Source organism: Oryx dammah, unplaced genomic scaffold (assembly GCF_014754425.2).
Source record: "Oryx dammah isolate SB20612 unplaced genomic scaffold, SCBI_Odam_1.1 HiC_scaffold_8, whole genome shotgun sequence".
NCBI classification, from domain to species: Eukaryota; Metazoa; Chordata; class Mammalia; order Artiodactyla; family Bovidae; genus Oryx; species Oryx dammah.
Genome location: NW_024070192.1, coordinates 20,728,459 through 20,798,731, shown reverse-complemented (window position 1 = coordinate 20,798,731; position 70,273 = coordinate 20,728,459). Strand labels below are relative to the sequence as shown.

At 45.4% G+C, this 70,273-nt stretch overlaps 5 protein-coding genes across 5 annotated transcripts in view; all 5 read right to left on the bottom strand.

The window, feature by feature from the left end:
• Positions 1-2,818, bottom strand: part of KRT34 (keratin 34) — a 4,460-nt gene extending 1,642 nt beyond the window's left edge. Inside the window, exons 1-4 of the mRNA XM_040245328.1 lie at positions 2,422-2,818; positions 2,237-2,319; positions 1,562-1,718; positions 1-41 (exon numbers count right to left, since the gene is read on the bottom strand). The exon at positions 1-41 is cut by the window's left edge and continues 121 nt beyond it. Coding sequence (XP_040101262.1) covers positions 1-41; positions 1,562-1,718; positions 2,237-2,319; positions 2,422-2,769 — 629 coding nt within the window. The 5' untranslated portion in view covers positions 2,770-2,818. The remainder of the gene's footprint in view (positions 42-1,561; positions 1,719-2,236; positions 2,320-2,421) is intronic.
• A 16,779-nt stretch (positions 2,819-19,597) lies between these two features.
• LOC120867104 (keratin, type I microfibrillar 48 kDa, component 8C-1) lies at positions 19,598-23,329 on the bottom strand. The gene is made up of 7 exons (XM_040245311.1): positions 22,960-23,329; positions 22,673-22,755; positions 22,173-22,329; positions 21,229-21,390; positions 21,009-21,134; positions 20,618-20,838; positions 19,598-20,024 (listed from the first exon to the last, which is right to left on the bottom strand). Exons 1-7 carry the CDS (start codon positions 23,305-23,307, stop codon positions 19,880-19,882), a joined length of 1,242 nt encoding a protein of 413 aa, XP_040101245.1. The 5' UTR covers positions 23,308-23,329; the 3' UTR covers positions 19,598-19,879.
• Positions 23,330-32,106: 8,777 nt separating this feature from the next.
• Positions 32,107-39,568, bottom strand: LOC120867109 (keratin, type I cuticular Ha7-like). Its single transcript, XM_040245317.1, has 7 exons — positions 39,129-39,568; positions 36,743-36,825; positions 35,687-35,843; positions 35,228-35,389; positions 35,014-35,139; positions 34,103-34,323; positions 32,107-32,520 (listed from the first exon to the last, which is right to left on the bottom strand). The coding sequence occupies exons 1-7, from the start codon at positions 39,555-39,557 to the stop codon at positions 32,406-32,408; spliced, it is 1,293 nt and encodes a 430-aa protein (XP_040101251.1). The 5' UTR covers positions 39,558-39,568; the 3' UTR covers positions 32,107-32,405.
• An 11,301-nt stretch (positions 39,569-50,869) lies between these two features.
• On the bottom strand, positions 50,870-55,285 carry KRT38 (keratin 38). The gene is made up of 7 exons (XM_040245320.1): positions 54,794-55,285; positions 54,515-54,597; positions 53,340-53,496; positions 52,807-52,968; positions 52,593-52,718; positions 51,901-52,121; positions 50,870-51,297 (listed from the first exon to the last, which is right to left on the bottom strand). Exons 1-7 carry the CDS (start codon positions 55,283-55,285, stop codon positions 51,204-51,206), a joined length of 1,335 nt encoding a protein of 444 aa, XP_040101254.1. The 3' UTR covers positions 50,870-51,203.
• A 14,933-nt stretch (positions 55,286-70,218) lies between these two features.
• The window catches only part of KRT32 (keratin 32), an 8,614-nt gene continuing 8,559 nt past the window's right edge, over positions 70,219-70,273 (bottom strand). Inside the window, exon 7 of the mRNA XM_040245323.1 lies at positions 70,219-70,273. This exon is cut by the window's right edge and continues 1,096 nt beyond it. The gene's annotated coding sequence lies outside the window, so the exon portion shown is untranslated.

The following is a 70,273-nucleotide window of genomic DNA, read 5'->3' as shown; positions in this document are numbered from 1 at the left end:
TTGAGGCGGTCTCCCAGCTGGCTCCGCAGTGAGTTGGCTTCCTGAGGGAGGAAGGAGAAGAAATGAACCCACAGAAATGGATCTGCAATCTTCCTGCAGCAGGGAAGTGAGCACAATGCTGCCCAAAATGCACTGAAAGGAATATTCTGATCATTCCCCCAAACTGACACAGACGTAGGAATAAACCCAAATAGGCATCACATCCATTCCCATCTCCCAACACTGAAACAAACTCACCTTTCCTGTAAGCCTAAGTCCAAACTCATTCACACATGCAGGTCCTTCCTACCTCTTTCCCATTACATCCCCGTAGATACTGCTTTCTCAGCCATACTCCCCAGGTACGCTGCGCTCTGCCACATCTGGGTCTTTGCTCAGTCTCTTCCCTTAGACCAAAGGGCTGAAATCCTCCTCTTTCCTCTGATTTGCCTCTGAGAAGACTTCCCAATCTCCCTTCAGGCAGATCAAATGGTTCCCAGAGCCTGAGGCTCATACAACATATACATATAAAGATTGTCTCTACATAACAAAAGCTTCTATAATAAAATACCCATTGGGCAAGTGTGACAAGCAGAAGATAAATCTAAACTTCCCACTCTACATGCCTATCCTGGAATACATGTAGCAAAAATGTGTTTTTACTGTTTTTAAAAGCAGTGAGTCATCACTAAGTGCCTCAGCTTAAAATGGTAGAATAAGATCAGAATCAGAATTTAAAACTTCCATAAGGTCCAACTATCTCCCTAACCATCCAAGATGCCCACCCAGGATCACAGTCAACCTCACTGCAGGTGGGACATGCTCCCCCGCAATGGGTATTTCCATTTCCTTCCCAGAATTTCACCTGACCAACATGTGTTCCCATGGAGCAGTGGCAGGAGAGAATATCAGTGCAAAAGCAAAATATCAGTGCAATATCAGACAGGAGAGAATATCAGTGCAAAAGTCATGTGATGAGCGCTCTGTAAGACATTGAACCCACAAGGAACAAAGGTGACATCCACTAAGGATGAAATGTGACAGAGCTTTCCATTGTAAACAAAGATGCACACCAGGAAAAGGAAATGTGTTATTTTCTCCATTTGGAGTACTTAGCTAGAAACACACAACTGCGGAATTAAGTGATCATGTTTCCTAGTAGGGTAAATAATAGCAAGGAAATAATGATGTCATGATAGCAGCTATTTGATATTTATACTTCATATAATACTTATTTCCCTCTACCTGTATGATGCATTGTGTTTCTACATGATCATTTCCATAGCTTTAAGACTAGAGAGCGTGTTATTCCTTTTGCTCTCCCCCTCTATCTCTACCGCCAAATTCAGGACCAGCAGAGAGGAGACCGCAATGAATATGTCCTTTCCCAGCATCTCCAACACCATCCACTCCTCACAGCTCACCTCACCCCTGCTCTCTATGGAGATAGCATCACCGTTCCCGGAGTTGACCTTGAGTTCCTCAGAGAAGAGTCCCAGCCCAAGAGGTCTAACCGCAGTTGCCTCCTGACTCCCAATGCTAAAGGCTTATCCCTGAAGCCTATGGTCTCTTTTCCTCTCACCTCCTCATGGTTCTTCTTGAGGCAGAGCAGCTCCTCCTTCAGGGACTCCACCTGGGCCTCCAGGTCGGCCTTGCACAGGGTCAGCTCATCCAGGATCCTACGCAGGCTGTTTATGTCTGACTCCACCAGCTGCCGCAAGGAACGCTCCGTCTCGTACCTGCACGCACAGCACAGAGTTGGAGAATGAGCCAGGCAGAAGCCCTGCTCCCTGCCCCATGTCTTGTGTTCATGGGATTGGCTTAGCTCTCTTTGTGCTGACAGTTTTCTGCCTCTTTGCATCCATGCTTTCTTCAAGATCTACAGAAACAGGATGGAGAAGGCTTGGACTCACCCCAACACCAGAAAGCACTCAGGGGACTCATGAGGTGGACTCTCTCTCCTGTCAATTTTGGTGGTTTATATACCACCCAGTCAATCAACTTCACCAAGAACAATTCATTACAGTCTCTGAATTTGGGGGTTGAAGGCCTTTCAGAAAAAGTGATATAAGCTGAAGCTCAAATAGCACATGAGTCCAGATCTCTGTTTGCCAGTGGTTTTACCTAGCCGGGCTTAAAAAAAAAAAAAAATGCCAGGAGAAATAAAAAGGGAGAAATGGCTTTCTCTTCTCTTCCAGGCAATGTTAGGCCCATACAGGGCCCTTGGAGGTCACCTGGCCCCAAAATTTCAACGTACTTGGTCCTGAAGTCATCAGAGGCTAGCTTGGCATTGTCGATCTGTATCACCAGCCTGGAGTTTTCAGACTTGGCGCACAGGATCTGAAAACAAGATTCCATGGTGAGGACCATTTGAACTTGAGAACATTTTATTGCTCAAAGACAGGAAGCCGCTGCTGTGCCCCCTCGCAGCCAGCCCCTCACCTTCTGCTGGAGCTCCTCGATGGTCCGGAAGTAGGACTGGTAGTTGGGGCACAAGAGGGGCTCCTGCTGCTGGCTGCGCTCCCGGATGCGGCTCTCCAGCTCCGCGTTCTCCCGCTCCAGCTGCCGCACCTTCTCCAGGTAGCTGGCCAGCCGGTCGTTCAGGAACTGCATGGTCTCCTTCTCGTTGCCGTTGAAGGCGCCCTCGCAGAACCAGTTGCAGCTGCCCACATTGGCGGGGATGTTGCAGGCCCCGGGCAGGGTGGTGCCACGGCAGCTGTGGGGCACGCAGGGCCTGGAGGAGCAGCTGGAACGGTAGCTCAAGGTGGGCAGGCAGCAGCTGTAAGGCATGGTGCTGGGAGAGGTGATGGAAGGGCAGGTGAACTGATGGAGGTGGCAGTGGATGAGGTTTGAGTCTCTCCTTTCTCCGTGGTCCTTTTATACCCTTAATGGTGGGTGGGGTCTTGGCACTCCGCATAGTTTCCTTTCCTAATGCTTTGGCTAATTTTTCTCTCCAAAATACGCTACTTAGGTGCCTCCCAAGAGTCCTCCCTCAACTCATAAAATTATTCCATTCAGCTTGTGTCATAACAGGCTCCTCCAGGGTGCTCATGGCTGGTGATATGAGAGTTTCATCAGATGGCTTCAAAGGAGGTAGAATCATCATGTCCCCAAGTGGCTCTCCCCATTACTCAGAGAGGACAGCCAGGAATGTGGGTGGAGTTGCTTAAGAATCAGGAACTCCTTGCCCATGAATTTCTGCCATTGGACTCCTTGGAAAGAGAGTGTGGAGTGAATAGTCTTTTCAATGGCCAGCCAGCTTCTCTCAAGTCTACCCATGCTTCACTGTTCAATCCAACCCATCCTTAGAGCAGAAGCCTGTCCTGTATTAACTATGAGGATTCTGAGCCTTACTCAGGGAGAGTATTTATTGGGGCTTAGGGAATTTGTCAGTACCCAGAGAGACTGAAAATAATTGAGCATCATATGTAACATAGATAACCAAGAAGAACTTCCTGTAAAGCACAGAGAACTCTACTCGGTATTCCATAATAACCTATACGGGAAAAGAAGCTGAAACAGAATGTGCTGTGTGCTGTGCTAAGTCGCTCAGTCGTGTCCAACTCTTTGCAACCCCATGGACTGCAGCCCGCCAGGCTCCTCTGTCCATGGAGTTCTCCAGGGAAGAACACTGGAGTAGGTTGCCATTCCCCTCACCAGGGGATCTTCCTGACCCAGGGATCAAACCCAGGTCCCCTGCATTACCGGGATTCTTTACCATCTGAGCTGCTGAGAAAGAATGCATATATGTGTATGCGTAACTGAATCACTCAGCTATACACCTGAAACTCACACAACATTGTATGTCAACTGTACTTCAATAAAATTTCTAAAAAAGAAAGAAATAGGGGACTTCCCTGGTGATCCAGTTGTTACGAATCCTCCTGCCAATGCAGGGGCATGAATTTCATTCCCGGTCAGGGAGGATCCCACATGTCCTGGAGCAGCTAAACCCTTGCACCACAACTACTGAGTCTGAGCACCGCAACTACCGAAGCCTGCACGCCTAGAGCCTGTGCTTCGCCACAAGTAGAGAAAGCTCACACACAGCAACAAACACCCAGCGCAGCCAAAAATAAATAAATAAAATCATTTTAAATAAAGAAAATAACTGAGTGTTCATGGTTAGAAAATGAAACCTCTGGACAGATGGGAATGGCACTGAAGCTGCAGACTACAGCCCACAGTTCAGCCTGCAGCCTCTTTTTTGTAAATCAAGTTTTGTTGGGACACAGCCAGGCCTTTTCATTTAGGTGTTGTCTATGTCTGCCTTTGTACTACATGAAAGTTGAGTAGTTGCAACAAATACCATTTAGACTGCAAAACCTAAAATATTTACTATCTGGCCCTTTACTAAAAATGTCAACCAACCTGCACTGAAGCCATAATCTCCCTAAAAGTGAGAATGAGAAGAAATATCTGGAAGAAAAATTTTGATGGAAATATTCCACAGAGTGAGAATTCAAGGGTCAGTGTCGAAGCATAAATACAAATCAGACTACTTCAGAGTCAACAAGAAAGTAAAACCAGAATCAGGCACTCAGAGGTATCTTTGTATCCATAGCAACCTTATCTCAAAGCCTCTACAAATTTCTCTCCCTTGCTATTAGACTTACTCCTTTGAGAGCATTGAATACCCCTAGAGATATGACTTTTCCAGCCTGAGATGCTCTCAGACAGTCAGAGCCCATGAGAATGCAGTTGACTCTCATCCCTAAGAAGAGGGCACCACCCTGATGAGGACACAGCTCTCCATCAGCTCTGGGTTCAGATACCCTTTGACCCCTTCCCAGCCCTAAGGAGTCTCCCTTATTGCCAAGTAACAAATATTAACAAATTAGCCTTCCCCAGATCACCTTCTATCCCTGTCCCTCTCTGGCTGTCCTTTGTTCCATAAAGGAACAAAATCATGGTTCAGAAAGAAATCCCAAAAGATTATTCGTGGAACACAACATGAAAAGTGAAAGTGAAGTCGCTCAGTCGTGTCCATCTCTTTGCAACCCCGTGGACTGTAGCCTACCAGGCCTCTCCATCCATGGGATTCTCCAGGCAAGAATACTGGAGTGGGTTACCATTTCCTTCTCCAGGAGATCTTCCCGACCCAGGGATTGAATCCGGGTCTCCCGCATTGGAGGCAGACATTTTAACCTCTGTGCCACCAGGGAACACAATATAAGACACTTTAAAAGAATGTATCTAGATTTTAAAGGCAGTGTTGAAGAGCAGAAAGGACCACAATTGAAGCTAAATGACCTGGGTGCACATCCTTCCTGACAGCGTGAGCTCAGAGAAGTGGATCTCTTTTTTGACTCCTGTTTTCTTCATCTCTTAATTTGAAGTAATGATAATGCTGCCCACCTCATGGGTTCATTGTGAAAGGTAAGTAAGATGTTGTGTGTGAATATGAGTGGGGGTGGTGATAGTTATTTCTGTAACCTTCCTCCTTCCAACTATTGGCTCAAATGGCTCAGGTGAAGAATTTTGTGAACATTCAATTTTGTTGAGCAGACACCTGGGCAGGTTGTCCAAGCCAACCCAATGGTGATCAAACCTTACTCATCTCACAAATAGTAGAGGCCCAGAACTATATTCATGAGTTAATCAACAAAAAATGCAAATATGAACTTAATTTAGTGGCTAGGTTAGGAAGTTGACAGATGGTCTATTGTCCCTACTTTCTCTGCTAACTTCCTCATCTTCTAGGTTTGTTTATCTCACTTGGGGTGATTCTTGAGGAGGAAGAGTTCTCCACATGGGGCGATATTGCCAACAAGCCTCCTTTCTGGTGTTTGCATTGAAATAGGCTCTTCTCATCCTCTGGGAATCCTCCAGCCTTACAGCTCTCTGTGAGCATTCATAAAATAATGATAGTGTTACTGCTGCCCCTGATGGTGACGATGGTGACAATGATGCTACCATTTCATGAATACTTAGAGCTTCCCAGGTGGTGCAGTAGTAAAGAATCCACTTGCCAGTGCAGGAGATGTGGGTTCAATCCCCAGGTCAGAAGAGCCCCTGGAGTAGGAAATGGCAACCCACTCCAGTATTCTTGCCTGGAAAATTCCATAGACAGAGGAGCCTGGCGGGCTACAGTCCATGGAGTTGCAAAGAGTCGGACACAACTGAGCATATACACACACACACACACACACACAAACACACACACACACACACACACATGAATTTACTTATTACATGCCAAACTGGTGCTAAGTGCTATGGCACATTTCTCATTTCATCATCCCAACAACCCAGTAAGATTGACCTATAAAATTATTCCTATTTTACAGATAAGGTAACAGAATGAGAAAGGCTCAGAATTTTCCTAAGACAAAGTCTATAAGTAGCAGGGCAGGGATTTGAACTATTCAGATGTCTAACTCCCAAGCCTAAATACCTAAACACAGTGTGAACATTTGGCACAGAAGCTTCTCTGGTTTTGTGAGAGGAAAGAAACCTTAGATTCATTTCCGTTTATCATCCCTCTCTTTAGAGTTTTTGTTTCTGGGCCCCTGGGGCCTTCTTCCCCACTCCCCTTACCTCGTCAGTCCTCCAAAGGCCTCTCTGCTCAAGCAGTTCTTATATCCTGCTACGCTCTATAATACCTTCCTGAACTTGGTAAAAACCAAATTACACTCATTTACTCTTTCACAAGAGAAATTTATATCCTTTTGCACAATTGATTGATCTGTCCAGATTGAAAATCAGATTGTCTTTTCTTAACATCTAAGCATATGAAAATACACAATGGCATGACCTAGGCAATTTAGAATCTGGGAGAAAGTCTATCTGCCTTACCCTGTAAACATTCACCTCAGAAGTAAGTTCTATTTTCTAGAATCAAAGAATCTGAAGTCAGAAAGACCTGAACTTATGAAGGAGAAAACTGAGGACCAGATAGTGATGTAGGCTGGAAATGAATAGCAATAGATATCTTTCTAGTCTGATGATCTTCTAGGACACTTCACATATAGTATTCTATCCTCACCAAAACACTGGCTGTTTGGATTCTATTACTGTCATTGATTAACAGAGATGAAGAATCTAAGATACTAGGGAGAGATTTAACTTGTGCAAATGACACAAGTATGTAGACTCAAGTTTGCCCAGCCCAATTTACCTCACTGTAAATTAGAGATGAGACACTGTTTAGAGGTCTGCTGCTACTGTTGCTGCTAAGTCGCTTCAGTCGTGTCCAACCCCATGCGACCTCATGGACAGCAGCCCACCAGGCTCCCCCATCCCTGGGATTCTCTAGGCAAGAACACTGGAGTGGGTTGCCATTGCCTTCTCCAGTTTAGAGGTCAAGATGTGTCAAAGCACAAGAACTAGGAGAAAACACAGGAACAAGATCATGAATTCTGAGGCTAGTTCTGAGTACAGACAGGAAGACATACCAAGACTTACTGCATACTGCTTTGCTCCTCAGTAAACTAGGGGTCAAAAAGTGACAATCCTACAAGCTTGTGATGAGGCATGAATCCTGAAAGTAATGTGATGGGCTTGTATAAAGGAAAATGCCGAGCACTCCTAGACAGCCCTAATCTTCCTGACAGCAGCCTCAGACCCCAAAGAGAACTGAAACCATGGCTTTAACATCAGATATGAAGATGGGGGAAAGCGCCTTGCCTCTATCCCAAAGCAAATATAAAATAAGAGGGAAACAGAAATTAAAAGAATCAGCAAAAATATCCAGAATGTAAGCATGGGGAAAAATCAAAGTGTGAGAATGGTATGTCCATTTGGCTAGGAGTTCAGACCAGGACAACCAGGAGCCAGTAAAACAGGTCATCAAGAGTATTTATGTACAGCTGAGAAGGAACTAGGCCCCAGAAGAAGGTGGATCTGGAGTCAAAGAGTATCAGGTAATGCTTAGCAGAGCATATATTCCTGCTGCAGAGCCGGGTGGGGGATTTGAAGAAAGAAACCGTGCCATAAAAGAACAGGATGATATATAAGTTCTAACGTTGGGCATGAAACAAAGAAAAAAGAAGACCATTGTTTTTTATCCTTAAGAATCTTAGCTATGTGTTAAGTCAGGAATAATCAAAATGATTAATAATCATAATAAAAATATCTGGTTTGCAAAGTCTTTCCATAAACATGGTCTTCCATGATCATCTTGGTAGATATAGCAAAGCTGATAGAGCGGAGAGTGTTACCTCCACTCTATCTTTGGAAAAATTGAGGCTCAGAGAGACTGCATATTTGTCCAAGGACACAGAGCTGATGACAAGATAAATGAGAACTAAAACCCGGATTCTGGCAGCCTGGCAAACTGGCTCATTAGAACTGTATACGTAGCATCAAAAATTCCCAGTGGCCAGGCTACATCCCAGACCAATTTAATCAGATTCCCTGAGGGTCGACTCAAGCCTCGACATATTTTTAAGTGCTCTGGGTTATTCCAAAGCACAATCAAGTTGAGAACCACATCCTGGTGTGTGTGTTTGGCGATGAGCACCTATAAGCAATTTAAAAGCCACGTGGGAGTATTTAAGGGACTGTATTACATTTATTTATAAAATTAACGAGTAGCTACAAAGACAGAGATTTTTTTAAAAAAGGCAGCATTTACAGATCCAAAAAGCTTTGTCTCTGGCCAGAATTTATCCTTTATTCTGTTGATACGCTCTGCTCAGAGCATGTTTAGACCTTTCTGTTTTGACAATGTCTGTATCCTTCTAAGGGGCTTCCCTGGTGGCTCAGACAATCTGCCTGCAATACAGGAGACACAGGTTTGATTTCTGGGTCGGGAAGATCCCCTGGAGAAGGGAATGGCTACCCACTGCAGTATTCTTGCCTGGAGAACTCCATGGATAGAGGAGCTTGGCGAGCTACACCCCATGTGGTCACAAAGAGACAACTGAGCAACTAACATTTTCACTTCCACATATCCTCCTAATACCCAGTTTTTTTATGCAAACCTTTGTAATTTATTAATGGGTTTGATTTTTTGAAATTCATTCAAAAGGAAATCTTGTGAATCAGGTAGACAATGAAATTAGATAATAAAAAATTTTTTTCTATATGATTGTGGCTCATAACGGACTGGAAAGCCATTTCCTAAATAGATTGGCCAAAAGTTAGTTGGAATTTGTGTGTAGAAGACAACTTTGAAACATGTCAGTGACTTGGATGGTGCAGTGGTAAAGAACCCACCTGCCAATACAGGGAATGCAAGAGATGCTGGTTTGATCCTTGGATCAGGAAGATCCCCTGGAGTAGGAAGTGGCAACCCACTCCAGTATTCTTGCCTGGAAAATTCCGTGGACAGAGGATACTGATAGTCTACACTTCATGGGGTCACAAAGAGTCACACATGACTGTGCACGCACTGACCTGGATGTGTCAATCTGCTCCAATTTTTAAATTATTCTCACAGTTTATAGTAGTATATTATGGATATCTATATACAGACCTTGGAGAAGGCAATGGCACCCCACTCCAATACTCTTGCCTGGAAAATCCCATGGACGGAGGAGCCTGGTAGGCTGCAGTCCATGGGGTCGCGAACAGTCAGACACGACTGAGCGACTTCACTTTCAATTTTCACTTTCATGCATTGGAGAAGGAAATGGCAACCCACTCCAGTGTTCTTGCCTGGAGAATCCCAGGGATGGGGGAGCCTGGTGGGCTGCTGTCTATGGGGTCACACAGAGTCGGACACAACTGAAGTGACTTAGCAGCAGCAGCAGCATAGACAGAACTTGGTTCAAATCCCATAACTGCTAATGACTAACTATGATTTGGAGCATATTTCTAAGGCTCAGTTTCCTCATCTGTACAATGAATTGAATTTGCAGCACTTACAAAGATTAATTAAGTTCCTAATATTTTACCTAACCTGTAGTTGATATTCAACAGATGCAAGCTATATTTGTTTCCTATACCTGCTCTCACAAATGACCTCAAATCTAGTGACTTAAAACAACACAATGTATTATTGTAAAGTTCTATAAATCAGAATTCTGACATGGGTCTAAAATCAAGGTATGGAGTTGCATTTCTAAACACTAGCAATAAGCAATTTGAAAAAGAAATTAGGAAGAAAATTATATTTCCAATAGCATCACAAGGAATAAAATACTTAGGAATAAGCATAATCAAGGAGGCAAAAGACTTATACACTGAAAACTGCAAAACATTGCCAAAAGAAATTAAAAAAGACTTTCCAAGAAGCAACAGTTAGAACCAGACATGGAATAATGAACTGGTTCAAAATTGGGAAAGGAGTACATCAAAGCCCTATATTGTCACCCTGCTTATTTAATTTATATGCAGAGTATATCATGGAAAATGCCAGGCTGGATTAATCACAAACTGGAATCAAGATTACTGGCAGAAATGTCAATAACTTCAGATATGCAGATGATACCACTCTAACAGCAGAAAGCAAAGAGGAACTAAAGAGCCTCTTGATGAGGATGAAAGGAAAGTGAAAAAGCTGGCTTAAAACTGAACATTCAAAAAATTAAGATCATAGCATCAAGTCCCATCACTTCTGGGGGAAAAGTGGAAACAGTGGCAGATTTTATTTTCTTGGGCTCCAAAATCACTATGGACAGTGACTGCAGCCACAAAGTTAAAAGACGCTAGGTCCTTGGAAGAAAAGCTATGACAAACCTAGACAGTGTATTAAAAAGCAGAGACATCCTTTTGCACAATGAAGGAAACTATAAGCAAGATGAAAAGTCAGCCTTTGAATAAGAGAAAATAATAACAAACGAAGCAACTGACAAAGAATTAACCTCCAAAATATACAAGCAACTCATGCAGCTCAATGCTAGAAAACTAAATGACCCAATCAAAAAATGGGCCAAAGAACTAAACAGACATTTCTCCAAAGAAGACATACAGATGGCTAACAAATGCATGAAATATGCTCAACATCACTCATTATCAGAGAAATGCAAATCAAAACCACAATGAGGTATCATTTCATGCCAGTCAGAATGGCTGCCATCAAAAAGTCTACAAGTAACAAATGCTGAAGAGGGTGTGGAGAAAAGGGAACCCTCTTACACTGTTGGTGGGAATGCAAGCTAGTACAGCCACTATGGAGAACAGTGTGGAGATTCCTCAAAAAATTGGAAATAGAACTGCCATATGACCCAGCAATCCCACTGCTGGGCATATATACCAAGGAAACCAGAATTGAAAGAGACACATGTACCCCAATGTTCATTGCAGCACTGTTTACAATAACTAGGACATGGAAGCAACCTAGATGTCCATCAGCAGTCAAATGAATAAGGAAGTTGTGGTACATATACACAATGGAATATTACTCAGCTATTAAAAAAAGAATGCATTTGAGTCAGTTCTAATGAGGTGGATGAAACTGGAGCCTATTATACAGAGTGAAGTAAGCCAGAAAGAGAAATACCAATACAGTATATTAACACATATATATGGAATTTAGAAAGACGGTAATGATGACCCTATGTACAAGACAGCAGAAAGACACAGATGTAAAGAACAGACTTTTAGACTATGTGGGAGAAGGCGAGGGTGGGATGATATGAGAGAATAGCATTGAAACATGTAGATTACCATATGTAAAATAGATGACCAGTGCAAATTTGATGCATGAAGCAGGGCACCCAAAGCTAATGCTCTGGGACAACCCAGAGGGATGGGTTGGGGAGGGAGGTGAGAAGAGAGTTCAGGATGGTGAGACACATGTACACCCACAACTGATTCATGTCAATGTATGGCCAAAAAAACCACCACAATATTGTAAAGTAATTAGCCTCCAATTAAAATAAATTAATTTATTTTTTTAATGAAGAAAAAAAAAGCAGAGACACCATTTTGCCAACAAAGGTCCCTATAGTCAAAGTTATGGTTTTTCCAGTAGTCATGAAAAATGACTATAAAATCATTTATAGTCATTTGGATCGTAAAGAAGACTGAGTGACAAACATTTGATGCTTTCAAATTGTGCTGGAGAACTCTTGAGAGTACTCTGAACAGCAAGGAGATCAAACCAGTTAATCCTGAAGGGAATCAGTCCTGAATATTCATTGTAAGGACTGATGCTGAAACTGAAGCTCCATTATTTGGCCACCTGATGAGAAGAGCCAACTCATTGGAAAAGACCCTAATTCTGGGAAAGATTGAGGGTGGGAGGAGAAGGGACAACAAAGGATGAGAAGGTTGGATGGCATCACCAACTCAATGGACATGAGTCTGAGCAAACTCCAGGAGATAATGAAGGACAGAGAGGCCTGGGTGCTCAGTCCATGGGGTCACAAAGAGTCAGACATGACTTAGCAACTGAACAGCAACAACAATGTAACTGGAAAGACATTCCATATTTATGGATTGGAAGATGTAATGTTGTTACAAAGATACCATTGCCCAAAGCAACCTACAGATTCAATGCACTCTGTATCAAAATTTCAGTGATGTCTTTTGCGAAATGGATCATAGACCTGAACATAAGAACTAAATCAATAAAACTCTTAGAAGAAAACATAAAGAGAAAATCTTCATGACATTGGATTTGGGAATGATTTCTTGACGATGACACCAAAAGCACAGATAGCAAAAGAAAAAGTAGGTAAAATGAACTTTACAAAAATTAAAAATAAGGGGAGACTTCTTTGCTGGCCCAGTGGTTAAGAATCTGCCTGCCAATGCAAGGGACATGGGTTCGATCCTGATACATCACTGACTCAATGGACATGAGTTTGAGCAAACTCCAGGAAATAGTGAAGGGTAGGGAAGCCTAGCGTGCTGCAGTTCATGGGATTGCAAAGCGTTGGACACAACTTAGTGTCTGAAGTACAACAGAAGATTCCACATGCCTCAGAGTAACTAAGTCCATGCACCACAACTACTGAGCCCGTGCCCTAGAGCCTGTGCTCGGCAACTACTGAAGCCACTGCAATGAGAAGCCCATGCTCAAAAACTAGAGAGTGGCCCCCACTCGCCAAAACTAGAGAAAGCTCATGTGCAGCAGAAGACCCAGAGCAATTAGCCATAAAAAAGAACGAATTTGAGTCAGTTCTAGTGAAGTGGATGAATCTAGAACCTGTTTTACAGAGCAAAGTAAGTCAGAAAGAGAAAAACAATTATCATATGAGAAGGCGATGGCACCCCACTCCAGTACTCTTGCCTGGAAAATCCCATGGATGGAGGAGCCTGGTAGGCTGCAATCCATGGGGTCGCGAAGAGTCGGACATGACCGAGCGACATCACTTTCACTTTTCACTTTCATGCATCGGAGAAGGAAATGGCAACCCACTCCAGTGTTCTTGCCTGGAGAATCCCAGGGATGGGAGAGCCTGGTGGGCTGCTGTCCATGGGGTCGCACAGAGTCGGACACGACTGAAGCAACTTACAGCAGCAGCAGCAGCAACACATGTATATGAAATCTAGAAAAATGTATTAATGAACCTATTTGCCAAAAAAAATGGAGGCACAGATATAGAAAACAGACTTGTGGACACAGTAGGGGAAAGAAAGATTGGGAAGAATGGAGACAGTAGCGTTGACATATACATTACTTTGTATAAAATGATAGCTGGGGAGAAGTTGCTATATAACACAGGGAGCCCAGCTTGGCACTCTGTGATGACCTAGAGGGGTAGCATCGGAGGAGGGGAGGGATGTCAGGGAATGTTTAACAGGAGGATTCCTACGTGCTGTTTCTCATAAACCCTCTGTTCCCTATCAGTGTCTGTTACCAGAAACCAGTGGAATGGCATGCCGCCCCCAGGACTGAGGTCATAGGATGAGACAGGCTTGAATCTCCCTCAGTAAACCTTCTCCTTACGACAAAACTGCTTAGTCTCGATCCTCTTTCTTGAGATATGGATTGTCTCCTGACCTTGTGACCGTTATTAATTCTTCGTTCCCTTGGTAACAGTTGCTGTATGTTTGGTTTTCTGATCTTTGTCATTGTCGAAAGAAATTTCTTGGACACCAGCCTATATATACTCACAGAAAGATCATTAAAGCACCTTCGCTCCATCAGAGCTTGGGTCCCCGTGTCCTTCTTTCTTTCTCTCTCTCTCTTTCTCCCTTCCTCCAGCTCTCTCTTTCACTTTCCTATCATCAACTCTGGACCACCAGGTCCATTAAAGGACTGCAACAGAGGGACACTCAAGAGAAAGGTGATAAAAGTATAATTATGGCTGAAATGCATTGTTGTATGACAGAAACCAACACAACATTGTAAAGCAATTTTCCCCCAATTGAAAAATAAATTAAAAAAAAAAAAACAGTGCAGCCATTAAGTAAATAAATCTTTAAAAAGAGAAAATGAAAAGAATGAAAAAGAAACCCACAGAATGAGAGAATGATATTTTCACCAATCATATATCTAATAAGCGATTAATGTCAAGAATTTATAATGAAGTTCTACAACTTAAAAAAAAAAAACAGAAAATGAGTATTGGGGAGAAATTGGAATCCTTGCACATTGTTTCTGGGACTATTAAGTGGTGCAGCTACCATGGAAAAGAGTCTTGGGTTTTGTCAATTAAATATAGAATTATTGTATGACCCAGTAATTCCACATCTAGGTAAACACACACACACAAAATGGAAAGCAGGGACTTGAACAGAAGACATGTACACCAAGGTTCATAGCAGCATTCAGTTCAGTTCAGTTCAGTTGCTCAGTCATGTCCAACTCTTTGCGACCCCGTGAATCGCAGCACGCCAGGCCTCCCTGTCCATCACCAACTCCTGGAGTTCACTCAGACTCACATCCGTCAAGTCAGTGATGCCATCCAGCCATCTCATCCTCTGTCATCCCCTTCTCCTCCTGCCCCCAACCCCTCCCAGCATCAGAGTCTTTTCCAATGAGTCAACTCTTCACATGAGTTGGCCAAAGTACTGGAGTTTCAGCTTTAGCATCATTCCCTCCAAAGAAATCCCAGGGCTGATCTCCTTCAGAATGGACTGGTTGGATCTCCTTGCAGTCCAAGGGACTCTCAAGAGTCTTCTCCAACACCACAGTTCAAAGCATCAATTCTTTGGCACTCAGCCTTCTTCATTAGTCACAACCAAAAGTGAGAATGACACAAAATATCCATTGGTGGATGAACAAACAAACAAAATGTTTTATATATATATATAATGAAATCATGATTCGCTCTTTAAAAGAACTTGGAGGTAATGGTGGCAACTATGGAAGTGGTCCTGGTTAAAGTAGTGGAGAAGGCTATGGTGGTGTTGGGCCAGAATATGGTAACCGAGGTGGTGGATATGGTGGCGGTGGTGGAGGATATGATGGTTACAATGAAGGAGGAAATTTTGGAGGTAACTATGTGGTGGTGAAAACTATAATGATTTTGAAAATTATAGTGGACAATAGCAATCAAATTATAGACCCATGAAAGGGGGCAGTTTTGGTGGAAGAAGCTCATCCAGTCACCATGGTAGTGGTTACAGATCTGGGGGTGGAAGTGGTGGATATGATAGCTGCTGCTGCTGCTAAGTCACTTCAGTCATGTCTGACTCCTAGCGACCCCATGGACTGCAGCCTACCAGGCTCCTCCGTCCATGGGATTTGCCAGGCAAGAGTACTGGAGTGGGTTGCCACTTCCTTCTCCGGGATATGGTAGCAGAAGGTTCTAAATACTCAGAAGAAAAGGGCTACAGTTCTTAGCAGGAGAGAGAGCGAGAAGTTGACAGGAAAACGGCAGGTTAGTTTGAGACAGTCATCCCAAATGTGTTAGAGGAACTGTAAAAATCTGCCACAGAAGGAACGATGATCCATAGTCAGAAAAGTTACTGCACCTTAAACAGGAAACCCTTCTTGTTCACGACTATCATGGCAACAGTTTGCAAAAAGTGCAGCTATTGATTAAGGCAATGTAGTGTCAATTAGATGTACATTCCTGAGGTCTTTTATCTGTTGTAGCTTTATCTTTTTCTTTTTCTTTTCATTACATCAGGTATATTGCCCTGTAAACTGTGGTAGTCGTACCAGGAATTTAAAAAATAAGGAATTTTTAACTTTGAAAAAACAAAAGAGAAAAACTTCAGTACAGGTTACAACACGAATGAAGCTGAAAACAGTATACAATGAAAAAAGCCAGATCTGAAAGAACAAATAATGTACAATTCCGTTTCTTTATACAAGGTACCCAAAAGAGTCGAATTCTTATGGACAGAAAATAGAATAGACATTACCAGGGGCTGGGGGCAGGGGAGTTTGGGGAGTTATTGTTTAGAAAGTCCAGAGTTTCAATTTGGGGTGATGAAAAATTTCTAGAGATGGATAGAGATGATGGTTGCACCACAATGTAAATATACCTTATGCCACTGAGTTGTACACTAAAACCGGTTAAAATGGTAAATTTTATGTCATCTATATTTTACCAAAAATGTTTTAAAAGTTGGGATGTTGGCAGGACTGTGTTCCTTTCTGGAGGCTCTCCATTAGAGTTAAACCAAGATACCCATTCTTGTTGAATACTGATGTTACGGTCAGCACTCTGAGATTTGCCTGCAGTGCCAGCCTGAGTATTCACAGTACCAGGGACTAGTTTGTAATAGCAGTAATTGGGGATTAGATTTAGATTTAAAAAATAGATAAAAGATCCCTTTTAAGGCTTTATAAACAACCTGAAAATATATGGGGAAACAGTGGCAGATTCTATTTTGGGGGGGGGGGTCCAAAATCACTGCAGATGGTAACTGCAACCATGAAATTAAAAGACACTTGCTCCTTGGAAGAAAAGTTATGACCAACCTAGACAGAATATTAAAAAGCAGAGACATTACTTTGCCAACGAAGGTCTGTCTAGTCAAGGCTATGGTTTTTCCAGTAGTCATGTATGGATGTAAGAGTCAGACTATAAGGAAAGTTGAGCACCGAAGAATTGATGCTTTTGAACTGTGGTGTTGGAGAAGACTCTTGAGAATCCCTTGGACTGCAAGGAGATCCAACCAGTCCATCCTAAAGGAAATCAGTCCTGAATATTCATTGGAAGGACTGATGTTGAAGCTGAAACTCCAATACTTTGGCCACCTGATGTGAAGAACTGACTCATTTGAAAAGACCGTGATGCTGGGAAAGATTGAGGGTGGGAGGAAAAGGGGACAACAGAGGATGAGGTGGTTGGATGGCATCACTGACTCAATGAACATGAGTCTGAGTAGACTCCGAGAGTTGGTGATAGAGAGGGAGGCGTGGCGAGCTGCAGTCCACGGGGCCGCAAAGAGTTGATCACGACTGAGCAACTGAACTGAACTGAACTGAAAACAACCTGTAGCCAGGACTGTATCTTTCGCGATGTGTCTCCCCTTCCCCACCATCCAGGGTCTACATAGAGTAGGTATCCAATAGGTACTGGTTAGATTGGATAGAGAAAGGTAGGAGTATAAACAAAAAAGCTGGTGGGGTCTCTGAGCCCCAGAACCCCAGAGGAGAGGAAAGCAAGCTGCTGGAGCCCAGTCTGATTATGATCCCCAGGAAGGAGATCAGGAGGAAGGAGTAACTCCAGGGCACAGCAGGCAAGCCAGGGGGTCCCTTCACTGTGTGATCCTGAGGCTGCCTGGACCACGAGTAACACAGATAATACAGTGCTAGATCTAAAACTTCCTTCTGAGTACAGAGTGAAGTAAGTCAGAAAGAGAAGAACAAATATTGTATATTAATGCATATATATGGAATATAGAAAATGATGCCAGTGAACCTATTTGCAGGGCAGGAATAGAGACACAGATGTAGAAAATACACTTGTGGACATGGCCAGGGGTAGAAGGTGGGATTTACTGAGAGAGTAACATTATCATATATATGCTACCATGTATAAAAAAAATACAGCTAGTGGGAAGCTGCTGCATAGCACAGGAAGCTCAGCTCGGGGCTCTGTGATGACCCTGAGGGGTGGGATAAGGGGGTGTGGGGGAGGGAGGCTCAGGTGGGAAGGGCTGTATGTGTACATGCGGCTGATTCACCTTGTTATTCAGCAGAAACTAACTACCGCACAATTACACTCATCTCACACGCTAGTAAAGTAATGCTCAAATTCTCCAAGCCAGGCTTCAGCAATACATGAACCATGAACTTACAGATGTTCAAGCTGGTTTTAGAAAAGGCAGAAGAACCAGAGATCAAATTGCCAACATCTGCTGGATCATTGAAAAAGCAAGAGAGTTCCAGAAAAACATCTATTTCTGCTTTATTGACTATGCCAAAGCCTTTGACTGTGTGGATCACAAGAAACTGTGGGAAATTCTAAAAGAGATGGGAATACCAGACCACCTGACCTGCCTCTTGAGAAACCTATATGCAGGTCAGGAAGCAACAGTTAGAACTGGACATGGAACAAAAGACTGGTTCCAAACAGGAAAAGGAATACGTCAAGGCTGTATATTGTCACCCTGCTTATTTAACTTATATGCAGAGTACATCATGAGAAATGCTGGACTGGAAGAAACACAAGCTGGAATCAAGATTGCCGGGAGAAATATCAATAACCTCAGATATGCAGATGACACCACCCTTATGGCAGAAAGTGAAGAGGAGCTAAAAAGCCTCTTGATGAAAGTGAAAGAGGAGAGTGAAAAAGTTGGCTTAAAGCTCAACATTCAGAAAACGAAGATCATGGCATCTGGTCCCATCACTTCATGGCAAATAGATGGGGAAACAGTGGAAACAGTGCCATACTTTATTTTGGGGGGCTCCAAAATCACTGCAGATGGTTGATTGCAGCCATGAAATTAAAAGACGCTTACTCCTTGGAAGGAAAGTTATGACCAACCTAGACAGCATATTGAAAAGCAGAGATACTACTTTGCCAACAAAGGTCCATCTAGTCAAGGCTATAGTTTTTCCAGTGGTCATGTATGGATGTGAGAGTTGGACTGTGAAGAAAGATGAGCACCAAAGAATTGATGCTTATGAACTGTGGTGTTGGAGACGACTCTTGAGACTCCCTTGGACTGCAAGGAGGTCCAACCAGTCCATCCTGAAGGAGATCAGTCCTGGGTGTTCATTGGAAGGACTGAGTCTAAAGCTGAAACTCCAATACTTTGGCCACCTCATGCAAAGAGCTGACTCATTGGAAAAGACTTTGATGCTGGGAGGGATTGGGGGCAGGAGGAGAAGGAGACAACAGAGGATGAGATGGCTGGATGGCATCGCCAACTCGATGCACACGAGTTTGGGTGAACTCCAGGAGTTGGTGATGGACAGGGAGGCCTGGCATGAGTCGGACACGACTGAGCGACTGAACTGAACTGAACTGAACAACATTGTAAAGCAATTATACTCCACTAATAAATAAATAAAACTTCCAGCTTAGAAAAGATGAGCTTTGCATAGCCTCTTTCCAGCCCCCAGGTCATGCCTCTTCATTTTAGTTTCAGATACAATCAACTCTAGGAGATATCCTGGTCAAGAGGGGTGAGGGAGTAAATCCAGGAATGGCTGAGGGGAGATAGAGCCACACTGCAGTTGTCCTGCCCTCTTTCCTGCCCACCCCCATTCACCTATGGGACCAGCCATCTGTCCACCAGGCCCGGAGCAGCTTTCCTATCCAAGACTCAAGCCATTATATGTAAGGTTCTGCTTTCAAGTGGCCTTTTATAGAGTGCTCAAGCAACAGGCGTGATGAGACAAATGAATACCAATGAGAAAGGCATGTACTTTGCCAAGGAAATTGAGTTTATTAGAAGGTTACAAGGGAGCGTTGCTGACACGTGGGCAGGCTCTCTGGGCAAGCCAAGAAGAAAGAGTCCCCAGTGAAGGAAAGTATGGGCAGGGATCATCTTGAGGAGGTTGGGTGAGCTTCTGGATTTCCCCCCTGGGGCAGCTCCAGCCATGCACATTGTGTTTTCTAACCCATTTGTTGGAAAGAACCAGGGCCAAGTCACAGCTCCAGAACCCTGGGCCCTGTCTCCTTGCTCCTCGGGCAACCAGTGGACTCTAGCGCACGTAGGAGTTGCAAGGCCCACAGCGGGAGCGGGGGACACAGGGCGTGCAGGAGGCAGCAGGAGCACAGGGACTGGAGATGCAGGGTGTGATGGTCTTGCCGCATGCATTGGTCGTGGCACAGGGATTGCAGGGCAGCCTGGAGAAGGGGAAAGATGTAAATTGAGGGAGGCTTGTGATGTAACCAGAGAGACCCCAAGAGTGGATGGCCCACTGGGACTTGACCTGACCTATAACAGAGAAGGTCACAGGCTCACCTGATACAAAGCTCACTGTCAATGCTCAGAAACTCTGATCTCAGCTCCCAACACTGTCCATCCCTAGCTGGTGACCTTGAAAAAGTCACTAAAATTCTTCAAGCCCCAATCCCTTCACCCACAGAATGATGAGAATACTGATCCTGTCGACCTCGTTCTAGCGGCAGATGAGGTAACATGTAGAAATGTACCCTCTACACAGTATGGTATTACAAAATGTAAGAAATGTCATTGATCACATATCAATATCATCACAGTAGACTGCAGAGTTGGCTGTACAATTTCAGTTTGTCCCTCAAGCAATTCGTGCCATTTTATTTTTTAATGTTAACCACATTGCTTTCTGAGCTCTGTTTGAGCATGTCTGGTGTGAAGGCATAATTTCCTCTCCCAGGTATGCAGTCTTTGCCTGGAGTCCAACTAAGAAGTACGCCTATATGCGCAAGGCTTCACCAAACACCTGCTCAGTACTCACTTGCAGTCCTCGCTGTCCAGCAGCCCCCGGTACGTGTTGATCTCACACTCCAGCCGGGCCCGCACGTCCAGCAGCACCTGGTACTCCTGGTTCTGCCGCTCCAGGTCACTCCTGATCTCCGCCAGCTGGGACTCCACGTTGCTGATCAGGCCCTGCACCTGAGACAGCTGGCAGCTGTAGCGGGCCTCCGTCTCCGTCAGGGTGTTCTCCAGGGAGTCTCTCTGTCAGAGGGAAGGGGAGGAGAGTCACAGAGCTGCTCCTTCAGGGGCTTCTCCATCGCTTCCAAACAAGTCACAAGCTCTAAGAGTTCACAGAGGGTGGTCCGGAGGGCATCCCAGTGCCCCTGACTCCCCAGCCTCCCCTCCTCACCAGGAGTCTCATCAATACCCACCAGGTTGTGCTGGGCCTGAAGCTCCACCTCCAGGGCATTGACCGTGCGTCTCAGCTCGATGATCTCCGCCTGGCAGGACTGCAGCTGCTCTGAGCTGGACACCACCTGCTTGTTCAGCTCCTCAGTCTGAAACACCGAAGGGCAGAGGACAGGATCAGACCCCGCCTGAAGGGCCCCAAGGGGCTGAGGGTCCTGAGAGACCATGTGCCGAGATACTCACCTGCCTGATGTACCATTCCTCCACGTCCCTGCGGTTGGTCTCCACCAAGGCCTCGTACTGAGCCCTGGTCTCATTGAGCACACGGTTGAGGTCCACAGTGGGGGCGGCGTCCACCTCCACATTGAGGCGGTCTCCCAGCTGGCTCCGCAGGGTGTTGACTTCCTGTGGATGCAGAAAATGCAAGAGTGACTATCCTCAATGAAGAGTGGAACCTAAGAAATGGCACTGCTTGTTGACATCCTATTCATCTATTTCTTTGGAAAAGGAACTTCTAGTGAAACAGCTATGACAGCAGAAGGTAAAGTGGTCTGTGTTCCATGTGTTCAGCTCCTTCCCACCATGACTGTGTCATGATCCTTGGATTTAAAAGAAATTTTTCCAGGGGTTTGCTTGGGGGCTATTCAAGGATGTATAAATGCCCAAATTTCCCAGGTTGTAGGCTGGCTGCAGATAACCCCATAAATAAAAAGAATTGGCTGTATAATTTCAGATTGTATGTATATCAAACCATTCTTTCCATCAAGTAAGATATTGTCATGACCCCTCCCAGGAGAGAGAAGGAACCCTGGATCATTTTTCATCAAGACTTTGAAAGAATAGAGACTTTGATTCACCAAGACTGATATTTTGGCTTTGGGGAAGAGAGATGGCTTCAAACGGCATGATCAGAGCAGTGCTGGGACTTCTACAAATCAGCAGCCAATCACAAGCCCAGGGATGTGCCCTGGGAAATGAAAGTGATACCCCAATTTTGAGTGAAAGATACAGCTTATCTAGGAACATGGATAGGTTTCATCTCGCAATGTTTTCTTTCATCATGAAGTTTTGGTGTTTTCAAAGAAATCTGAAAGATTCTTATCCCTGATTCTACCACCCCAAGTAACTAAAGCTGCCCTAGGCCTGAGGCTGAGTCAGATTTCTTCATTTCTCATCTCTGGTCTCACCTCTTCATGGTTGCTCTTGAGGCAGATCAGCTCCTCCTTCAGGGACTCCACCTGGGCCTCCAGGTCAGACTTGCACAGGGTCAGCTCATCCAGGATCCTACGCAGGCCATTGATGTCTGACTCCACCAGCTGCCGCAAGCCCAGCTCTGTCTCATACCTGCACAAGGAGAGGGTCAGAGCAGTAACTGGCAGACCCTGAAGACTCACAGGAATGATCTTGGATAACTCCAATCACCTTGCTTTCCCCCTTTGGCAGTGAGTAGACCCAGGAGACAAAGGCAGGGTGCTAGAGGCTCAGTCAAGACCCAATATTGATCCCAAAATTGACTTGAGTCCTCATCTACTTCTGTGACTCCTTTGTTTGGTCCCCCCAATCCTCTGCAGAATCCTTCATGATTGATGGATTGACTACTGTTCAGTCAGCCATGGGAAACCCTCTTCTTTCACTAGAGACTGAACAGAAGGAGCGGGCACCCATGCGAAATCTGTTCAGGACTTACTTGGTCCTGAAGTCATCTGCAGCCAGCTTGGCATTATCAATCTGCACCACCAGTCTGGCATTCTCTGACTTGGCACACAGGATCTGGGGAATGAGAGGTTTCTGGGTGAGGACTGAAAATAACTATGAAATCATTAACTTCTTTAAAAATGCTTAAAAAGCCATTTTGAAGGTAAAAGGAGGAAGCAAGAATCAAGATGGCCTAGATGCAAGAAGCACAGTTCTCTCCCCCAGATTGAGAATCCTGGGATACTCCCTGTGCTGAGAGATGACAGCAAGGCCTCTCACCTTCTGCTGGAGCTCCTCGATGGTCCGGAAGTAGGACTGGTAGTTGGGGCACACGAGGGGCTCCTGCTGCTGGCTCCGCTCCAGAATGCGGCTCTCCAGCTCCGCGTTCTCCCGCTCCAGCTGCCGCACCTTCTCCAGGTAGCTGGCCAGCCGGTCGTTCAGGAACTGCATGGTCTCCTTCTCGTTGCCGTTGAAGGAGCCCTCGCAAAACCAGTTGCAGCTGCCCACGTTGGCGGGGATGTTGCAGGCCCCGGGCAGGGTGGTGCCACAGCAGCTGGGAGGCACGCAGGGCCGGGAGGAGCAGCTGGAGCGGAAGCTCAGGTTGGGCAGGCAGCAGTTGTAAGACATGGTGCTGGAGGGAGTGAGGTTCCCGACTGAACACAGAGTCCAAGTTCTCCAAGGAGCTTGTGAGCCTTCTGCCTCTGTGGAGCATTTATACCCCATCCCCAGAGGGTGTGGACACAGTATGTAATGTCTTTTTTCTTTTTATTTTGTCACTGCTTTTCAAATGCCCTTCCCTTCAATCTGTTATTGGCCTTCCTCAGAAGAGTCCCTTGTCCCATAAATTTTTTTACTTGGCTTCTTGTTAAGTCAAGACTGCTCTTCAGGCTGTGCACCCATGAAATCATTGTCCTGCGGTAGACCTTCAAAGAAGCCACACGGTCTAGCCCAAGGATCTGCCCTTGTTAATTGGGAGGTAGTCCATCCAATGACATTCTTTTGTGTTACGTGATCTGGTAAAACCATGATCAAATTCACCTCCTGGCCCATCTGGCATTTCCAGGGAGGGACTAGAATTGAATCAAGGAACAAGTTGCATTAAGTCAGAAGTGTGTTCCCTTTCCATCTGCTTTAAGATAGAATCCTTCAATGATACAGAATCCTTCAATGATGTAGAGTCCAAGCCTTAGAAGACTCGAGGTGGATAAGAATCGACTCGGGCCACAGCCAAGAAGGATGGATAGCTATTTGTGCAATGACACCTGCCTATCACTCAAAAGGACTGTAAAAGGAAAAGAATCTAAAAAAGAGTGGATATATGTATGTGTGCAGGCATGCTCAGTCACTTCAGTAGTGTCCACCTCTTTGCGACCCTAGGGACTGTAGCCTACCAGGCTCCTCTGTCCATGGGATTCACCTGGCAAGAACACTGGGGTGGGTAGACTTGCCCTCCTTCAGGAGATCTTCCCAACCAGGGATCAAACCCAAATCTCCCACATTGCAGGCAGATTCTTTACAGTTGAGCCACTGGGGAAACCCAGATATATATATGTGCATAACTGATTCACTTTGCTGTACAGCAGAAACTAATATAACATCATAAAGCAATTTTCCTCCAATTTAAAAAAATAAATTTTAAAAAAGTAATAAATTTTAATTAATTTAAAAAATAAAATTTAAAAAGGTCTGTAGAAAGAAAAACACCAATACAGTATACTAATGCATATATATGGAATTTAGAAAGATGGTAATGATAACCCTATATGTGAGACAGCAAAAGAGACACAGATGTATAGAACAGTCTTTTGGACTTTGTGGGACAGGGAGAGGGTGGGATGATTTGGGAGAATGGTATTGAAACATGTATAATATCATATATGAAATGAATTGCCAGTCCAGGTTTGATGCAGGATACAGGATGCTTGGGGCTGGTGCACTGGGATGACCCAGAGGGATGGTATGAGGATGGAGGTGGGAGGGGGCTTCAGGATGGGGAACACGTGTACACCCGTGGTGGATGCATGTTGATATATGGCAAAACCAATACAATATTGTAAACTAGCCTCCAATTAAAATAAATAAATTTATATTTAAAAAGAAGAAGAAAAAAAGTTATTTGATGTTTATCTGAAATTTAAATTTAAAAAAAAAGTCTGTAGAGAAGGGACTCCCCTGGTGGTCCAGTGGTTAAGATGTCACATTTCCATCACAGGGGCCATGGGTTCGATCCATGGTCAGGGAACTAAAATCATATGTTTCGAGGTGTGGCAAAAGAAAAAAGGACTGTAGAGGAATTTTAAAGATAGAGGCTTTGATAATTAGTTTGAGAATTAGAACAAGGAAGATTCTGGAAGAAGAGATCATTTAGAAAGAAGGCTGAGAAAATGCAAGCTGAGAAATCCATATAAATGCATTAAAATTAAGGGAGTCTCGGCTTCCCTGGTGGCTCAGAGGTTAAAGCGTCTGCCTCCAATGTGGGAGACCTGGGTTCGATCCCTGGGTCAGGAAGATCCCCTGGAGAAGGAAATGGCAATCCACTCCAGTATTCTTGCCTGGAGAATCCCATGGACGGAGAAGCCTAGTAGGTTACAGTCCACAGGGTCGCAAAGAGTCGGACACGACTGAGCTACTTCAGCTCACCTCTGGAGGCAGGTGTGAGAAAGGAATTTGGCTAGGCTTGCAAAACTTTTCCAGTGAGGTACCTAGCCATCATGTTAGAATAGAGTGAGTGGTAAGTCTAGGAGATAGTCCAAAGGAGCCCCCTCAAGCATCAGAATTGCATGTTGGCTTTAACAGAAAATGGTTTTAAATTTCCAGTTAGAACTTCTAACGTTTTGCCCAATTCTCCAAGTATAATTGTCACTCCAGGAAGATGCATCATACCCTGTCCCAGGCTCCCACCATCAGCCTTACTGGGTCACCTGCTACCTGATTTAAGAACCAAAGGTTGAAAGGTGCCAAGGGAGAGGGCTCCATAGTCATGTCATTGAATCCAAGGACCTGGGTACCCAGGAGAGAAAAGGAGGAAACACGGCTAAAGGGGATTTTGCAAGACAATCTTGGAGTCACTGAAGGCACTAGAAGGTCTGAGGAAGGGGTGACCAAAGTTCTGAACATATAGATGTTGCATCACCAGGTACCACCTGCCCTTTGGGGAGCAGCGCCCCAGCCTCTGCTGTGGTTTTGGCTGCCCTCCAGAGGCAGTTTTATTGACAGCTTATTGAAGTCCTTCCCCTCAGCAAGCTTTCATGATGGTATTCACACAGCACTCTGCTTTGTCTCAGATGAAAGATCCTTCATCTACCCTCTCCAAGGCCATTATCGCCACTTACTATTGACCAAAAGCTCCAGACTTATAATAAAATCAAAATCTCTTTGTTTTCCTCCAAGGCAATTAAAAGGGGAGAAATAGGTCGGTCCTAAGGCAAGCATCACTGAGACTTCCCAGAGGAAAGACTCAAGGCCAGGAGCTCCTGTCTCTTTCATCCAGGCTTGGGACAAATGGAAAGCCCTGTGAATCAGACTGATGGACATTTGCTCCTAGGGACAGCACAAGCCTGCTTCCCAACTCTTGTCAGCCTGCTCCAAAGCACTGGCTTTCCAGCAAGGCACCACAATCCTGCCTTCCTCCCCACCCAGGGAGCTCAAACTAAATTCCAGCAACATCCTTCAAGCTCTTTGGTCTTATCTACTGATTGGCCAGTGTAGCACCATGGAGGCTTTAAGCAAAGGAGAATGTTTAGGTTCTAAGTATGAGAAGATTCAAGGATTGGGACACAAAAGCGGACAAACCTTGCATGCAATGCAGAAAGAACCAAGAAATGGGAAAAGAGGGAAGCAGGGAGAGATGTGTTTAATAAGAAAGATAAGAATGCAAAGAAGAGGCAAGGAGGGAACCTGCAAAGAATCCTCTGAACCACAACGGGTCACGTTGATCAGACGAAGCCACCCGTCTTCAAGTGAGGGAACCTGGAGGAGGGCAAGATGAGAAGTAACCAAGATAACCTAAATGAAGGTACAGAAGGTGGTCCACCCTGATGAGTGTCCTGAGAGATGTAAACGGAGACTCAGAAGAGATCTACAGACATGGGACCATAGTTTTTGAGGCCTCAGACAGAAGTGGCATTGTTCCAAGATGTCCAGACCAGAGAGCATCAACTCCATGATCCCGTCTGAGATTTGTTCATGGCTGAGAAATGCACCGTTGTCTACATCCAGGCTGCAAAATGTCAAAGGGGGCCCTGCTACCTGTTCCTGAATGACAGGAGTGTGTAGAAGAGAAAGGAAGAAAGGAGCTGGGGTAGTCACACCTGTACATCTTCAGGGCACAGTCAATCGGCAACCACAGAGAAGATGCAGCAAAGAACAGGTTACACCTGTTACCTGCTGGCTTCTCCTATAGATTCCTTTTTTCCCTGCAGAAGGTGAAATGGCACAAGAATTCAGGAGAGAGACAGTGGACAGAGAGCTGGTAAGTAAACAATAATGCTACCATCCCTTTTAAATTTAGCTTCTTTCTTGCAATGATTTCAAAATATTAATAGGCTTATGTGAATTTACTTCTTGAATTAGTGGGAAAGATGGGACTCCAGGGGCTTCCCTGGTAGATCAGACAGTAAAGAATCTGCCTGCAATGCAGGAGACCTGGGTTTGATCCCTGGACTAGGAAGATACCCTGGAGAAGGGAATTGCTACCCACTTCAGTATTTTTTCCTGGAGAATTCTGTGGACAGCTTGGTGGGCTACAGTCCATGGGGTTGCAAAGAGTTGGATATGACTGAGCAACTAACAATTTCATGGGACTCCAAGATTATAAGGTCTCCATAGTCTCACACAGATTAGGAGTAGATTTTATGTACTCTCTTGATCTCCTAATTGAAGTACTTGCAGAGTTTATTCACTCAGAGAGAAACTGAGCAGTCCAGGACTATCAAACCCACAATTTTACTTAGTTAAGTTTTTTCAAAGCACATTTAAAGAGCAGCTTCTCCATGCTGGACATGGGATGAAATTGAAACAGAATAATCACAGTTCCTGAAGCAAATTATCTTTTTATGAACAACTCAAACCAACATGGGTCCCCCAAATATATGAGAAACGACAGAAGAGGAAGACAGGAGATATTTTAAAGGTATATGGACATTTGGAAATTTATTTGTATTTAATGGATTTAGAAAACTGTATATATCACATTAAGGGCAGTAATCACTTTTTGAACTTCTACCAAGTGCCTGGCATAGTCCCAGAACTGTGGGATGGGGGGTTGAGAGCCAGGGTGGGTGGGGAGGGGGATACTTGTGAGGGACAGGCAAATGATGTGCTCTCAGTCCCGCTGAGCAGGCAGTCAAGTCTATAACTCTAATGTACAGTAATATAATTGAGCCCTTCACCTCCCCTCCCAAAAAAAAAAACCAATTCCTTCCTTCCCCCTCTCTCTTTTCCCACACTTGTTCCTGCCCCCAACTCCAGTTAGCCCATTTCAACCCAGTTCATGATTCTCAGCCAGGAGGTGAAGGATGTAGCCATTTCAGATTATCTCTTTGTCCCCTAAAGGAGATTTATTGGTGACTCTACTCTCTAGGTGATTGAGAGGTTGGCTTCAAACAACTGATCTCACTAGAACCCTAATCCCTTTAAGAATCTTTTCTTCAACCAGGCCTGGTAATGAGGGGTTTTATTTTAACATTGGTTCTCGTTGCTTGGTGTTTCTGCAGCATCCCTGTAGGATCTGTGGTCATTGAGATGAATTTCAAAGCAGGTGAAAGAGGCTTCAAAGGATGGGGCATGGGACAGAAGATAGAAAAGAGGCAATGCTGAGTCAAGCAAGTGTAAGAGCTTCCTCCTTCTAGAAAAGGGAACGATATTAGTAGGGAGAAATGGAAGTGATGGGTGACCCTGCTGGTAGGTGGACACAGTGGCCACCCTCAGAATCAGAGAGAGATACTGGTGGTGGAAACCTCTTGGCAGAGAGCCTTGAAGCTAATGTGAATGAACGAACCATATGTTTAGGATGTCTGACAAGCTGGGGGAGGAAAGGGGAAGGAAGGCAAGAGAAGTGTGGGTACAAAAACTAGCCTAAAGGGGGAGCCTCAGCTGAAGGAGGCCAGGAGACTCAGCCTGCAGTGTGGTGGGCAGGGAGGACATTGCAGGGTGAGAGGATGCACTGGGAAGATTATGCTTTGGGGGATTCCCAGACCCTGCAAAATCCATCTCAACCATCTCCTCCCAGACTTATTGCTGTTGTTCAGTCACTCAGTCATATCTGACTCTTTGTGACCCCATGGACTGCAGCACAGCAGGCTTCCCTGTCCTTCACCATCTCCTGGAGCTTGCTTAAACTCAAGTCCATTCAGCCGGTGATGCCATCCAACCATCTAACCAACCCCCAGCCTTGGAGAGTGTCTAAATCCAAAGTTTTATCCAGAGGTGCCTCCAGTAAAATGCTTGGCAGTTTGGTTCAGGGTAATGCGCCAGGAATGAGAAGACTTAGACTTGAGTGAGTCCCTGACTTTGAACTTCTTCCACTGCAAAATGCAGAGTGTGGAACCTGTTCTGTCTCTCTCAGGGTTTGGGGTTGGGGGCTCAAGTTGGATAACAGATATGAAAGCACTTTGGAAATGGTAAAATGATGAACATACATACAGGGTTCTACTCTTCTCCTTCTCTACCTCAATGGACAACGTGGTCCTAGTCATAGTCATGGCGGAGAGCGACTGGCCTTCTTTGGTGATTTCCCACCATCAAAATCGCCAGGCTCCTCATGCTATTTTCATTTTATGGCATAAATTCTCAGATATGAAAGAATCCTCAAGCATGAACAGTGTCTTATTCCCTTTAAGGAAAACAAATCAAAACATTGGTGTGATTACAGTTCTGTTGTCCTGCGGACACAGTCTGAGACTGGGCCTTTGTACAGCACACTGGTTGAAAGAACAGTTGCTGGAGGCAGACTACCTGGATCGGAACCCTGGCTTCCCCCACTGAGTAGCTGTGTGTCCTTGGGCATGTTATTTAGCCTTTCTGAGCTTTGGTTCCTCATCTGCAAAATGGGGATAACAATAATATTGGCCTCATAGGATTGCTATAGGGTTAAATGAGTGTATGTATGTAAACTTATCCCTAACTTAAATTAGTGCCTGGCTAATTAGTAAGAGCTCAGTGAGTGTAAGCATCAGTGATGATGATAATGATGAAGATATGTAATAATGATGATGATGGTAGCGATGGTGATGATGGTGATGGTGATGATGATGAAAAAGATAATTGTGGTGGTGGTGATGGTAGTGATGATGGTAATAATGGATTGTTTGGTTTCCAGGGAAGCTCTTCACACCTTCCCAAGCATAATTATCTCCTTTACCCAGCATTTCTTCCCAAACCACTTCACACATTCACACACAGGCACACACACACACACACAATGTCTCATCAAAGCTAATATTTTAATTATAGATGACAAGGCATTGTATATGAACTTAAGAAACACAGGTCAGTCACCTTGAGGCCCCACTGACTCATTTCATGTCACCAGAAGAATCTCTCCACCACTGAATGACTCACCTCCTCTCCTTCTCCTTACATGGGAAGAATGCTTCCCTCCTCTCTCATGGTGTGAGAGTAAGTGGCTTTATTTTGTTAAATGGCTTTGAACTTGTTGGATGAAAGGAGCTATTTAAGTACAAAGGAAGAAGCAAAGGTGTTTGGGCTGGGGAGCTAAATTAAGACTGATTGAGATTGCTCTTTCTTATTGGGACCCACTCTTGGATATGTGTCCCAGGGATGCATCGCCTGTGCCCACACAGCTCTACACTTGGGAGAAGAGCAGAGGCACAGGGGAGGGGAGGAGAGGGGAGGCTGAACAGCCTCTGACCTTCCAGAGCTTCCTACGATGCAAGTCCTGATGGCTCCCAAGCAAATCAATCCTGTCCACAGAGAGAGTGGCCAACAGGTAGGTGTCCAGGCTTGAGAGCAGTTGGAGGCACAGCAGCCAGGTTCTGACTTAAAACCTCTCCATCCCTGAGACTTGGGACTGTGGTCACTCCCGCAGAGGATGGGCTAGACTTTGTAAATTTCTCAGCAAGCTACTCTGATTCAGAGAGTTCAAGGAGTGGAGAGGGAAGACAAGAACCAGCTGCTGGATTCAGTGTATTGGCTCTGCTTGTAGTTTCACTGATTAATAAGACCTAGAAAGCAGAAAGTCGTCAATTTGAGGGGCTAGAAGACCCTCTACAGCCATCTTATCCAGCTCCATCAGATACCTGAGTGACTTCCTCAATGTCTTCACCACGTGGTTATAAAAGCCCTCTTTGAATGCTTCTAGTGAACTCACTACTTACTACTTGGCCAGTTCTGATGCTACTTTCTGGAGACATGCTCTTTTTAGCCATCGCTGCCGAAATACGGAGCTTCTGGTTCATGTGTCTATTGAGTGGAGTTCCAAGCTTGGCAGCCAGAAGGACTTGCCAATGGAGCCTGCAAGGGAGCTTGGGTGGGTGAGTTTGGCCTTTTGTAGATTGATATAGTGACCAGCTCAGCAATTACCATTGCTTAACATGTTCACCACTAACTCAATGGGATCAAGAGTTCCTCATCCATGAGATCAGGAGATTAAGGCCCATTCCTTCTGCAGTGATCTCACTTCCCAAATAAACCCCCTAACAGTGGTTCTTAAACTTGATTATGCATATAGAATCAACTGGAAGGCTCAATGAAACAGACTGCTTATTCAGAAAGCCTGGGGGTGGGGCCCAAGAAGATGCATTTCCACTAAGTTCTCATATGATGCTGGTATTACTGATTGGAGGACCACAATTTTAGAACTACTGTCCAAAATTTTCTCATATTTAATTTTTGCCTCTTCAAAGCTTCCAAAGTATGGACTTTGGATATAGTTCAAAGAAACTGAGCTTCAAGCCTGGATTCAGCCCCCCAGCTAAAAATGGTAACAGCCACTCCTTTGCAGGGTTTTTGTAGGACCCTGTGTCCCAGTGTTTATAAAGCCCCAGGACGATGCCTTGCTCATAATGAGCATGTGATCACAAAAACTTACTTCAAGGAAAGTATTCTGGAGGGGCCAGCAGAACCTCTGACCTGAGTTTTCCCTTTGCTCAAGGACCAGCTGGCTTCATCCAGATAAAAAGTGGGGGTGTGGGGGGTGTTATTTAGTCTGTATGTTTAGAGCTCTGCAATTTGGCTCTGTGATCAGGCTTGATCAGGTCAAGAGCTAGGTATTTCTCACCTGTGCTATTTTGCTGAACTTTCGTATTTTAGCCACAGTCCTCAATGGCTTTGCCCTCTCCCAGAACCACCCTGGTGAGTAAACCACAATCTCTGTTTCTACATGAATGACTGGCTCAGGGAGGTCCACAGCATCACTCTCAGCATCACTCAGCACAGGATGAAGGAACAGACCCGCAGGCACTGGGCTCCTTATGCTGCAGAAATGAAGTTTATTAGCAAATTAAAAGCAAGGTCTGAAAGACCAGGAGGCAGCAGAAGAGAGAAAGAGCAGTCAGGACACTCTGAAAGGAGGAAGGACAAATCCAAGGGCCAGGGCTGAGCAGCTGGACCAGAAAGCCCATCAGTAGAGAAGCTCTTCCTGCCTTCAGTCTCCCCCTAGGCTGACTGGGGCAGAAAGGCCTGGGGTGGCAGGTCTGGGGGATGGAGCCAAGGGACTACAGGAGTTTGCCATTTTCTGGCTCCTCCAGGTGGGGAGTAATTCAGCATCAAGGTGATGAGCAGGACCCAGAAGGCCCAGAAAGGCAGGGAGAGCAGGAGGTACAGGCTGAAGGGCCCACACAGGTGCTGGAGACTGGGGTTGCACACGGGTTGCAGGGGAGCCTGTAGAGAGAGAAAAAAAAAGAAAGTGTTTAAACATTGGCATGAACTGTGGTGCTGGGGAAGACTCTTGAGAGTCCCTTGGACAGCAAGGAGATCAAACCAGTCAATCTTAAGGGAAATCAACCCTGAATCCTCATTGGAAGGACTGATGCTGAATCTGAAACTCCAGTATTTTGGTCACCTGATGCAAACAGCTGACCATTGGAGAAGTCCCTGCTGCTGGGAAAGATTGAGGACAGAAGGAGAAGAGGGCGTCAGAGGATGAGATGGCTGGATGGCATCACCAATGCAATGGACATGAACTTGGGCAAACTTTAAGAGATGGGGAGGGACAGAGAGGCCTGGTGTGCTATGATCCATGGGGTCACAAAGAGGTGGACACGACTGAGAGACTGAATGACGACAATGAATGAGAAGTGCATGAAAGTCCAAAATAAATAGGCACTCTAGAACTGGAAGAGCAGGGGACTTCTCTTGTGGTTCAGTAGCTGAGACTCCATACTCCCAGTGCAAGGGGCCTGGGTTCGATCCCTGGTCGGGGAACTGGATCCCACATGCCTCAGCTAAGAGTCCTCATGCCACAGTGACAGATCCCACATGCCACAGCTTGAAGATCCTGCATGTCACAACAAAGACTGAAGATCCTACGTGCTGCAACTAAGACCTGGTGCAGCCAAATAAATTAAAAAAGAATTGGAAGAGCAAAGCGGAGCTTAGGCCATACAGGTCCCTCTAAGCCTAGAAAGGGGAGGGACTGTTCCGAGTTCTCAGTGAGGCTGCAGCCAGAGCTCAGAGCGCCTTGTGCAAAGTCAGTGTTCTCTCCCACCAGGAAAGGAACACAGCTAAGAGAAAGGCAGAAAGCAGGTGGAGCAGGAACAGGCCAAGGCCAGCCACTCTCTCAATTTAAACACAGCCCCTAGGGGCTTCCCAGGTGGCTCAGCAGTAAAGAATCCACCTGCGGACACAGGAGACCCAGAAGATTCGCGTTCAATTCCTGGGTCGGGAAGATCCCCTGGAGAAGGAAATGGCTACCCACTCCAGTATTCTTGTCTAGAGAACCCCAGAACCCAGAACCCCAGGAGCCTGGTGGGCTACAGTCCATGGGGTCACAGAAAGTCAGACACAACTTAATGATGAAACAGCAACAAAGCATTTATAAACACAGCCCTGCTCCTGCTCCTGCCTGCTTATAGGGGTACACCATCTGCCCACCCATGTCACAGTCCTATTGAGAAACTAACAATGAGAGAATAGGTACCAGTGCTCCATGCAATATTTTTAAATGCTGAAAGTGACGCTCCTGGAATATTCCAGAAGGAATTTAGCAAAACCTAAATGTACTGAACCCTCAGTACGTTAGCCCTGGTGGGATTGACTAGCACATGGAAGCGTAACATGGATGGCATGAGTTTCAGAATTCTTACACACCTTCCTCATGTCCAAGCAGCACCAGGCTTACTGGGAAGCAAGTCTGTCCTCAGAGGTAGAATCTGCAATACCACTCCCTCCTTTTAGTTCATTCCCAATAAGAGGTCTCTGCTTTTACACATGATATTGATATAAGCAACATCAGGCTACATACTTGCAGTCCTCCTTTTCCAGAAGGTTCCGGTATGTGGCAATCTCACCCTCCAGCCGGGCCTTGACGTCCAGCAGCACCTGGTACTCCTGGTTCTGCCGCTCCAGATCAGCCCGGATCTCAGACAGCTGCTCCTCTACGTTGCTGATGAGGCTCTGCATCTGGGCCAGCTCGGTGCCGAAGCGGGCCTCAGATTCACACAGCGAGTTCTGCAGACAGTCCTTCTGCAATACCAAAGAAAGAGGGCAAGAGGTTAAAAGTCACAGACCCTGTACTCAACCCCTTCCGACCATGACACCCCAAGCCGTCATCAGGCTCAAAGAGCAAGTCCTCAGCAGCAACAACTAACAACACGCTGTGGATCTTCATCATAGACCTTAGAAGAAGTTTGCAGAACCTCCCTCACTGCATGAATGTTCATTTCCTCAGCATCCACACACACTAGAGAGTTCTTGCAAAGGCAAAGAAAGTGAAAGTGAAAGTCACTCAGTTGTGTCCAACTCTTTGCAACCCCATGGACTATACAGTCCATGGAATTCTCCAGGCCAGAATACTGGAGTGGCTAGGCTTTCCCTTCTCCAGGGGATCTTCCCAACCCAGGGAATGAACCCAGGTCTCCCACATTGCGGGCAGATTCTTTACCAGCTGAGCCACAAGGGAAGCCCAAGAATACTGGAGTGGGTAGCCAATTCTCTTCTCCAGTGGATCTTCCCGACCCAGGGATCGAACTGGGGTCTCCTGCAGTGCAGGCGGATTCTTTACCAACTGAGCCATCAGGGAAGCCCAAAGGTAAAGAAGTCAAGGCTAAAGCTGGGTCCTTGGATGATATCTAAGTGAGGCATGTACTGAACCTGGGGACTGCCCATGAGAAGCGGGAGCCCACCTGAGTCTTCCACGCTCCCAGAGGAACTCACCAGCGTGTGCTGAGCCTGCAGCTCCACCTCCAGGGTGTTCACTGTGCGTCGAAGCTCCAGGATCTCTGACTGGCAGCACAGCAGCTCCTCTGAGCAGGACATGGCCTGCAGGCTGATGCCTTCAGACTGTAGCACAAGCACACAGAGAAGTGACCGCTCCCCTCCCTGGCCAGATGCAGCCGGGTCCCTCCCTGCTCTGCAGCACCACCCTCACCTGAGTTTGGAACCACTGCTCCACGTCACGGAGGTTGGTCTCCACCACAGCCTCGTACTGGCCCCGCATCTCCTCCAGCACCCTGCCCAGGTCCACGGTGGGCTCCATGTCCAGCTCAATCTTGAGCTTATCTCCCAGCTGACACTTCAGAGTGTGGACTTCCTATGGACATAGAAGGACATCCCATTGGTGGGGCTCCTGCTGCCCTCCACTCAGAGCCTCACCTCCCACTTTCCATTCGCTCCAGTGATTTCCCTGCACTCCTCTGAGGATGAGGCACTGTCTGCATTAGTGTGGTAGTTTCCAAAGCCATTTAGTGGGTGGGCTCCCTGTGAAAGCCAGAAATCCCCTTTGAGGCTTAACCACAAGGCACAACCAGGAAGAGCCTCATTGCTTCCTCCGAAGAAGTCTGAATTCACCCCAGGACATCTCCGTGTGCCACCAAAAGGGCTCCTGCACCTGCTCGTGGTTCTTCTTGAGGCAGAGCAGCTCCTCCTTCCGGGACTCCACCTGGGCCTCCAGGTCAGCCTTGGCAAGTGTGAGGTCATCCAGCGCCCTGCGCATCCCGCAGACATCAGCTTCCACCAGCTGGCGGAGGGAGTGCTCCGTCTGGAACCTTCACCAGAGCAGACACAGGGATTGAGGTTAAAGAGAAGAGGGCCCATGGGACACAACCCACAGGGTAACTCGCTGGCCTTCTGTCTGCTGTCCAGCCTGGACAACCAGGCAGAGCGGCCGGTCCTGAGGATACCAGCGTGGCCCGCGGACAGTGCCGCCCTCGAGGGCGGATGGCCAAAGGGGAAGCGGCAGAGTAGACCCTCATCTTCCATGCCCCCCGACTGAGATGGACCCTGGACTCTGTCCCAGATTAGGTGCCAAACCGCCAGGATGGGAAGAAGCTTCCTTCACCCTGGGGGAGTGAGGCGTCCACAGTGCCCAGAAGAAAGACAATAGAATGCAATGTCCTTCCTGCTGCCCCGCTGGACCCTCTCAGGGAATGTAAACCCTCTGACCTCCACATGGCTCCAGGCTCCCGATTTCTATCATGAATTACTAGTGCTCACAAACTGGTGGAGCTGCATTGCAGAGATACATCTTTTACCAAGGCAGCAGAATTTCTTACGAAATGACCTGGGATAGGAAATGAGGGGGCGAGTTCTGGTTCTACTGCTCAACAGCCATGTGACTTCCAGTTGGCAAGTCCCCTCAGGGCTCTGGGGCCCATGTCCTCAGAAAGCAGATGCCAGCACTGCCCTGCCCACCTCACCAGGGTCTTCTTATATAGAATCAAGTGGAGGAACTGTTTCAAATCACACTATAAACTATAAAGGCTAAACAATTGCAGGGGACCAGGGGTGTTTTCTCAAGACCTTGAACTTAATGCCCTCTGTTTATGTCAGCTGTAACTGTTGGTTTGGGATCTTGGTCGATGGCATCTCTGATGCCAGGTGCATCACCAGAGAGGCATCAAGGTAGGCATCTGGATCCTCCCCCAAGTGTGCTACCCCAACTCACTTGGTCCTGAAGTCATCTGCAGCTAGTTTGGCATTGTCTATTTGCACGACCAGCTTGTTGTTCTCAGATTTGACGCACAGGATCTGAGGAGAGAAAGTACACTCAGGGGTTCACTTATTCCCAAAGTCACCTATGGCCTCAGTCAAAAGAAGGGCCATTGGCCAGGTTCAATCTACAACATTGCCTTGACAACACAAACTCCCAAACATGTGAGCAATGCTGGTATGGCATGGAAGGGGCACACGCAGGAGGATGCATGGCAAAGGGGGAAGGCATAGAGCCAAAGGAAGCAAGAGGTGGGAGATGGTAGCAAACTGCTAAGCAAACACATAGCTAAGACTTATCATTTTGCCAGATCTGAGGCTTAATCTGATATAAACAAGAAGAGCTGGAATCTAGGCCACAGAACAATGGGCTGGTTATGAAAGTTTCAGGTAAGATGGGATCCATTCTTTTTTGGGGTTTATGTATCTTTCTGATCCATCCTTTTTTTTTTCCTTGAAGTATAGTTGATTTACAATGTGGTGCCAGACTCTGCTATACAGCAAAATGACTCAGTTATACATATATGCACATTCTTTTTTATATTCTTTTCCATTATGGTTTATCACCAGATATTGAATATAGTTCCCTGTGCCATATATTAGAACCTTGTTGTTTATCCATTCTCAATGTAATGGTTTGTCATTACCAGCCCCAAACTTTTAGTCCATCCCTCTCCCTTCCCGCCATTCCCTTGACAACCACTAGTCTGCTCTCTCTGTCTGTGAGCCTATTTCTGTTTTGTAGATAGGTTCATTTTGCCATATTTTAGATTCCACATATAAGTGATATGATATGGAATTTGTCTTTTTCTGACTTACTTCACTTAGTGTAATAATCTCTAGTTGTAACCATGTTGCTGGGAATGACATTATTTCATTCCTTTTATGGCTAAGTAATATTCCATTTTGTATATGTACCACATCTTCTTTATCCATTCATCTGTTGATAGCCATTTAGATTGTTTCCATGTTTTGGATATTATAAATAGTGCTGCTAAGAACATTGGGGTGCATGTATCTTTCTGATCCTGAATTATATTTTTGTCTGGGTATATTCCCAGGAATGGAATTACTGGATCATATGATAATTCTATTATCCTAATTCTATTCTGTTAGAATTAGTTTTCTGGGAATCTTCATACTATTTTCCATAGTGCCTATACCAACTTACACTTAAGGTAGGATCCAGTCTTAATAAGTTGTCTCTACCACTGGTTGGTCAACCTCCTCAAAGTTCTTCTCTGAATCTAGCCATAGCTCCATGGCCCTTATGCTGACATTCTTTGTCTTTCTGTCGCCAAATCTAAGTAAGCTCTACAGAAGCATTCCATTTATAATTGAAGAGGAGAGCAGATATACATAAGAGACCAATGCTACTGAATACACTGGCTCTTAAAGGACATTAGAACATATATCCCTGACCCCTTTAACTGCACCAGAACTTAACTTGCACTGTTTTTGCAACTACAATTGAGGAGTTGTAAGTACTAAAACTAAGTTAGCATAAACTCAGAATCCCAGAGAATCAAATGCTGCATCTTATCCTTTACAATTTCACATTCACCTTCACTCAAGAGAATCTCTTTCCCCCAAGTCTGGGGTTAGCAGGTGCAAACTATTATGCAAAGACTGGATAAACAAACTGTACAGTACAGGGAACTATACTCAATATCCTGGGATAAACCATAATGGAAAAGAATATTGAAAAGAATATAGGGACTACCCTGGTGCTCCTCTGGTTAAGATTTCTGCAGGGGGTGCAGATTTGTTCCCTGGTGGGGGAGCTAAGAGCCCACATGCCTTGCAATCAAAAAACCAAAACATTAACAACCTCCAATTAAAATAAATAAATTTATATTAAAAAAACATTTTAAAAATAACAGAAACAGTACTGTAACATTTCAAGGCTTTTAAAAATGATCCACATCAAAAAAAAATTTTAAGAATATTAAAAAGTATATATACATATGTATAACTGAATCACTTTACTGTACAGCAGAAATTAACAGAGCATTGTAAGTCAACTACACTTCAATTAAAAAAAAAATCAGCTACAGCTGATTCCACCATCAATCCAGGCCCTGAACATTTAGTGCAAAGGTCAGTCATCTTTTTCTGTAAAAGATCCAGACAGTTAATCTTTCAGGCTTTGCAGACCATGAATCTCTATCACAACTACTGGATTCTGCCATTGGAGGATAAAAGCAACCAGAGACCGTACCCCAGTGAATGAGCATGGCTGTGTACCAATAAAACTTTATTTACAAAGTCAGACAAGAGGTTGACTTTGACCTAGGAACGGTTGTTTGCCCACCTCTGATGGGAAGCATCACAAACCTCACCTTCTGCTGCAGCTCCTCGATGATGCGGAAGTGGCTCTGATAGTCCGGACACACGGTGGACTCGGGGCATTTGCTCAGCTCTCGGATGCGGCTCTCCAGCTCCGCGTTGTCCCGCTCCAGCCCGCGCACCTTCTCCAGGTAGCTGGCCAGCCGGTCATTCAAGAACTGCATGGTCTCCTTCTCGTGGCTGTTAAAGAAGCCTTCGCCGAAGGTCCCGCAGATTCCGATGTTGCCGGGAATGTCGCAGGTGCCCGGCAGGGGGCAGGCAGCGTTGCAGCTGTGGGGCAGACAGAGGCTGGGTCGACCCAGAGAGGTTGTGCCCACTCGGACTCTGCTGGCATGTGCCAGGGTGGCCGAGAGGCCCAGGGGGGCGGCCCCGGCCTGTGAGAGCGGCCCGCTGAGGAGAGAACAGCAGCTGATGGAAGTCATGGCCAAGACTGTTGCTTTGTCCACGGTTGGATTTGCTCCAGTTTGAAACCTCCCTTCTTCCCTAGACCTTATATAGGCCTGTCGTGGGCGTTGGTACCAGAAAACTGGCGTTTTCCTCATGAATATGTATATGGATTCTTAAACAAGCGCGCTATTACTCAGTTGAGTTTGTCCCCTGTAAAGAGTTAATGGGCTCATGAAAGAGGCCATGACCCACATAGCCTCCCCTGACAGCAGGGTCCTAGAAAATAGGGGAAATGAGGTCGTCTTTGAGCTGCCACGTCCTGCGGCTTTTGTCTCTCACCCCCCTGTCCACTGATCCCTGTGAGGGCATGGAGAACCAGAGCCTCCAACAATGTCCTCAAAATTGCTCTCACTTCCACACTCTTTTCCTGCCGCTGAATGTTCCCATCATGGCAAGTTTAAAATATTAATCCAGTGGACACACTGAGGAAAGGAAAAAGTCAGGAGCTCATTTCAGCAGATTGGTGTGGACTATGCATTGTGGGACACTGCTGGAGGGAGGGAGTTCTATTTTAATAAGAAGGATAAGAAATTTAGTGCTCTTGATATTAAAAAGGCAATAATAGAGAATGCTAGAAAATAATTTTTTTAATTAAAAAAATTCTTAAAGAACTATGATGATTTTAAGTAGAAGAAAACACACTGACAGACCAGAAAGACTTCATGGAAAAGGGAATATTTAAATTACTTTTCTATTTATTTATTTTTGGCTATGCTGGGTCTTCATTGCTGCTTATGGGCTTTCTTTCTTTGGTAAACAGGGGCTACTCTTTGTTGTGATGTGCGGGCTCTAAGAACACAGGGTTAACAGTTGTGGCGCACAGGCGTAGTTGCCCCATAGCATGTGGGGTCTTCCTGGACCAGGGATCGATCCCATGTCCCCTGCATTGGTAGGCAGATTCTTAACCACTGGACCATCAGGGAAGTCCAATAGGAACATTTAAAATGTGTTTGGGGGACTTCCATGCTGTCCAGTGGTTAATACTTTGCCTCCAAATGTAGGAGGTATGGGGTTCAATCCTTGGTCATGGAGCTGAGATCCCACATGCCTCATGGCTGAAAAATCAAAACATAAAACAGAAGAAATATTGTCACAAATTCAATAAACACTTTTAAAATGGTCCACATCAAAAAATAAAAATAAATGTGCTTTGAATGATGGCTTCCAGAAAGGGTTGGAGGGAAGAGCATTTCTCATAGAGAACAAAATGAACAGAATGAAACATGTTTGAAAATGGAAAATAGTCTACCTGTGTTGGTACTTACTATGAAGACTATATGCCAACACTGGAAAGTTATGTTTAGTCCAGGTTGTTGGAAGCCTTGAATGCCAGGACCATTTCATATTTAGTCTTCAGTTAAGGGGAGTCAAAAACAGGGCACTTGCCCTGGAAGCTGATTCTCCTCAGATGTGAGGAAAAATAAATATCCAGGTTCCTTTAGAATGAAAGAAACAGAAAAGAGATGGAAGTTTCCTATGTAAATATGAGGAGAAAACACTAGGCCAGAACAATGAAAGAGAAACCTAAATTCCAAGCTGATTTTGGTGGTTGAAAACTGAATAACACACTTTGAAAAAAAAAAAAATCTTTTTATTTTGTATTGGGGTATAGCTGATTAAACAATGTTGTGATAGTCGCAGGTGAACAACAAAGGGACTCAGCCATACATGGACATGTATCCATTTCCCCCCAAACTCCCCTTCCACCCAGGCTGCCACGTAACATTGAGCATAGTTCCATGTGCTCTACAGTAGGTGAAGGGATAGTTAGGGAGTTTGGGATGGACATGTACACACTGCTATATTTAAAATGAATAACTAACAAGGACCTGGATAACACACTTTTTAAGAATCCATGAGCCAAAGTCAAATGAGAAATTAAAGTATTTTAAACTAGATTAAAATGAAAATACAACTAATTTTGGCAATTTAGACTTTCCCTGTACAAGTGTAAAGCATAATTTTTGGAATTGGGAAAAAAAACTAATGAATGAAACTAGGTAATTCAAGATTCTCAAGAACTTAAATTATGCTCCTGTGTATTGGCGTCCATAGGCTAATTAAGGTGGGCATGGTTAGTACTTTTTGATGTCTGTTCTCAGATGTCTCCCCCTGCTTTCTGGCATCTTCCCTTGTTAGACGCTGGTCCTCTCACTGACTGACTTCTTATTTAAGAAGATATACACTCAAGACCTTTGATCTTTCCTCTTTTGAAACTTCCTGTGTTTTCTTTGAAAGTCACTTACCTTGGTTGTCTGTGACTCTAGGAGACTCTAGAACAAAATTTGAATGTCCTTAATCTTCAGACACACTCAGAGGATCAGAAGCTTGATGGCCTCCTCTATTCCTCAAACAAGCAAAGTGGCTAGTTGTTCAATAACCCCTGGAAAAGGGCAGCTAGCCAGCTTCCAGGCGATACTAACGCAGATGCTACCTTGACCCCACTCCTAAGATGAAAGAATTCACCACGAGGGCCCCTGAGGCAGCAGCACATATTTTGTTGTTGTTTAGTCACTCAATCTCGTCTGACTCTTGTGCAACCCTGTGGACTGTAGCCCGTCAGGCTCTTTCTGTCTGTGAGACTTCCCAGGCAGGAATACTGGAATAAGTCCCCATTTCCTTTTCCAGGGGATCTTCCCAACCCAGAGACCCAATCCGCCTCTCCTGCATTGGCAGGCACGTTCTTTACCACTGAGCCACCAGTGCAGTACATGTTTAGCTGACTTTAAAACATAGACTCTCCAAACCCAAAGAGATCTCAAAAAGTCCTCTAGTCTTGGAGCCTTTAGCATTGTGTGTGTGTGTGTGTGTGTGTTAGTTGCTTAGTCGTGTCCGACTTTTTGCAACCCCATAGACCGCAGCCCACCAGGCCCCTTTGTCCATGGGATTCTCCAGGCAAGAACACTGGACTGGGTTGCCATTCCCTTCTCCAAAAGGAATTATAGAAAGAAAGAAAGTGAAGTCGCTCAGTCGTGTCTGACTCTTTGCAACACCATGGACTGTAGCCTACCAGGCTCCTTCATCCATGGAAGTTTCCAGGCAAGAGTACTGGAATGGGTTGCCGTTTCCTTCTCCTCCTTTAGCATTATAACCTTCCAATTCATTGTCTCACCTACCACTTTCAAAGATGGCCCATCCTGCCACTGGCCAACTTAGCTCCTATAGCTCATGGTTTCCTAGGCTTTGTGCAAAGCACTGGAATCAAGAAATAAATATCTTTCCAACTATTTGTATCATCTTCAATTTCTTTCATCAGAGTCTTATAGTTTTCAGAATACAAGTCTTTTGTCTCCTTAGATAGGTTTATTCCTAGATATTTTACTTCTTTTTGATTACCAAAAAGAATTTTCTGATCTTTCGTTGTTAGTATATACACTATAGGAAGGCAAGAGTTTCTGTGTGTTAATTTTGTAACCTGAAACTTTACCAAATTTATTGATGAGTTCTACTAGTATTCTGGTAGCATCTTTAGGATTTTCTATGTATAGTATCATGTCATCTACAAAGAGTAATGGTTTTATTTCTTCTTTTCTAATATGGATTCCTTTTATTTCTTTTTCTTCTCTGATTGTCATGGCTAGGACTTCCAAAATTATATTGAATAAAAGTGGTGCCAGTGGACATCCTTGTCTTGTCTCGTCTCTGATCTCAGAGGAAATGCCTTCAGCTTTTCACCAACTTACCATATAGCACAGGGAACTCTACTGAATATTCTGTGATAACTTATATGAGAAAAGTTTCTGAAAAAGAATGAATATATGTAAATGTATGAGAGCTTCCCATGTGGCGTTAGTGGTAAAGAACCCGCCTGCCAATGCAGGAGACACAAGAGACTTAGGTTCGATCCCTGGGTTGGGAAGATCCCCTGGAGGAGGGCATGGCAACCCACTTCAGTATTCTTGCCTGGAGAATCCCATGGACAGAGGAGCCTGGCGGGCTACAGTCCATAGGATTGCAAAGAGTCAGACACAATTGAAGCAACAACTAAGCACACGTGCATGCATGTATAAGTGAGTCACTTTGGTGTGTACCTGAAACTAGCACAACATTGTAAATCCAAACATTTAAAAAAAATAAAAATAAAAAGCAGAGATAAATAACAGCTAGCTCTGCTTTAAAGGGGCTTACAATATAGGAGACTCTTAGAAAGTTCTTTATGCAGAAACAAATCTACCTCCTTCCATGATATTTCTGCCTATTGCTTTCATTTGTTCTTTCATTCATTCAACAAATATTTGTTGAATACCACCTCTGTGCCAGGCAGGTTTGGGTGCTGGATATTGGTGATATATTAGCCAGCAAGTCAGAGAGTTTGCCCTTTAGTTAATTTGGTTTCTAGGTCTACCCATAGGAGCCTATAGAAGACAAGTACAGTCCTTCTGCCACATGGGCAGACCTCAGCTCTTCATGAAAAGGTTGCAATTTCCCATTCCTGGTTCTTCATTTAGCAAGGTTCTAAAGCCCCTCACCAGTTTGAAGCTATTCCTCTGAATACACTCTGTTGTTCCTATACTCTGCAGTGGGGGCCCTAGAATGGAATTTCTGATGATTTTGGATTAAGAGGCAACCAGTAGATTCCCCAGGAAAACCTCTTGTCCAAGCTCCTCATGTGAACTATGCTGATGTCACCACACTGCTCGGCACCATCTGGTTCCATATACAGTTAATGAGACCCTTGGGGACATTTCCCCATAACTACACCGTGTACAAATGTAAGCAATATTCACTGAGGTGCCTTGTCCCAGTGACCTTCTCCAAATGATCTATTACTCATGAGCTCCTATCCCAGCAAAACCCTTCCCAAGAACCAGAGGCAAAGCAGAGAAACTCCCACCTCTCAAAAAGCTCAGAGCAGAAAGAGGAAAAGGTCATGTAACTCAGAGGAAAGGTCACGGAGAGTTAGAAATGTAGGGGGACATCAAAGAGACTGGATCTGGAACCTTAAAGATAAGTAGATTTGGACAGGGAAAGAGGATTTTCCAAGAAAGAAAAAAAAAAGGGCAAGCACAGGCACTCTCAGAAGCAGATCTATGCACATGGGCTCAAGAGAAGCACTGTGCAACCTCAGAAATGTGAGGTTGCAGCCGGCAGGGGTCTGCCCCTGAATGACACAAAAACAAAGCCCTAAAGACTCACAATTTGCACTAGTGGTAAAGAACCCACCTGCCAATGCAGGAGACATGAGTTCCGAGTTCGATTCCTAGGTTAGGAAGATCCCCTGGAGGAGGGCCTGGAAATCCACTCCAGTATCCTTGCCTGGAGAATCCCATGGACAGAGGAGCCTGAGAGGCTATACTCCATAGAGCCGCGAAGAGTCAGATACAATTAAAATAACTTAGCATACACGTAGAGTCACAGAGCATTTCTAAGTTCAATTTAAACTGAAACTCGGGCTAATTCATGGCTAAAAATGTGGTCTCCTATTTTTGTAACATCTGCACAGGTGACTCTCAAACTTTAGCCAAAACCAGAATCACCTGGAGAGCTTACAAAATGTAGATTGCCAGACCCCACATCAGAGTTTCTGATTCAATAGGTCTGGGGTCACGCCTGAGAGTTGGCATTTCTAACAAATTCCTAGGTGATACTGATGCTGCTGTTCTGGGGCCAACACTTTGAGAACAGAAGGGCTGCTCTAGGAAGATGGATGAGCTTTGTTGTGACTATCGCCCTGTGTAGATGAAGCCCACTGTACCAAAACGGTGTTTGCTGAGTGCAAGAGGAGCCAGCGTTTGAATGATCACATTTAAAATCTGTTAGCCTGTGTTTTTGTCAATAGACTAGGCAAGTTCTGTTTGTTTTCCTAGTTTCCTTTTCTTCACCAAGGTTTGTTTTATGAGAACATCTGAGATGGAAGAAAGGAGGGGCAAGAAGGGAAATCCATACAGTGCTTGTTAATCTTGTGGGTATGAAAGAGGTGCAAATGAAAACAATGCTTGTAGAGGACAGACAGAGGTCGTTTGCACCTTGGCCTTGACAAAGGTCAAGAAGCAACATTTATTTACATCTATTATGTGCCAGGAATCTCATTTGGCACTTAATATACAGGATTTCATTTCTTTTCTCTCTCTCTGACACACACATACCCCTATAAATTCAAAAAGTTGATATACCATATTTGACTATGCGCTACCAAGTAAGGTACACCATGTGCTTCACATATAACCATCTATCTTTTTTAAATACATTATTTTAATTAACCTTTACCACTATTGCTTTCTTGTTGTTGCTTCTTTTGTGTATCTGCTCAGTCGTGTCTGACCCTTTGCAATCCTATCAACTGTAGCTCATCAGGGTTACAGAGGGTGCATGGGCTTTCCCAGGCAAGAATACTGGAGCTGGTTTCCATTTTATTCTCTAGGTAACCATATCTTAATTATAATTACACTGCGGAGTAGTTTCAAGCATCCCATTGTAGAAAAAGGAAAAAGAGCAATTGGGTAACTTACCTGAGCTCACACACCTTGAAATATTAGCTCAAGTCTGCCTGACTCTCAAGTCCAGGCTCCTTGTCTCTGAACACCAAGTCAAAGCCACTAGATCTCAGCCACAGAATGACCAATAGACCCATCTGATCATTCTAATCATTCAACAGACAGGTACCAATTTCCTGCTCTGGACCACACTCTCATCTAAGAAGCTGGAAATACAGCAGGGGACAGAATAGAGTTCTCTGGTGGTTTTTGAGCAAAGGGGAGCAATGATGAAAATAGCAGTTCAGGAAACTTCATCTAGTACTAGTATGCACCCTGGGGTAGAACACTAAATCACCATTTCGTGTGCTCTCTAGTACATAATGCAGTGCCTGGTACACAATATATGCTTAAGAAATGTTAAACGGAAGAGTGGAGGGCTGGAGGTGTGTGCAGGATGAACTTGGCAGAGAAGGGATGAGCCAGGAGGAGGCTTTTAAAGAAACCAGACAGCATGTGATAGAAACCAAATCCAGCCACCTGCAGTGCCATCAGAAAGAAAGGGATGGAGAACAGAGATATTACAAAAGAATTCTACAAGTCTGGACCATGTACTCTATATGGGAGTGGGGTCAAAGGAAGGACTTCCTCAAAGGAAGGAGGACCCCCAAAGTGTGCTTGAGGTCACCTCTGGGTTCCTGGGACAATAAGGTGATGTGAAAGGAAGCTGAGAAGTCAAGGCAGAGAGGTGGCTTGAGAGGAAGAAGCCGAGTTCGAGTTTGGAGCCAGTGAATGAAATGTAGCTAATAGGGGCTGCCCATCAGGGGGTCAGAGATAAAAGCCTGGAGCCAGGAGAGATCAGTCTGGATTCTTTGCAAGGACAGAGAAACTCTTTGCAGATGCAGACACTGATATTTATTACACCTGGCAGGCAAGTACAATGGCTTGATTTAGCCCAGGGGCTCATATTCAAGACAGCAGTGATGGTCAATTAGAGTCCCTCCTCCCCTTGCTAAAACTGGAGGGGTGGCAGGTTCCAAAACAGGTGGCAGGGAAGATAGTTTGCTTAGAGGGCATGTCATTTGAAAACAATCACAATCTGTATTATAACTGAACTGTCACTAGTTTGTATTTATATTGTTGAAAGTTAAAACAATTTTAAGTAAAAAGGTGGGGTTTTTTCCATATATATTAAATGAAAAGACATAGTTGAGAAACATGTAATTAGATAGGAAAAAGACAGAAAAATGGTTCAACAAGATGAGCTCATGGAAATTATTGTAAGTGGGCTTCAGAAGAGGCAAATCTGATTTTGTTCTTAGGAAGATGTTGTTCAGTGGCTAAGTTGTACCCAACTTTTTGTGACCCCATGGACTGCAGCACGCCAGGCTTCCCTGTCCTTCACCACCTCCCAGAGTTTGCTCAAACTCATGTCCACTGAGTCAGTGATGCCATCCAACAATCTCATCCTCTGTCGCCCCCTTTTCCTCTTGCCCTCAATCTTTTCCAGCAACAAGGTCTTTTCCAGTGAGTTGGTTCTTCACATCAGGTGGCCAAAGTGCCAGAGCTTTAGCTTCAGCACCAGTCCTTCCAATGAATATTCAGGACGGATTTCCTTTAGGATTGACTTGTTTGATCTCCTTGCAGTCCAAGGGACTCTATAAAGGAGAGGAAGGCAAAGTGGAGCCTTAGAGTCGCATATCATGGGCCATCCAAAAAAAAAAAAAAATGGTGTCTAAATGAAAAAAATGCTCCTATTATGGAAAGTCTGGAATTCCACCTCAGTTTTCTTGTCCTCCCAGCATAGACACTGGTGGGAGCAGAAGTGTGAGTTCTTTCCCAGAGCTCTCTGTGTGGCCAGCATCTACCCCAGGGGACTGCAGGCTGTCATGCTTACTCCTTTCTACTTTGTTAGGATTTGGGGTAAATGCCATTTGGAGTCAAAAAACAGATGATGAATGGAGGGGCCTGCAGAGACTTAATTGGTGTTATTATGTGAAGCTTGGAAAGAAATATTACAGATGAACACCTTGGTAATACAGGGCTGGTAAACAGAAAACTAATGGCCTTACTTATGAAGTGGCTCAAAACTGGACCTGGTCCCAAGCCAAGGGAGCAAAACTCTCAGGGGAAAAAAATAATCAATCCACACGGCCAAAATTTTTGTGGCCCAAGTAAAACCAGATACTGAATTCAGGGCCCATATCAGTCTAACCCATGAGGGTAGTGTGATACAGGGAGACCAGAGAGAGGAACCTAGTGGGCAGGTGGGAGAATCACCTGTAAGAAGAGGAGTCCTTGGGATTTGGTACCAGAGGGAGCCCTGAGTCCTCTGGTTGCAAGAATGGACGTGAGTGAAAGCACAATGCCCAGGTGTCCTGGGCCAGAATGGTCACCACCTGCCAGCCTCCCCGGCCTGCAGTCCCCTATATCTGAATAGCCTTTTCCTCCACACCTCATAGCCCTGGGGGTCCCACAATTAGAGTTCATTCAGGATGTGGCCTGGTCAGGCAAGCGGGGTACAGGCCAGACTTCCACGGCCAATCACTTGATGCTCACAGCCACTCCTTACAACACTTCACATCAGCTTGTTAGAAGAAAGCCCGCAAGAGCCCCCAGGACATTATTGCCCCATGACTGCCCATAGAAAGCTTTCTGATTTTTGTTAGGCCACTTGGAGTGGAAAACTGAGCTCCAGAAGCGATAGTGGTTGTATTTCATTATTGCTTATAAATGGCCAAAGAATGCAGCCAAGCTTCCAGCCCACCCACCTGGGAATGTATGGCCCCTGGTGCTGCTAGTGGGTTCTGTGACCGCCTCTCTAGCTCCTCTGTCCCTCTAAGAAGGAGAAACTATCCCTGCAGTTTTCCGGGGAACCCCATAAACAGATATGCCACAAGCACCTTCCATATGACAGGAGCACTATACGGATTATCCCTCCATAACAGCGAGAGGAAAGTACAAAGTTTCTAATTTTACCGCTGAGGAATAGGTCTCAAGGGTGTGTAGTGACCTGGCCAATTTCACTCAGCTAGTGTCGCAGAGGTCGGACTGGAGCCCAGGTCTGTCTGACTCTGGAGCACATGCTCTTTGCCCCACACTATGGTACTGTCACCAACCAGGCTCGTGGCCTCCCACAATCAAAATAAATTGATAAGAGGCCAGACAAGAAATTCAGGTAAGGCATTATGGGGCTCCTGCAGCTGCAGGAGGGAGCAAAACAAGTTAACAGGTTCCCTTACTCACTGCCCAAGGAGGGGCAAGCTGGTTCCTTAACATGCAGCGAGAATAGGGGTGTGTCCAGGGGCCACACCAGAGTGGCTTAGATGGTTGGCCCACCCCTCTGGTGGTGTTGAGTGCAGGGGGCATTTGCAGTACCCTGCTTTCCCGACTCCCTGTTGTCACCAGCTCTTCAGAAGCAACAATTGGTCTTTTTCGTCTTTTTGCTTCTTGTTGTCTAGGATTTGCCTTAGCTGGGCATGCACGCAGTTATTTTTAGTCCCTTATAGTTTCTTTGTATTCTGTTGCTCAAGGCTGAAGCACTCCTGGCTGCCCAGGTAGTGCTAATGGTAAAGAACCCACCTGCCAATGCAGGAGAATGCAGGTTTGATCCCTGGTCAGGAAGATCCTCTGAGGAGGGCATGGCAACCCACTCCAGTATTCTTGCCTGGAGAATCTGATGGACAGAGGAGCCTGGTGGGCTACAGTCCATGGGGTAGCAAAGAGTCAGACGCAACTGAAGTGACTTAGCACACACTCACACCTGCGTGCATTGCAGTAGAGGGTCCCAGGTCCCAGCTCGTCTCACTACCATGAAGAAGAATCGACTCTGCACTGGTCATTGGGCCAGGGTTCAAGAGTAAGCTGAGACCTGAGAGTTTCATTCTTCTGGACCCACTCAGCATAAATATGCCAAAAGCTAAATTGACTAGCACAGCAAGGAGAGAACAGAGCCTCTCGGGTGCTTTTCCCTGTCTGCTCTCCCACTGTGTCTGGCCGAGAACCACCTTGGCCAGGGTCAGAGCCATGTCCAAAGAGCAGACAGCACTCATGCCAACTGCATTCCTCACTCTAGTACTCCGAAAGCAGCAGAAGAGGAGACAAGCCTATACAAAAGTGGCAGCATCTGTCTAGAGAAAATATAAACAAGAGGTGGGCCAGGACCAAGAAACTGTCCCCAGAACCCAATCTGGACTGCCATGTCTAAGAGAATCGATGAGGATCCCGTGCCTTCATGAAAGTGTAGTAGTGCAGTTAATCGCTCAGTCATGTTGAACTCTTAGCAACCTCACAGACTGTGTAGCCCACCAGGCTCCTCTGCCCACGGGATTTTCCAGGCAAGAATACTTGAGTGGGTTGCCATTTCCTCATCCAGGAGATCTTCCTGACCCAGGGCTCGAACCCGGGTCTCCCACACTGCAGGCAGATTCTTTACCATCTGAGCCACCAGTGAAGCCTGCCTCTATGAAAGGGGCCAATTCAAATAAGAAAAAACTTGGCAACTTGGCCAAGGCAGCTCTCAACACGACCTCCCTCTGACCAGATTGGAACCCTGAGTTGTGTGATTTTTGCTCTTGGACAAAATACCAAGAGGCTGAAGATGCCAAAATCACAGTAGGGACATGTTAGTTCTGAGCTGTTCTGAAGGAATTCAGGTTTGGCAACGAACACCGCTTCCCTTCACCAGTCAATTGAGATTGATGGGCAAGGTATGTGCACATCCCAATGTCAGCAAAGGGCCTCCATCCAGAGGCTAAAACCCCAGTGCCCCAGAGAGCTCCTAGCAGCGACATGCCAGGGCTGGTGACCACCCCAGATCTTGACAGCCAAGGCTTTTTATCACATCACGTACATTGCCAAACACCAGAAGCATGTCATACAGGAAGGAGGTTTATTTACCACTGAATACAGGAACCCAATTAAATTTGAGGAGATTCTGAAGCACTGGAGCAGAACCAAAATCCCAGAAGAGACAATGGGAAAAAACAATAGCTTTAGTGAAAGACCATTACAACATGGAAACAAAAGGAAAAAAACACAGCTTAAGGAACAAACAGGAAACCACTGCTTAGAAGTTATCTGTTATCCTATGATTCAGTGAAAATGCCTCCAGTGGGTTTGGTCTTTTTGGAAGGAAGACTAAGCTGGTGAGGGCAATCCTAGCCCCGGTACAAGCAGCCTGGATCTTCTGCCCTGGAACACAGACCTTCAGAACTGGCTCTTAGTGCCAGTGCAGGCAGGCAGAACACTGCTGGGATAAAGGGTTCTAGAGGTAGGCGTAGAGCAGGGATTGCAGGGGAGTCTGCAGGGAGAGAGAGAGAATGAGTTAGACCTGGGAGTTGAAAAGTATCTCAGTGATGGACAGAAAGGTAAGACCAAAAGTCTTAAGGACAGGTCCACCAGCAACAAATTACACAGCCCAATGGGATCTACACGAGCAGACCCACCTTCACTCTCACTGTCTCTCTCCACATCCAGGAGTCCCTTGGTCAATGTGGCTTAGGGACCCTGCCCTCATTCCTGTAACATTCTATCAGCATTGCAGTCTGCACACACCAGGAGAGGTGAATGTTTCACTGAGAGAGCATGCACCGGGAAGCTTGTTCTTTACAATGAGATCTTCCACAAGCACTTCAGTGCCCTGTGGAATGGCGTGGCCTGGAATTGCCTAGATCAGTGATCCCCAACATTTTTGACACCAGGGACTCGTCTTGTGAAAGACGATTTTCCCAAGGACTGGGGGTCGCGAAGAGGGGATGGCTTGGGCGATAATGGGAGCGATGGGAAGCAGCAGATAAAGCTTCATTCATCTGCTGCTCACCTCCTGCTCTATGGCCTGGTTCCTTATGGACCAAGAACCAGGATGGCCTGGGGCTTGGGGACCCCTGGCCTAGATCATACATACTTGCAGTCTTCACTCTCCAGAAGGTTCTGGTACGTGTTGATCTCACACTCCAGCCGGGCCTTGACATCCAGCAACACCTGGTATTCCTGGTTCTGCCGCTCCAGGTCAGCCCGGATCTCAGATAGCTGCTCCTCCACGTTGCTGATGAGGCTCTGCATCTGGGCCAGCTCGGTGCCGAAGCGGGCCTCAGATTCACACAGCGAGTTCTGCAGACAGTCCTTCTATAATGGGAAATAATGGGGTGAGAGACCTAGCTGCCCCTAAATCATTCAGTGGAAATCCTGACCACGCTCAGCCAGATGGGACAGATTCCAAGAAGTCATAGGACACGCCTAAGCTCTGGATAAACCACTGTCAAAATGGCCAAGACTTTTCACCAAAAAAAAAAAAACCTAACTTGAATGGAGTCATGTTTACCCATGCATCCCCCATGCCTGACATAGACATTCAGTAAAATCATGTAGAATGAGTGCCTAAACCACCACACCTGATTTTGAAGGAAGTGACTTTTAATGGAAACCATTCTCTGGGTCAAAATAACCTTGACAACAAGGCATCGAGTTTCAGAGGACTCAGATCCTGAGCTCTGACTTAACTGCTAATGAAACTGATTAGTGAGACATCTAAACGATGCTGCTGTGAGCCCAGGGCCTGTGGCCCTCGCAGCATGGTGAGGGTGAGGAGGACCATACCAGGTTGTGCTGGGCTTGGCGCTCCACCTCCAGGGTGTTCACTGTGCGTCGAAGCTCCAGGATCTCCGACTGGCAGCACTGCAGCTCCTCTGAGCAGGACATGGCCTGCAGGCTGATGCCTTCAGACTGTAGCACAAGCACACAGAGAAGTGACCGCTCCCCTCCCTGGCCAGATGCAGCCGGGTCCCTCCCTGCTCTGCAGCACCACCCTCACCTGAGTTTGGAACCACTGCTCCACGTCACGGAGGTTGGTCTCCACCACAGCCTCGTACTGGCCCCGCATCTCCTCCAGCACCCTGCCCAGGTCCACAGTGGGCACCACATCCAGCTCAATCTTGAGCTTATCTCCCAGCTGACACTTCAGAGTGTTCACTTCCTACAGAGACAGAGAGACCAAGACCTGCAGTAAGAAAAGGGCATTTCTTAGAGCAGAGAGCACCTGAGCCCCCTCCCCGACAAGCAGCATGAGATGCGACACCACACAGGCTGATGTGAAAGGTCTTGCCCTGGGTCCAGCGGGAAGGACCCACCTGGAGACCTGCCTAATCTCACAAGGCACACCTTTAGAGAGGAAACCCCACTCTGCCACATCCCGTTGGGCCAGTCTGACCCTCAGGTCCAGATCAGTCCTTTATCCTGCTGCCACCTCAGCCCAGACTCTAACCCTGGAGACCCTTGGTGGGAGGCGCTCCCTTCTCTGCCCAGCACCCTCCCCTCCCCATGGAGTCTGCAGCTGTAGGACCAGACCTGCTCGTGGTTGCTCTTGAGGCAGAGCTGCTCCTCCTTCAGGGATTCCTGCTGGGCCTCCAGGTCAGCCTTGGCCAGGCTCACATCGTCCAGGATCTTGTGCAGCCCGCACAGGTCCGCCTCCACCGCCATGCGCAGGGAGCGCTCACTCTCATGCCTTCCATCACAGAAGGCGCAAGTCAACCGAGTTGTCAAGGAGAGCCCCTCTCAGCTGGCCGTGCCCCCACCCTCTTCACCAGCTTGGACCCTCGTTTGCTCACTGGGCTCAGCACTGGCCTTGGACATGAGTTAGACACAGTGCCCACTCTCAAATAGTTCACTGTCTAGTGAGACATTCACAGCACTTAATCATTTTCACCATTGTGAAATGAGGCAACTTTGGTTCAGAAAGATTAACTGACCTGCCTAAGATCATATATCTTAGGACCCAACACAGGGTTCATGCCACTGTATGAGCTATTAGTTAACTAGGATAAGCAATAGCCAACCACCTGGTCATTGATTTGCTCCTTTATCCCTTATGTTGGGATATTTTTCCATCTCTCTCCTTTCATCTTTGTTTAGTGGAAACACCTGGCACCTGAGAGCTCCATAGATTACTCCATAGGTAAATCTGGACCCTGACTTATCTCTAAGAGGCTCCCTTAACTTATATGTGAAATTCAGTGGCTGTCAATGGCTCAGTTTATTCTAGAAATCACTTTATTTTGCTCCTGGTTAATGAAGTCGGACTGCCTTATCACAACCATTTTAGGAACCATAAATAAAGACATACTAATACCAAACTATAGATACTGAATTTGATCTACCTTCTATTAGTTTGGTTTGTAAAAGTAAGAGAAGCCCAGCAAAAAATTTAATAAGGAAGAAAAAGGACAGTATGTCACTCATCCAGCATTCGGACATTAGGACTCACAGTGGAGGAAGGAGTCTCTCTGAGCCCTCCTTCAACCTTACTTGTTAGTCACTCAGTTGCGTCTGACTCTTTGTGACCCCATGGACTATAGCCTAACCAGGCTCCTCTGTCCATGGGATTCTCCAGGCAAGAATACTGGAGCAGGTTACCATTTCCTTCTCTGGGAGATCTTCCCCACCCAGGGACTGAACCCAGGTCTCCTGCATTGCAGGCAGATTCTTTACCACTTAGCCAACAGGGAAGCCCCAACCTTACTTACTTGATTCTAAAGTCATCGGCAGCCAGCTTGGCATTGTCCACTTGGATGATCAGCCTGGCGTTCTCAGCCTTGCTGCACAGGATCTGAGCAAAGCCAGGATGATAGTTCACATACAGAGCATCACACTCCAGGTTCCTGCTCTACGTGTGATGTCTATGTTCATGCTCAGGAGACTCCAAGAACCCAAAGCTCCTTGAGGTCTTGGTGGGTGTTTGCCTTCCATGCCCTTCCACCTCCCTCGGGCCCAGCATACCCGACCCGGGCTGCTCCACACCTCACCTTCTGCTGCAGCTCCTCGATGATACGGAAGTAGCTCTGATAGTCCGGACACACGGTGGACTCAGGGCATTTGCTCAGCTCTCGGATCTGGCTCTCCAGCCCCGCGTTGTCCCGCTCCAGCCCGCGCACCTTCTCCAGGTAGCTGGCCAGCCGGTCATTTAAGAACTGCATGGTCTCCTTCTCGTGGCTGTTGAAGAAGCCTTCGCCGAAGGTCCCGCAGATTCCAATGTTGCCGGGAATGTCACAGGTCCCCGGCAAGGGACAGGCGGTGTTGCAGCTGTGAGGCAGACAGAGGCTGGGTCGACCCAGAGGGGTTGTGCCCACTCGGACTCGGTTGGCGTGTGCCAGGGTGGCCGAGAGGCCCAGAAGGGCAGCATTGATCTCTGCCCCAAGCTGGTCTTCCGTGTCAGTGGAGGAGATGCAGATGTTTCTTGCTCCAGGAGTGTTGGTGCAGCCCAGAGAGTGGCATGAGCTGATGCAGGAGAAAGTCATGGGGGGCTGAGGATACACAGGAGGTTCAGAGCCGCTGAGAAGGCTGAGCCACTGCATCTGACAACCCTCTTCCCTCCCGGCCCTTTTATACCCCATCCCAAGTGGGTGTGGGCTCCATGCTTTGACCTCCCTGCCTTGATTCTCTACCTACTGTTGTACCGTCATCCTGTTACTCAGCTGTTGAGTTTACCATTAAGAGTTCCTCACCTCATTAGAGGAATGTTGATGAATCTGAGGTGCCTCCTGGCTCTTTGATATCAGATGAGCTGCTGGTGGGCTGTCAGAAGCTTTTCATTATTTTTAAAAGAACAAAAGTCCTTTCAGTCATCAGATGGTTGGCCTCCTTAGTGGTATGTCCACACTGAGCATGTGACTATTCCTGTAGGTCATCAGAGCAGCAAGAGAGACAAATTTCTGTGACTACAGCGGCACTGACTTGGGTGAAGACTCAACCAGCCTTCCCTATCCAGGGAAGAAACTGGGTTTTGGCAGATGTTATGGGCTTATTAGTTATCGAGAAGTTTTCTATTTCTTCTTTCTTCAGTTGTTTGCCTTTTTGCTCCACTCTAAGAGGCAATAAGACTTCTCTGATAAGTCCTTTCATTCAACACACATCTCCTGACATATCCTATATGCCAGGCTCATACCTGACACACAGTTGGTTAGGCACGATATCATTTCTGTCCATCAAGAAGCACTATAACTTGGGTAGCCATGGGTGTTTTCAATAGTGTCTGAGAAACCCATTAGTATAAGGGTGACTCTGAAAACCTGATCTAGACCAAGAAAAGTGAACATAAAAAAACAATAACAAAGGTTATTGATAATAATAATAATCTTTTTGAATCGCATATAAGAACTTGACCATGAAATGCAAGAGTCAAAGTCACGGATGTCTCTCTTCCAGTCTTACTTGCTTGATTCTAAAGTCTGTTATGGAGCACTTATCATGTGTCTTAGGGGATTTATCGATTATATCATATCCTTATATTATATTATATTATATTATATTATATTATATTATATTATATCCTTCCTACATTATGTGAGGTGGGTATTCTTATCTTAATTTTACAAAAATAAATAAGGCTTTGGGAACCAGAGATGTGAAGTTGTTTTTCTCTGATCAGGCCAATTATAAAGTGTCAAAGCTCTCCTCGGTATGTTTCTTTCCACTTCAGAGCCTGTTCTTATTCCCCTTGATCCCCCACCCTAGCCCCCAACAGGAGAACAACTGGGTCATTGCTAGATGAAGAAGGATTAAAAGGCTCAGAAACTGAGCAAGAAGTTGAAATTTAAAGAGAGAACAAGAATCTGATATTCTATATTGTTCTCTTTTGTTCTATATTGTTTCTCCCAAAAAATACAAATGCCTGGTTCCCAAAGCAGTAGGGGTTCTCTGAGGACTATGCAGGAAAATGCCCAGGGAAAAGTTCCATCTCCAAAATAGTTAGACATATCAAACACGCCTCTAGCTCTTAGTACCAGGGAACCAAAATAGCTGATGGCTAAGGTCTCAAATTTTCTCAAAAATTTTGGCAGACTATAGGCCCCTAGTACTGAGAAAGATCTAACATGGGCCCCCGAGGTGGTGGTAACTAGATCTTTGAGAAAATGAGTATTAGGCAGGGCTCTGAGCATTAAACAAGAGCTGAACAGACATCTCTATAGGGACTAGATACATAGAGTAGAGACTAGATATATAGAGACATCTATAGGGACTAAATAATCCTATATATATATATATCTGCTTTCCAGATACATGTGTGCATGCTAACTCACTTCAGGCGTGTCCAATCTTTACAACTCCATGGGCTGTAGCCTGCCAGGCTCCTCTGCCCATGGGATTCTCCAGGCAAGAATGGGTTGCCATGACCTCCTCCAGGAGATCTTCCCATCCCAGATATAGAATCCACATCGCTTTCGTCTCTTAGGTCTCCTGCATTGGCAGGCGGGTTCTTTACCACTGAGGCACCTGGCTCAGTGGTAAAGAACCCACCTTCCAATTCAGGAAAATGAGGATTTGATCCCTGGGCCAGGAAGATCCCCTGGAGTAGGAAATGGCAACCTACTCCAGTGTTCTTGCCTGGAAAATTCCATGGACAGAGGAGCCTTGCAGGTTGTAGTCCATGGGGTCACAAAAGAGTCAGACACGACTTATTGACTAAACAACAACAACAAAGTGAATTTAAACCTATCTCCTGTAAGGTTTTTATTAATTAGACTCACAATGTCAGATATTCACATGTCAGAGCTTCAGACTATTCTGAAATGTGTCTCAGGAGCTGAGAAAGAATTCACTTCTAAAAGTTCTTAATATCTTTAAAAGCAATTTACTAACTAAAGTGACTTGGAAGGAAATTCAGGAAAAAATAAATGAGAATGAAACCTCTTTACTACTTTGAGTTCTATCAAGAAGAAATACAGAATTCAAAAATTCCATCTCCATTCCCCAGAAAGGTCAGCTGTGGCCTAAGAGTCACTCAGAGTTCATCAATGAATAGCCCTTTCCAGACACCATAATTAGGAAGCATCACCAGGCCAGGCCATCCCATCCTTCAGAGGTCTCTGGATGCAATCTGCATAGGTTACATCTTCAAACATTCCTTTGTTACTCTCCTCCACTTCATCACATAGCTGCTCGCTTCCCTATAAACCCGAGAACTAGACTTTTAAAGTCATTTCATTTGACTTGCTAAATAGAAGGTATCTTGACCTTATACTCTGACAGGATTCATTCCATTGGCTAAAATGCCTAATATCTTTCATCTCAAAGCACACTTATTACTGCATTACATCACTTCTGAAGATTTGTATGTCTGGATGATGCTCCTCCCTGCTAGCATTTGATCATGGTCTTGACATGGGTTTCTACTGGATACACTATCTTGTATAATGACACTGATGTTCCCTTGTAAAATGGCTTGGTTCCACTGATCTGCATTTTTCTCAAAGGAAGTGAGTATGGGTGAGGATCCTAGCTCTCATACTTAAGACTGCCTTCCTTCCCAGTTCTTTAGAAAGAGTCCCTGTGGCCCTTGGTGTAAATTTGCCTGGTTCCACTGATCTGCATTTTTCTCAAAGGAAGTGAGTATGGGTGAGTACTACCTAAGTACATACCTAAGACTGCCTTCCTTCCCAGTTCTTTAGAAAGAGTCCCTGTGGCCCTTGGTGATCAAATATGAACCAGGTTCAGTGACAAGAAGTGGTGAACACAGAGCATGAAAGAGGAGATTATGGCCCTCCTTCTTTCACCCATGTGCTCAAAGTTCTCTGCACTGAGTCTAACTTTAGAAATACTGATATCCAGAGGCAGGAAGTCTACTGCAGACAGAAGTGAGGAGCTGTGTCTTTGGGGTGCTATTTTCAAACACAGTGTTGATACACGTGTATGTATCTCAACCAGTGGGAGAGAAAGATGTGGAGTTGCTGGCTAGAACCTGGAAATGTGCCTCACCCACAAACCTACCTTTTCTATGCCTGCCCTTTGCTGCAGGAAGATGCATGAGGGCATCCAAGGGGTTGTTCCCTGAATAGGGACATCACCATCACACACTGTGATGGATGTAAAAATCAAAGACAACTGTTATATGGAGAGCTTTGCATGCCATGTTGCCTAGGCATTAGGAAATGGTGCCAAAGGTAATCATAGGTCAAGAAAGCCATGAAGGCTCAAGGGGCTGAACATATCAGTTTATTATTCTAGGTATATGACACTTGAGACTTCGATGATGGAAAAGGCACTTTTTTTCCAATTAGATAAAACTTTACCATCTGATGCCTTAGGTCCAAGCCCCATAATCCACAAAGTTAATCATTTATCAATGTTGTTTTTCCACCTACCATGAAACAGCCTAGACACTAGGGGTGTATCTACAAAAGACATGGTCCCTTAGTTGAGGGGGAGACGTTAGTAGCAAGTCTCCACCCTGGATCCATGGGGGTGCTGCCACACTTACTCTGAAGTCTTTAGACATGTCACTGTCTTTCTTCCCATTATTCTGTTGGTGGCCCAAGAGCAGATCAAGATTGAACCTAGCTTTCTTTGCAACTGTCTAGAGAAAATATGCCTGGTTTTTCTTTACTTGTCCACTCATAATATTTCTGGCTCCTGATGTATGGGTTTTCCACATGTTAGGCAGTTCTCTGCAACACCAACTAGATGTCCTTATAATTCAATTTGATTCTGATACTATCTACCTGGAGTTAAGTGTCAGATCCTGAAAATTAAGGGCTCAACCCCACAAAACTTCTCCCACTCCAGACACTAATTCCAAGTCCCAGATTGTTACCTGTGCTTCTGACCAAACAACTAGAAATCAGAGTTCCCCCAGCCTCCTCTGTGTGTTTAATAAATTGCTCACATGGCTCACAGAGCTCAAGGAAACACTTCCCTTTACTAGTTTATTATAAAGGATATGATAAAGGATACAGATGAAAAAGTACAGAGGCAAGGAAGGTAGGAAGGGGTACAAAGCCTCCATCCCTCTCCAGATCATGACTCTCCCATCACTTCTGCATGTTCACCAACCTGAAAGTTCTCTAAACTTCCCACTCTTGGGATTTTCATGGAGGGTTCATCATGTAGGCATGATCAATTATTAACCATCTCCAGTCAGTCCCTCTCCCTTTCCCAGAGCATGGGGATAAAGTGGAAAGTTCCAAGCTTCTAATCATGGGTTGGTCCTGCTGGTGACTAGCCACCATCCTAAGTTTTGCAGGAACCCAACAAGAGTCACATCATTATAACAAAGAACACTCCTATCACCCAGGAAATTCCAAGAGATTTAGGAGCTCTGTGTCAGTAACTGGAGTCGAAGATCAAATAGTAGAACAAAAGATGTTCCCAATGTTCTTATCATGTGGAAAATCACAAGAGCTTTAGGAGCTCTCTGCCAGAAAACAGAGACAGAGATCAACATATATATTTCCTGTTACTTCACAGCAACAGAAAGAGAAAATACCAAAACCCGCATTTCTGAGCTGCCTGACCTCAACCACATTACCAACCTTTAAAAGCATCCATTTTGTCCTATGTTGTTGTTCAGTCGCTAAGTCGTGTCTGACTCTTTGCAACCCCATGGACTGCAGCACACCAGGCTTCCCTGTCCTTCACTATCTCCAGGAATTTGCTCAAACTCATGTCCATTGACTCAGTGACGCCATCCAACCACCGCCTCCTCTGTCACCTGCTTCTCCTCCTGCCCTCAATCTTTCCCAGCATCAGGGTCTTTTCCAGTGAGTCAGCTCTTCGCATCAGGTGGCCAAAGTACTGGAGTTTTAGCTTCAGCATCAGTCCTTCCAGTGAATATTCAGAGTTGATTTCCTTTAGGATTGAGTGGCTTTATCTTCTTGCTGTCCAAGGGACTCTCAAGAGTCTTCTCTAGCACCACATTTCGAAAACATCTATTCTTCAGCACTGAGCCTTCTTTGTGGTTCAGCTCTCACATCCATACATAACTAGTGGAAAAATCATAGCTTTCGCTATATAGACTTCTGTAGGCAAAGTAGTGTCTCTGGTTTTTAATATGCTGTCTAGTTTTGTCATAGCTTTTCTTCCAAAGAGCAAGCATCTTTTAATTTTGTAGCTGCAATCACTGTCTGAAGTGATTTTGGAGCCCAAGAAAATAAAAATCTGTCACTGTTTTCACTTTTTCCCCATCTATTTGCCATGAAGTGATGGGACCAGATGCCATGATCTTAGTTTTTTTAATGTTGCCTTTTAAGGTAGCTTTTTCACTTTTGTCCTATGAACATTTACAGTAATATTTACACACAGGGCTACTGGTAGGAATAAAGGACACCAAGTGGTAGACCTCTAGCATAATACCTAGTACACAGCAAGCACTTAATAATGTCAGTTCCCTTCCTCTTCAGGATCTCCAACCATCACCATCACCCCCTTTAAAAAGTTTCGTGTTTTCAGAAAAATAAGAATAAGAATGGCTTAATATATGAATGAATGTTCACTGATAATTAAGAAATAAAAACTAAAATAGTAAGGAAATACCGCTTTCTCCTTATAGGATTAATTTAATTGGATAGTGCACAATGTTGGTGAGAGTGTGGGGAAACAGGTCTTATGGAATCCTGGAGATGGGGATGTTCACGGGTGCAATCATGAGCTTGCACCTCCACTCACAGGCAGAGGGAGTGGTGGTGCCTGTGAGCCTCTGATTCCACCCTCTGCTCCTCCAGGTGATCGATCCTCCTTGCCCTGGCCAAGATGATTGGAAAAAAGGCTCCAGAGGTGGATTGGTAGAGTTGGGGTGTCCTTGATAATCAATGCTCTAGGGAGGGAGGAAACGCAGAATTGTGTTTCAGCTAGACTAAAAATAGATCTTTGACATAGATCAAAGATTCCAATGGTGGGAAATAGAAAGGTACTGGAAATGGCTTTATTTTGCTTATTATAGATCCATCATTACTAGATATCCTGAGTCTGAAACACCTAGGGGCAATGACTATCACAAATGAATGAGCTCGTGGGCTCAACTGCACTCCCTCTGAAGCTTTCCTGAGCCTCCTAGGCAGGTAGTGCAACTTCTGCTGGCACACTCCTTCCATCCGTGAAAATTATGGGTGTGTCCCCCCCACTACTGAGAGGGGAAATCCTTGAGGTCAGGGAGTCTATCTTGCTGCTTCTCTTCCTTCATTTCTGTATCCCCAGAGCCCAGCACAGAGCCTGGTTATAATCTATAAAGAGACTAAGTACTCCATCGATGTGCATTTAAGTGCGTAGAGAATGAGAAACATTCTGTGACCACTCGAAGGTGGTTGTATGTTGAACCAGGGAAGTAAAATCAGAGATTCTTAAACAATGTGGAAAAACATATACACCAACCAGGGGTACATCAGTAAATTAGCTTTCCGGGAAGGGTAGGAAGCCTCTGTTTATAATGTATGCCAATTTCTGTGCTGTAAATACTTCCATAATAGCCAACATCAGGTACCCATATGATATCCTTGAATGTGGAGCTGCGAAGAATCCATAGGAGTCAACTCCATGTACCACTCAATGCCACTTTCCCAACCCAAATTGATGACACTATATTTCTTACATATTCGTTTATTGTATAAACCTACATTGAAGTCAAAGGTAGATCACACTGAATGCACATTCAACAGATCTGCCCTTAGAAAAACAGAAGGCAGTGTAGCCATGGGGCTGGCTATGACTGCTTCATCATCTTATCACCTACTGACGTGCCATGCTTCCCTTAGAGTCCAAGGTCCCAGCCGGGCCTGGAAAGGGTAGAATCTACTGGTTGGTTTGCGTGTCTCAAGGAACAGCCTTGCTCTGATAGTGCCATGTGCTCTATGCAAGGGCCATCTGCATCTCTCAGATTCTGACACTGACCCATGAAATGTGCTAACCCAAGTGAGCCTTTGAAAGGGTAAGGCAGGGATGCACCAGCACAGAGAGGTGCTTTTTGATAAGAAAAGCTCCAGAGTTATGTTGGTTTCCACACTGTGCTAAAAAAAAAAACAAAACAAACAGGGTCTGGACATTTTCTAACCTAGCTATGTCAGCCTCCAGGGCAGTGGTTCTCAAAGTCTGGTTCTCTGGCCAACAGCATTAGGATCATCCGGGAACTTGTCAGGATACACATTTTCAGATCCAACTCCAGACAGAAAGAATTCAAAAACTCTGGGGTTGGAGCCAAGCAATGTGTGTTTCAAAAGCCCTCCAGAACATTCCGAAGGATGCTCAAGTCTGGTAACCACTGCTCTAAGAAGGGGCAACTCTCCTGAATGTGGCAGTTAGAAACATCTGGAGTAAGTTCTCCCCCTTAAAATCCCATCAAAAACAACTTCTAACCTTAACTGCGCAGTAGGATCTTCTAGGAAACTTATAGAAATTCTGATACCCAGACCACACCCAGACCAATAACTTTAGAATCCCTGGACATGACAGGGACATGGGTATTTTTTAAAGCTCTCCAGGTGGTTCCAATGTGCAGCCAAGGTTGAGAAGCAGTAACTTGGAAGAACAAGAAAACAGACCATGGAAATGTGATATAATGAAAACTAGCACTTTGGAATCCAGCAGAAGTGTGGGTTCTGGCTTTAAACCACAGAGCTTTCATTTTCTGTTGTAGGAAATGAAGATTATAAAATCTGTCCTGAGAGTTACTGGGTAAGAATCATATCCCAGAAAGCAGAATTCAGGGGAAGCAGAGAAAATAATGGTATAGTAGAGAGAGCGAATTCCTTATTTACCGTATCAGGAAGGCTAGATAGCATCTAAACTTGAAGACTCTAAAGTTAACCATATTCCCATATTACTCAGCATTATAGAAATGTATACACACCAGAAGAAAGAGCTAAAGGCTGAAAACAGTTGCTTCTGGGAAGACAAATTGATGAAGTGTAATTTGAAGTCTTAAACTATTTGCAATGTATTAATTGGATAAAATAAAAATTAATTATCTTTAAAATACAAAAACTACTTTTCCTAAAACAGTAGAAAGGCACAAAGAGCTTATCTGCAATTCTGAAATCTAAAAAATTCTGAAGACTGGATGTTTCCTCGTAACTCCCTTGTCTTCATATGGTATTTATTTAACCCACTTTGTATCACTAGCCACACCCTCCATGGGGAGGAATTCGTCATGTTTTAAAAGGTCTCCCCCGCCCCATCAAAGGTGAGGGAGAAAGAGCTCAGCATGGGAGCACAGACACTGGGACTCTGTGAGGAGCTGACTCTCATTCCCCGGGGACTGGAGTGTGGAATCCGACGTGCGGGTGAGTCTGTGACTGTAGACCCACACCTGTGGCATGAGGGGGCCCGCCTGACATCCTCACCTGCAGAGAAGGGTCATTCCCCGAAACAGAAGAGGCAATTTCTGGACACCCAGAAGTCTTGTTTCTGAAACCAAGCTCCTGGGAACATCTTGGGCTGGGTACTGCTTCCTGCCCACAGAAGGAAATGGGATCTAGAAGAAGGCAAGTCTTAAGACAAGCTTGTTTTCCTGGAAGGACCAAGTGACTAGGACAAGACAGCAGCGAGCCAGCTTATCTAGACTTGGGATCCATAGATCCCCTTTGTTAATCCTCAGCGTGGGCCTGAGTCTCCTCTCAACCACCACCCTCCCACCAGCAACAGGGAATCTGGGTCCTTTGTCCAAGTCCTGTTTGGGATGCTTAGTGACAGTCCCCCAGGCAGGCATGACCAAATCGCTCAGCCACTTCTCCCCACAGAGGAGAGTCTCCTTCAAGGGCAGACAGGGCAGGATTAGGGTTTTGTTCTCACTAAATAGGAGACATCTTTGTACAGGGTCTGCTCCCAGCAAGGTCACTCACTAGCCAAATGGCCCAAACTACTCAGTGAGCTCTCTCTGGTCCCTGGTTTCTCATCTGAAAAGGCAAGTTCTGGAACAGACCATGGCCTTGAATTCCTGAGCACAAATCAAGGAAGAACTACACTGTATGTTTCGCAACCCAAGACTATGTACATATACATAAAGATTCAATTTCCCTTAAAAATGCTTCTTTTCTAATTTCTATTGTTTCATTTCAGTCTGTGTGTATGTGTGTGTGTGTATCTCAAGCTGATTGAAAACCAGTAAAATGACTTCATAGACCATCAGTAATTCACAGCCATCATTTAAAAAACACTGGACCAGTGCCCACTGTAACTCAGTGAAACAACCCAACAATGGTAGATTCAGATTCAACATGCAACCTCACTAAATTTTTCATTTCATTTATCAGCTAGGATCCAGAAGAGAGAGATGCAGCTCCCCATACGCTGCAGAAAGAAAGTGGCCCCGCTAAGAAAACTTCAAAATCAAGCCAAGCCACAGGGAATCCACCCTCCTGCCCCCCATCAGAGATGAGCCACTTGTGAAATCGGCTTCAGTTGCTTCCCACCCTACTCTCATCTGCAGTGACAGGAGAGTCCCCACCAACCCCTGGGTGACCATTAGAAGGACCAGGCAGACCTGGCCAAAATCGCAGGCTCTGGGAAGATCCCTATAGGTTTGTTACTCTCTCATGTAGGCCCCATGTAATGCTGGAGGCTGAAGGTCTCCCTGGATCTTAGCCTTTCTGGGGCAGGCACCTGCCCCAGCCTCCCTGCAGTAAAGACAGCTTTTCACAGAGCCTGAAGAGCAGGGCTTCCTGCTGCCCTAGAAGCCATGGTCCTAGAAAGCCCAGCTGCAGGTTAGTGACCAGGGCCAAGCAGGGCCAAGCAGACAGCTAATCTCTGCTGTCTAGCAGAGATCCAGTTATACATATACATATATTTATACATTATTTTTAATATTCTTTAATATTATGGTTTATCATAGGATATTTTATTTTAATTCTACAGGAATAATTTTTTTATATTTATTTATTTGGCTGTGTGGGGTCCTAGCTGCAGCACGCGAAATTCTCATTGCGTCATGCGAGATCTTTCATTGCAGCACGCAGACTCTCCAGCTGTGATGCCCAGGTGTAGTAGTTATGATGCGCAGGCTTAGTTGCTCTTTGGCATGTGGGATCTAAGTTCCCCGATCAGGGATCGAACCTACGTCCCCTGCATTGCAAGGCAGATTCTTAACCACTGGATGACCAGGGAAAGCCATATCATAGGATATTAAATATGGTTCTCTATGCTATACAGTAGGACCTTGTTGTTTATCCACTCTCTATTTAAAAGCAAAGCAGATTTTCTTTAAAGCAACATTTACCAAGCACTTACCCTGTGCCAGGCATCATGATAGGTATTTTCACATGCATTCTATCCCAACAACTCTGTGAAGGAGGTAGAATTATCCCCATTACCACAGGGGAGGAGACAGAGATACACAGAGGTTAGGCTATCTGCCAAAATCACACAGCACATTAGTAATAGAATTCAAACTCTAGCCCAGGTTTTCTAAAGCCAAAGTCACTGATTATTTCCATTATGGCAAGATGCTAGTTTGTGTGTCTGTCTGGTTACTTATTGATGGCTAAAGAAGAGGACTATTTGGAAATACACTTATCTCAACCAATTGTTAGAGAAGATAGACATCAAACGATCGTAGGAACTTCCTGTTTTGCCAAACTGAGATCACTGCATTCATAGGCTAAAATTTATGAAACCCCAAAAGAGAAATGTTTCATTGTGAATGATTCTCCCAGTTCTCACCTGGCATATCCTGTTTTGATCATATTGTGAAAGCTTTCTTAACAAAGTAGAGAGGGTACCATTAAGCATAATTCAGTCCACAAATCACCTGGCCTCTTTATCACTGTGTCTGACTCCTGGGCCCTTCTTTCTGGCCATGCTTCTTGAATGGCTCCTTTGCCCCAGTGGGCCCCCACTCCCACCCCATAAGGAGGCTTTGTTCTAGGACCATGAGTGGTGCCAGATGTGAGGCCCAGTCTCCTTAATATTCTCAGGGAAAGTTGCATCTTTGAAACGCAGGTCGTTTCTTTCCTAATCCCCACTCAGGGAGTATCCTGCTACCCGTGGGAGTTTCTCCCAAACATCAATTATGCCAGAGGCTTTATTACTTCGCTGTGGCCCTGCCAAGGTTCTCCTATAAACCTGAGTTAATTAAATCCAAAGGCTTTGATATGAGTTCCTCTGAGAATCCCCACATGTGTAGCATTGGGTCCAGTCTCCAGGAGGTCCTGGTGCTGGTGGGCAAAAAGCCTTTCCAGAGTTTATGCCTGAGGCTTCCTCATCCATCAGACAAGAGAGATGGGTTGGGTGGGAGGATCCCTTGTGGTGTTTCTAACTTGGAAATTCAAAGCGTTAGTTCCTCAGTCATGTCTGTGTGACCCCATAGACTGTAGCCTCTGTCCATGGGATTCTCCAAGCAAGAATACTGGAGTGGGTTGCCATGCCCTTCGCCAGGGAATCTTCCAACTCAGTGATCAAACCCAGGTCTCCCACAGGACAGGCAGGTTTTTTACCATCTGAGCCACCAGGCAAGCCCATTGGAAGGACCAACTGAACGCGAAAGATGGTGGCCATCCGTGACCAGCAGGGGATAGCACTCCCAGCCCTGGGCTGTGGGGCTTGGTTTCATATTAAAAAGCTTGAATGAGCATTTGAGTGGTCAGACAGGTCTTGGCAAGTCAGAGTGACACACAAGTGTGAAAACAATGACCAGGTTGGATTAAACAATATGTGATGGGGAACAAGGAACCTACAGAGGCCCCCAAAATGTCTAGGGGCCTGGACTCCTGGTCCTCAACTCCCTGTGTGATTGCTTCTGCTGCAGCACTGGCTACAGCCTAAGGTCCAGGCACCTACTGAGTCAAATGTTAAAAGGATGAGGAGAGACAGAAAACAACAAAAGTCTGTAAAGCAATTATCCTTCAATAAAAAAATTAATTAATTTTTTAAAAGGATGAGGAGATTCTGGGTTTGGTGGTTTCTTTGTCTGTTTTTAATTTTTGGCTGTCCTTCACAGCTTGCAGAATCTTAATTCCCCTACCAAAGATCAAACCCACGCCCTCGTAAGTGAAAGCATGGAGTCTTAACCACTGGACTGCAAGAGAAGTCTCAGGCAGTTGTTAGCTCTTTTTGAAAGGAGAATTATATTCCCGGGAAAGTTTCAGCATCTCAGGGGGAAAAAAAGTCTCTACCTGAAAAAATAATAAAACTTGTTTTTAAGTTTTTATTTTATTTTTATTTTAAACCCTTAGCACTTGGAGAAAGCATACAGAGCTCAGAGAGACCTGCTAGGCTTGGCGGCAAAACCCTTGGCTCCAGTTTCCACCTGTTGGTTGTGTATCTGTGAGTACATTTTTCCATTCCCCTAGGCCTTAGACTCCCTGTCTGTACATGGGAGAGATTGGACCAGCTCATCTGTAAGGCTCTTTGTGATTCTGACAGTTCAGGACTGTGGCATCCAGTAGAACTTTCTACAATAGTGGAAATATTCTATTTTCTGCACTATGTGATACCACCAGCCACATATAGGTATTGGGCACTTGAAATGTAGCTAGTACAACAGAGGAATTGAATTTTTCCATTTTATTTCATTAAAACTTAAATAGCCACATGGAGGTAGTGGCTACAGTATTGGAAAGCAAAGGCCCGGGATTCTAGAACTGAATGAAGATTTGGTTCTGTTCAGTCTGTTGTGTTTATCAAGCTAAGCACATTCTAGACAAATTTTGCACAGCGAGATAAAGTAAAAGGGCCTCCCAGGTGATAGCAGTGGTAAAGAACCCACTTGCCAAGGCAGGAGATGTAAGGGATGCTAGTTCAATCCCTGGGTCCAGAAGAGCCCCTGGAGGAGGGCATGGCAACCCACTCCAGTATTCTTGCCTGGAGAATCCCATGGACAGAGGAGACTGGTGGGCTATAGTCCATGCGGGAGCAAAGAATCAGACATGACTAAAACGATTTAGCACGCACACATGGAAAGTCAGAAGGAAGTCTTGTTTGCACTCAGTTATTGGAGCATCCAATGAGAAGCCCCTGTCCCTTGACGTTGCAGCTCACTGAAGTTAATCCAGCCAGTAACCACAGCTAGCTAAGCAGTGTGTTTGTGTCTCCTGCCAGGCTCATGACCCAGTCTGTCAGGCATGCATGCAGGATCATGTCCGGAGAGTCCCAGGCAGCTTCAGGATCCAATCCATTTCTCATCACTTCTTGGCAAGTCTCGAGGGCAGATCCTTAATAGAACTATCACCTCAGCTCATTAAAGAAGGACTATGTATTTGGAGGATGAGGTTCAGAAAGGTATTCAAGATTCCAGCTCTCTCCTCTTCATCTGCCACGGCCAATCTGTTGCCTACTTGGCTCCTTCACTGAGTTGCTCAGATTGACCTTCATTTTTCCATTCCCACTGTCGTTTCCTTAGTCAAGACCCTGTTAGTTTCTTCCACTCACTTTCTCCCTGCCTGTCAGCCACCTTCTTTATACTCCTTGGTGGAACTTTCTAAAATACCACTCCAGTCATGTCATCCAGGGGCCCAAAGCCTGCAGCCCTCCCCCTGCCTTCAGAATAGAGTCCAGGCTATTCATAGGGTACCTGAGGCCTCCCAAGGGCTGATGTCTTCCTACCATTTGAACTTTATTCCCACCAGTCTTTCCCATGAGCCTGCTACTTCAGTCAACAGGTCCATTCAAAGCCTCCTGGGCCTGATTTCTGTTTTCCTATGGACCCCAAATACCTATTCCTGTCCTTTGCTCTGTAGACATCCTAGTCAACGTTCCAGGCCCATCTCAAACACCACAGGCTACATGAAGCCCTCTGCTCTCCCTCAAGCTAGTGCTTCTCCCAATCTTTGTCTTTCTAGGTAGGAATTTGGGGGTGTAGCAGAGTGGCTAGAATAAGGCTGCAATGGAGCTGGGTTCAAATCTTTGTTCATGCCTATAACCTGGGGCAACTGACTAAACCACTCTCTGAGCCTCCATTTCCCATCTGTAAAATGAACATGATGCCTGATGCCTACCTTACAGAGTGTTTGTGAAAACTGCATAAATCAATTTACTCAAGGTGCTCACCAGAATACCAGGTGCATTGTGCAGGCATGCATGTATTATGCATGTTCAGTCATGTCCAACTATTTGTGATCCCACAGACTAAACAGCCAGGCTCCTCTGTCCATGGGATTTTTCAGGCAAGAGTACTAGAATGAGTTGCCATTTCCTACTCCAGGGGATTTTCCTGACTCAGGGATCAAACCCACATTTCCTGCAACACCTGCACTGGCAGGTGAATTCTTACCACTGGCGGGAGGAGAAGGGACAACAGAAAATGAGATGGTTGGATGGCATCACCGACTCAATGGACATGAGTTGGTAATGGACAGGGAAGCTCCAGGAGTTGGTGATGGACAGGGAAGCCTGGCCTGCTGCAGTCCATGGGGTCGCAAAGAGTCGGACACGACTGAGCGACTGAACTGAATTGAACTGAACTGAGCCACCAGCAAAGCCCACCAGGGGCAATATAAGTGTTCAATAACTGGTAGTAATAGTTATTATTTTTTTATTATTGGTTCATGGTGGAAGGAGTGTGGCCTCACACACACTGGTAAGCTATCTCT

Coding starts and splice junctions, on each gene's coding strand:
- LOC120867104 (XM_040245311.1), bottom strand. CDS start 23,307: ATGTCTTACAACTGCTGCCTGCCCAACCTGAGCTTCCGCTCCAGCTGC. Junction 21,391..22,172: donor TCAAGAGCAACCATGAAGAG/GTGAGACCAGAG, acceptor CTGCATCCACAG/GAAGTCAACACCCTGCGGAG. Junction 21,135..21,228: donor AGGAATGGTACATCAGGCAG/GTGAGTATCTCG, acceptor TCGGTGTTTCAG/ACTGAGGAGCTGAACAAGCA.
- KRT38 (XM_040245320.1), bottom strand. CDS start 55,285: ATGACTTTCTCCTGCATCAGCTCATGCCACTCTCTGGGCTGCACCAAC. Junction 54,598..54,793: donor TCGAGGAGCTGCAGCAGAAG/GTGAGGTGTGGA, acceptor GGCTTTGCTCAG/ATCCTGTGCAGCAAGGCTGA. Junction 52,122..52,592: donor GCCAAGCCCAGCACAACCTG/GTATGGTCCTCC, acceptor TTCCCATTATAG/AAGGACTGTCTGCAGAACTC.
- LOC120867109 (XM_040245317.1), bottom strand. CDS start 39,557: ATGACTTCCATCAGCTGCTGTTCTCTCCTCAGCGGGCCGCTCTCACAG. Junction 36,826..39,128: donor TCGAGGAGCTGCAGCAGAAG/GTGAGGTTTGTG, acceptor TTCTCTCCTCAG/ATCCTGTGCGTCAAATCTGA. Junction 35,390..35,686: donor TCAAGAAGAACCACGAGCAG/GTGCAGGAGCCC, acceptor CTATGTCCATAG/GAAGTCCACACTCTGAAGTG.